This window comes from Nicotiana tomentosiformis, chromosome 11 (genome assembly GCF_000390325.3).
Source record: "Nicotiana tomentosiformis chromosome 11, ASM39032v3, whole genome shotgun sequence".
Taxonomy (NCBI): Eukaryota; Viridiplantae; Streptophyta; class Magnoliopsida; order Solanales; family Solanaceae; genus Nicotiana; species Nicotiana tomentosiformis.
This window is the reverse complement of record NC_090822.1, coordinates 46,637,008-46,709,096: the sequence shown is the minus strand read 5'-3', so window position 1 is coordinate 46,709,096 and position 72,089 is coordinate 46,637,008. Positions and strand designations below refer to the sequence as shown.

The following is a 72,089-nucleotide window of genomic DNA, read 5'->3' as shown; positions in this document are numbered from 1 at the left end:
TCTTTGTCTAACTGGACTGAGCTGAAATCTGACACATGAGACGGATCACCGTCATACTTCCGGAGCATAGAAACATGGAACACTGGGTGAACTCCCGATAGATTGGGAGGCAAGGAAAGCTCATAAGCAACCTCCCCAACTCGCCGCAACACCTCGAATGGGCCAATAAACCTTGGGCTCAGCTTGACCTTCTTCCCGAACTTCATAACACCATTCATGGGCAAAACCCAGAGCAAGACCCGCTCCCCAACCATGAATGCAACGTTGCAAACCTTCCGATCCGCATAACTTTTCTATATGGATTGGGCTGTACGAAGTTGATCCTGAATCAGTCTAACCTTTTCCAAAGCATCCTGAACCAAGTCCGTACCCAATAGCCTAGCCTTGCCCGACTAAAACCAACCCACTAGAGACCGACACTGTCTACCATACAAAGCCTCATATATGGCCATATGAATACTTGACTGGTAGTTGTTGTTGTAGGCAAACTCCTCAAGTGGCAAGAACTGATCATAAGAACCCCCAAACTCCATCACATATGCATGGAGCATATCCTCTAATATCTGAATAGTGCGCTCGGACTGTCCGTCCATCTAAGGGTGAAATGTTGTGCTCAACTCAACTAGAGTACCTAACCCTTGCTGTACGGCCAACCAGAATAGCAATGTAAATTGTGTACCTCAGTCAGAGATGATGGATACCGGAAAGCCATGAAGCCTGACAATCACGCGGATATAAACTTGAGCCAGCTGCTCAGAAGAATAAGTAGTCACCACTGGAATGAAATGAGATGACTTGGTCAACCTATCCACAATCACCCAAACTGCATCGAACTTCCTCTGAGTGGGAGACCCACGACAAAATCTATAGTAATCCGCTCCCATTTCCACTCCTAAATCTCTAGCTTCTAGAGAAATTCACCTGGCAGATAATACTCATACTTCACCTGTTGACAATTTAGGCAACGAGCTACATACTCCACTATGTACTTCTTCACTGCCTCAAGTCCTGATATATCTTCGCAGCACCTGGATGAATGGAGTACCGCGAACTGTGAGACTCCTAGAGAATCAACTCATGCAAACCATCTACATTAAGCACACATAGCCTGCCATGCATCCTCAATGCACCGTCATCCCCAATAGTGACCTCCTTGGCATCACCGTACTGAACCGTGTCCTTAAGGACAAGCAGGTGGGGGTCATCATACTGACGCTCTCTGATACGATCATAAAGAGAAAACTGAGAAACCACACAAGCCAAAACTCGACTCGGCTCAAAAATATCCAATCTAACAAACTGGTTGGAGAAAACCTGAACATCCAATGCTAATGGCCTCTCTGCTGTTGGTAGATATGCTAGACTGCCCAAACTCTACGGCCTACGACTCAAGGCATCGGCCACCACATTGGCCTTCTCGGGATGATATAGAATGGTGATATCATAGTCCTTAAGCCACTCTAACTACCTCCGCTGACGCAAGTTAAGATCCTTCTGTTTGAACAGATACTGCAAACTCTGGTGATCGGTGTAGATCTCATAAGGGACACTGTACAAATAGTGCCGCCAAATCTTCAAGGAATGAACAATAGCTGCTAACTCAAGGTCGTGGACAGGATAGTTCTTCTCGTGCACCTTTAGCTGTCTAGACGCGTAGGCAATTACCCTACCATCCTACATCAATACTGCGCCGAGACCAATGCACGATGCATCATAATACATAGTATAGGACCCCAAACCAGTAGGCAATAGAAACATTAGGGTTGTAGTCAAAGTAGTCTTGAGCTTTTAAAATCTCTCCTCACACTCCTCGGTCTACCTGAACGGAGCACCCTTCTGGGTCAATTTGGTCATAGGTGCTTCAATAGATGAGAGACCCTCTACAAATCGACGGTAATACCCTGCCAAACCAAGAAAACTCTGAATCTCCGTAGCTGAGGACGGTCTGGACCAACTCTACACTGCTTCAATCTTCTTCGGATCTACCTTGATCCCCTCACTTGATACTACGTGACCCAAAAATGCCACTGAATCTAGCCAGAATTCACACTGAATCTAACCATTGAATCAAGGTCTGAAGCACAGTCCTCAGGTGCTGCTCATGATCCTCCCCACTACGGGAGTACACCAGAATGTCGTCAATAAATACAATGATGAATGAGTCAAGATAGGGCCATAATACACTGTTCATCGAGTGCATGAATGTTGCAGGGGAATTGGTCAGCCCAAATGACATCGCAAGGAACTCGTAGTGACCATACCGAGTCCTGAAGGCAGTCTTCAGGATATCTTGCTCCCGAATCTTCAACTGATGATAGCCTGAAGGAAAGTCAATCTTGGAGAACACTCTGGCACCCTGTAACTGATCAAATAGGTCATCAATACGTGGCAATGGATACCTGTTCTTCACTGTAACATTGTTCAACTGGCGATAATCAATACACATACGCATAGAACCATCTTTCTTCTTCACAAACAAGACTGGAGCACCCCAAGGCGACACATTGGGCCGAATGAAGCCCTTATCTAGCAACTCCTGCAATTTCTCCTTTAACTCTTTCAACTCTGGTGGGGCCATACAATATGGAGGAATAGAGATGGGCTGAGTGCCCGGTAACAAATCAATACCAAAGTCGATATCCCTGTCAGGCGGCATGCCTAGAAGATCCGCCAGAAATACATTTGGATAATCCCTCACTACCGGAACTGACTCGACGGTAGGAGTATCAACACTAACATCTCTCACATATGCTAGATACGCATCACACCCCTTCTCAACAATCCATTGAGCCTTTATAAATGAAATAACTCTGCTAGGAGTATAATCTAAGGTACCTCTCCACTCTAACTGTGGTAATCCTAGCATAGCCAACGTCACGGTCTTGGCGTGAAAATCAAGAATAGCATGATAGGGCGACAACCAGTCCATGCCCAAAATAACATCAAAGTCTACCATACTGAGCAATAATAGATCAGCTCTGGTCTCAAAACCACTAAGAACAACCAAACACGACCGATACACACGGTTAACAACAATAGAATCTCCCACAGGTGTAGACACATAGACATGAGAACTGAAGGAATCACGGGATACACCCAAATACGGAGCAAAATAAGATGACACATATGAATAAGTGGAGCCTGGATCAAATAAGACTGATGCATCACTATAACAGATCGGAACAATACATATGGTGATAAAATCGGATGCAACTGCCACCGTCCGAGCAGGAAGAGCATAATATCTAGCCTGGCCTCCCCCTCTAGGGCGACCTCTACCTTCTCGACCTCCACCTCAAGCTGGTTGCGCATGTGGAGTGGTAGCTGGTGCTGTAACCATAGCGTGAGAGCCCAGTGGAGCACGCGGATCCTGAGTAGTCTGTAGAGGTGCACCCCTCCTGAGTCTGGGGCAATCCCTCACCATATGACGAGTGTCACCACACTCAAAACAAGCTCTCAGAGGATGTGGCTGCTGTGGCTGGCTCGGGCCTGATCGGCTGGACTGATCACTGAAAGCACCCCGTGCTGGAGGTGTACTAGATAATGGCGGTGCATAATAGGGAGCGTGAGGCCGAGGAGTGGCCGAAATACCGCTGAAAGCTAGAAGTGCTGAATGAACAGGGAAACGCACATAGCCCCTACCCTGACGAGCTGCAGTTGGGGCACGAGTACCACTATAAGTGCCGAACTCTCAAGACCTCTTGGCCTCTCTCTTCTCTCTCTCCTGATTCAGTATACCCTCCAATCTCCTAGCAATCCCCATTAACTGCTGGTAAGCGATGTCCATCTCCAACTCTCGGGCCATGCAAAATCTGATACTGGGTAGAGCCCCTCGATAAAATGGTGGACCCGCTCTCTAACAGTAGCAACCAAGGCTGGTGCATGCCTAGCTAAGTCACTGAACTAGACCGCATACTCCGACACGGTCATAGAACCCTAGTGCAAATGCTCAAAATCTGCGCGCCATGCATCTCTGAGACTCTGGGGAACATACTCCCTCAAGAACATATCTGAGAACTGAGTCTAAATGAGTGTAGTTGCCTTGGCCGGACTACCCAACTCATGTGCTCGCCACCACTGATAATTCGCTCCCCTAAGTTAGAATGTAATGAAAGCAACCCCACTAGACTCCGCAACACCCATAGTACAGAGGATACAGTGGTACTCCTCAAGAAAACTTTGGGCATCCTCTGACGCCAAGACACTGAAAGTAGAAGGGTGGTACTTCTTCTACCTCTCGAGCCTGAGCTGCTCCTCCTCAGACACTGTTGACCTAACCGCTAGTTGAACTGGAGCTACCGGCTGCACTAGTATGACCTCTGGGACCTGGTCAACCTGAACCCACTGCTCTAGGGTACGGGTGGCGGGTGTCTGTGCTCCTCCCCTGGCCTGAGACGTGGCAGGAGCAAGTGGTATCAACCCTGCCTGAGTGAAAGTACTGAACATGCTCAGAAACTGGGCGAGGGTCTCCTGAAGAGCTAGTGCAGTATCAGGTGTCTCAGGTGCTTGCGCTCCAACTGGAGCTACTGGTGGCTCCTATGTAGCAGCTCGTGCGGGTGCTATGGCTGTGCCATATGGACATCCTCAACCTCCACACCGGCCCCGGCCTCGGCCTTTCACGGCTCTAGTAAGGGGCGCGAGTGTTTTGTCATCTGATCCAGCTGTACGTGTCCTCACCATCTGTGAGAGAATAAAAAGATAGAAGTTTAGAATCTTGAAGTCAACAGTTTTTGCACGACAAGGAATCAAAGAAGTGAAACTTTTCCTAACAGTTCCATAGCCTCCCGAAGATAAGTACAGACGTCTCCATACCGATTCGCGAGACTCTACTAAAGCTACTTGTGACTCATAACACCTATGAACCTAGAGCTCTGATACCAACTTGTCAAGACCCAAATTTCCTCTGTAAGATGTTGTGACGACACCTAGTGTCTAAGACTAGGTAAGCCTAACAAATTTGCAGAATAACTAAAATAATAACTTAAATATAAAACATCAACAGCTATATAAATAAAACCTACCGCTCAACATGTACAAATCCCAAAACCTAGTGAAATACAAGTCACAAGCTCTAGATATAGTGTGGAACGCTCCTATAAATCATTGTCTAATAAGATATAAAGAAGTAAGAAAAAGAAAAGGAAAGAAGGGGACTCCGAGGCTTGTAGACACGGGCAGGTGTACCTTGAAGTCTCCAACCAGGAGCACAACACTCTAATATCGAGGCTGATAGGATGTACCTGGGTCTACACAAACACATGTGCAGAAGCGTAGTATGAGTACACCATAACGGTACCCAGTAAGTGCCAAGCCTAATCTCGGTAGAGTAGTGATGAGGTCAGGTCAGGGCCCTACTGGAATATAAGAAATAAGGCAGAAGATATAATGATATAATAAAATTGCAAGGAAATGAAACAATAAGAATGTACGGGAATTAACAGCACGGAAATCAAAGAAGACAAATACAACACGTAAGGAATCAAGAATCATACAAGTTAAGGCAAAACAACAACAACAACAAACAATACTGCAAATAGAGGAAATTAGCAGGGGAACTCCTGAGGTACCGACGTAGTCCCAAAAATAAATATCTCACAATCTTTCCTTATAATAACCACCGCACGGCAGAAACCTTGTGCCACGATAACAATCAGCACAGCTAAAACCTCATGCCACAATAACAATCCGCACGAGAGAAACCTCGTGGCACAATAACAATCTGCACGGTAGAAACCTCGTGACACAATAATAGTCCACACGACAGAAATCTCATGCCACAATAACAATCCGCACGGCAGAAACCTCGTGCCACAATAACAACCCGCACAGCAGAAACCTTGTGCCACAACCAAACAATCAACTCAACAATAACCACGAAAACCAAAACATGATAAATTAAACAATGATATTCAAGTAAGGAATCTCACAGTTAAATAATGAATATGGAATCAAGGAGCAGGTAATTTAACTAAGAATGTTGTACAAATTGCAAATAAGATGTAAGACACGTAGACATGTGAAATTAGGCTAAACATGATGACTACACATGCTAGAGTAACTCAATTAAGGAAACAAAAGGAAACTACTTAGAAAAAATTGGAGTTTCAATATTTAGCCCGAGTACGCACTCGTCACCTCGCGTACAAGGCCTTCATATATTGCAAATTACCATAACAGTACTAAATCCCAAGGGGAGTTTCCCCCACACAAGGTTAGACAAGTCACTTACCTCAAACCACACTCAATCAATCAATAAGAAGGTCTTTCCCATGATTTTCCGACTCTGAACGGCTCAAATCTAGCCAAAAGTAATTACATACTATAAATATAACTATAGGAAACTAATCTAAATAATAAAATTATGACTTTTACAAAGAATTGAAAAATCACTCCAAAGAGTCAACCCGGGCCCACGTCTTGGAACCAGACCAAAATTACAAAAACCGAACACCCATTCGATATCGAGTCCAACCATATAAGAATTATCCAAATCCGACCTCATTTGGCCTTTCGAAACCCAAAAATTCGGACGAAGAACTTTCACCATTTTCCCCCAAAATTTCTAACTCCAATCACTATTTAAATGACAACAATAACGATGGATTCATGTAATACAACTAAAACCGAGTTAGAATCACTTACCCCAATCAACTCCTTGAAAATCCCTTCAAGAATAGCCCAAAATCCGTGGTATCTAGCTCAAAATATGAAAAATGGGTTCAAACCCTCATTTTTTTAAAATCAATACTGTTGCCCAGACGTTATGTATCGCGATCGTGGGACCTACGTCGCGATCACGAAGAACAAATAATCACAACCTCCAAAAATGGTCTACGCAAACATGAAGCAACTAATGCAAACTCATTGCTTACCCGGCCTGATGCTTTGCGAACGCATGCACAACTACGCGATTGCGTAGGCTTAAGCCTGATGCCCCAACTGACCATTCCTCTACGCGAACGCGTGGACCCTGTCGTGTCCGCGTTGACCTGAGACCCACAAAATTTCACGAACGCGGGCCTAATATCGCGAACGCGAAGAACATTTCTCACCTGCCTTCCAGGTACCCCTTCGTGAACGCGAGACCTCACTCACGAACGCGATGAAGGAAACCAGACATCAACAAATTCAGTAGCCTCAACAATTCTTCAAAGTTTTGAAATGCGCCGAACATGGTCTGAATCACCCCCGAGGCTCCTGGGACCTCAACCAATAATACAAACAAGTCCTAAAACATCATACAAACTTAGTAGATCCTTCAAATCACATCAAACAATGCTAAAATCACGAATCGCACCTCAATTCAAGCTTAATGAACTTATAAACTTCTAACTTCCACATCCGATGCCGAAGCCTATGAAATCAAGTCCGATTGACCTCAAATTTTTCACACAAGTCACATTTGACATTACAGGCCTACTCCAACTTCCGGAATCGGAATCCAACCTCGATATCAAAAGTCCACTCCCGGTCAAACTTTTCAAAAATCTTCCAACTTTCCAACTTTCGCCAATTAACGCCGAAATGACCTACAGAGCTCTAAATCAACATCCGGACACGCTCCTAAGACAAAAATCACCATACGGAGCTATTGGAACCAACAAAACTCTATTCCGGAGTCATCTTCACACAAGTCAACCTAAGGTCAACTCTTACAACTTAAACTTCAAACTTAGGGACTATTTGTCCCGTTTCACTCTGAAACTCTCCCGAACCCGACACCAAGTACCCCGACAAGTCAAGTAACCACAAAATAAAACAGAAGGGCAATAAATAGGGTATCGGGGATAATATTCTCAAAATGACCAGCCGGGTCATTACAAAATTCGTAATAATATCACCTATGAGGGAATCATGAAAGCTTTTAAAAATCTATGCAGCTATATTTTAAGCTTTCATTTATCATATGTATGGGGTAAAATTGGTTAGCGACAGTTGGATGAATGACGAGATGACATGTGGAACTGAAGAAAATAAGATATGAATCAGCAAATAGCTGGCACCGGATACAAGTATGTGACTGGTGCTGAACAAAGGCATTGGAACAGAGAACGAAGATTTGAAAGGGTGATATCGGTTAGAAAAGGAAGCATTCAATGAGCAGCTGTTACAAAGAATCTCAGTGTTAACGTTCGACCATTATGCAGCCATCAATAGGGGTTTTATTCTCATTCAAGAAGAGCTTGATTTGGGGACCTTGTCTCCTTGAATAGAGCTATAAGTTGGAGAATTTATATCCATAGTTGGACACAAAAAATCATTTGTACTCAAAGGATAAAATTTGCTCTTACTTTATAAAATTATTCTCTTTCTTTTGCTCTTAACTCTGTTCTTATCACTGCTTCCGAAAAAGCTAGATCCACACCCAGGCTTGTATTTTTCTCAAGTTATTTTAATAATCTCATTTATGTTCTTATTATTTTCATATTCTTCGATCAAATTAATTCACGCGTCTATAAATTACGTTACAAATTCAACTATACCGTTTTATGTGTAAATACCTTATTCAAGGAAACAGATGGATATGTCAACTTTATGCATAAATTTTGGGGGAAAAAGGTATAGATGGTATTACCATTAGTAGTGACTAGTGAGAGTAACATAGAACAAGAACAAATAGAGAACCAATGTGTCATAGTCTACAAATCCCTATAAACGTGTAACTTTGAAATGCAATGTGAAACATACCAGATCATTTTTCTTCCAAGTCCAATGAATCAAAGCCACTTAGATGATTTACAAATTCCACAAAGATATGGCAATGACCTATAACTGATAAGGCCGGATTAGACAACCAGAAAAAGATACCAAGAGGATTAGACATTCTAAAGTTCCAAACTTTCGAAGTCAGACTGTGATATGCATCATTAATTCAAATATTCATGCGACATATCTTTGAAATTATTTGATCATAAGACCCCTCTGTTAAAGATGATGTTGTTCACGACCTCCATATAAGGGGACAAGGGTTCCCAAACTGACAAAGAGTCCAGCCCACCACTAATCTGCGCGACTTCTTTTCAAGACTATTCCAAAGGAACTTTCCATTATCCAATTCCAGAAGAACTTCCTTGCCGGACACCGAATATGCTATTGGCCTCAAATAACTGAAATGTTGATGGCCATCTAACTGCTCAACTGATAACAACTTAACCTAAGACTATTTCACTCCATAGTCCTTCATCATCCATATGTCAACATGATCTAAAACATGATTCTTTGTATTAGTACGAACAGTGACGTGACGTGGCATGGCCTGAAAGCAAACAAAGGCATTCTCCCAACATTGCCACATTCAATTGGAATGGCTTGCCCAAATTCTCAGGAAATGACACAAGCTCAAATACCTCACTTCCAAGATTAAGAGCCCGTTTGGATTTTAAGTGTTATAGCTGGATTTATAAATAAGCAGTTACATGTTTGAATAAAGGTAAACAAGTGCTGGTAAGTGTTTAGCCGTAAAATGGTATAGTTGAACTTATAAGTATTTTATATACAAATGAATTAATTTGATTCTAAAATAGTGGATGATTTAGGCAAAAATGTAAGACTTAGCCTTAAAATTGAAATGAAACAGTAGATATCTTGATCCCGAGCGTAGAGCTACCGAGGGTAGTAAGAACAGTATGAATAAATAAGAAAGTAAAATATTATTGAGCTTTAGATAGAATATAGTGTATGTTTGTCAGAAAATTTGTTCCCTTACAATGATGGTAGAGCTTACTATTTATAGATACACATAGGGAACAAGGTCCTAGGATCAAGCCCCTCTTAAATGACAATTATGAGGTCCATTGAAGAATGTGTAATGGTAGGCAGTGAATACCATATTCTATGTAACGGATAATGCACTTAATGCTGTAAAATATTTTCATTGGATGAAACCTGAGGGCAGGCATTTATTTGGCCTTTATGAATATCATTATTTTCGATGATAAGCGAGATCATTGCCTTTAGGTTCGAATATCTTTTGTCAACGACTCCACGTGTTGCTTTCTCATGCGATCATTAAATATGAACATATTTTATCCCATACAAATAGTCCCCCTCCTTTCTGGTAGCTTGTTTTACCGAGAAGTTGATAGAGATACCTTTTTTTCATGGGAAACTCCCTGACCCCCTCCGAAAAGGTTCTGACGGTTGATTAGACGCATGTCTCTTCGCATTTAATGTCCTGAACACGCGTCATCCCATGATTCAGCATCACTTTTGCCGGTTATCGAGGTAATTATGGCCACAATTTCAGCCGTCAATTCCTTTGCTTATACACATCAAACTTCTTCATATACACTTCTTAATTCATCATACTTTCTCAAACTCTTTCTACTCAACTTCATATTTTGTCTTCAAACTTTCTTTAACATTCTTCTTGAGAGAAAACTTTCCTCCCTTTCTGATAAAATATGGCTTCTTCTTCTAAAAACCTTAGTTCCTCAAAAAACAAAGGTAATGCTGATGAGGCCACTCCTCCTACAGTGAGCACCATCATCCCAAAAAGTCTTATCACAACCAAGGACTTCGAAGAGAAGTTCCCATCTTTAAATGCTCGCACTTGGGCTGTTTGCAGATACTTTTTTTCCATCCGACCTTCCAACATTCCTGTTGTGAAGGAAGATTGCCATTGCCAAGATTTAGATATTATCGCTCCTGATCTGGTAGAGCGGAATTTTACCCAAGAAGGGTTTTACGTATTTTTATACGTATTCCTTCACCTTGGGGCCGTTCTCTTTGAGTGGAGAGCTTGACTCCATTATCGTGGAATTCTTCATCGACTATCAGGTATGCCTGGCGCAAGTAAGTCCTTCTGTGTGGAAGATAGTCGCTTGTCTTCGGCGCCAGTGCCAGGAGATGAGAGAGGATTTGATCTTTTTTTATCGGGATTGGTTCCTTTAGCATTGCGTGATGTACTTGAGTTGTTTTTGGTTAGTTTCGAGCCGTTCGGAGGTCGGAACACGCGGGATCAGCTACAGACCTCAGATTCACACTCCGAATATGCTTCTAAGTCCAAAATTACCCAACGGAGTTAACGGAACTGACGGAATTCCATTCCGGAGTCATCTTCACACAATTCCAACTAATCCCACAATTTGTGGAGTCCGTTTATTTCTTAATCTACGCATAAAATTTAAAAACCTGCTATACTTGTAAAAAAAGGCTATTAATGGAATAAACAAAAAGTAATGTTATTAATAAAAATATTATTAAATACAGGAACTTGACCCCGTGATTTTGAAATTGTGCCATCGGTACTAGGTCTGTTTGGATTAGGTGGGCCCTTCGGTGTGGCGAACGGGGGCCTGTTTGCGGCGGTTGTGCCTGGATACAAAGGAGTCTCTTATCCTGGAACATATGATGAACCTCTACTCCCCCAAAATCTTTCCTGGAGGAGTCCATCGCTCTCTTCTTCAACATGAGCACAATAAGTTGGCTGCTTATGAATTCCTATTGGAATAGGATCGATGAAATTCTTGTCTGGATGTTGTAACATGGAAGATAGAGTGGCCAATGCATCTGTGAACTCATTTTGAACCCTCACTCTGTACACAATTCCAAATGACAAATGGTTTACTTTTCTGAAAAATAGACATCAATATCTACAAATTTTATTTTTGGATCATCCCCAGATTCGATATAGATTGTGAGATATAAGCTTCCAAAGTCAGCACAAACTCAGATGCCCAAGAACTAACCTTATGCGAACGCGACAATTTCTAAGTGAACGTGAAGCACTACCTCCTCAGATGTACACGATCGCAGACACAGCTACGCATTCACGAATAACACCCACGTAGAACCTAGTTGCCTCACCGTGGCACGACACAGGACATGTCAGGGTGTGGCCATGGCACGACATCGGACGTGGCAGGGCATGGCCATGGCACGACGCAGGACATGGCAGGGCGTGGCCATGGCCCGACGTCGAACGTGGCGGGACATGGCCATGGCATAACGCTCGTGGGGCCAACGTCTCGAAATCCGATGAAACTCCCAAAATCCAACAACCCATCCAATTACAAGTTCAACCATACTAATTTCACTCAATTCCGACTCTAAATCGAACTCTGTCAAAATTCTTGGAACTTAGAGAGAGAGTAAAATTTTGAATCCTTAAAAGTTGAGGAGTTAGGAAAGACATGGAGATTACACTTTTGGACACTAATTACACCCAAATTCAAGCCTAAATAACTTCTAAACTTTCAAATTCCACAAATGACGCCGAAACTTACCAAACCATTCCGAAGTCGTCTACACAAAAGTCAAACTCCGGTCAACTCTTACTACTTAAGCTTCTAAAATAAGAATCCTTCTTCCAAATTGATCCCGAATCATCCGAATACTGAACCCGGCCACACATGCAATTCATAATACATAATATGAAACCTGAAACTCGATTCTCCTACCTCAAACGTTATTAATGCTTCGACACCGTAGACCAACGAAAATGGGGTGGCCTCGGTACTAGACTTTGAGGTCGTACGGTATGATTCTCATCAATACGTGCCGAGATCCGCGCCGTGATACCCGATTAGTCACAGATATTATGGCCTTCCGTTAATCGTGTTCGATTGCCCAATAATGCTCTCCAAAGTCTTTTGGGATTTGGACCAATCCCGGGGTAGCACAAGTCCCCCGCGCGCACCGCGAATGGGGCGCGAGAGGCAGGCTTTCAATTTAGTATTCCTTGGCACTTTCTGCGCTGGGGTTCGTTAATCACCCGCCACGGGCCCAGGTGGAAAGCGTGGGCTATAACACTTGAAAATATGAGAATCGATCCGAGTTCTCGTTTTATGGCCCTAAAACGCTATAAAATGAGGAACGGTCATGGCGGGTCGGTGACCAATGTTTTTTAGGTTATTTTCTATTATTCAGATAAAGTTTAGACGGTCCGGGTCCGAAATTGAAGGAAAAGTTGTAAGATTTGCTTGATAAGGACTTCATTAGACCTAGTGTCTCGCCTTGGGGTGCACTTGTGTTATTTGTGAAGAAGAAAGATGGATCGATGAGATTAGTGTTTCAAGCCTATCAAAAAGTTTGTATAAGATATAGAAACTTGTTTGGATGATTTGACAGGGTCCCGAGAGGTACGTGTGAGTTTTGGGATAGTCTTAAGCATATTGCATCATGTTGCATGCCACCAGTGACATCATTCCGGCCACGGCTTTATCTTTTTCGAAATTATGGGACCGCAGTCGTAAGTTCCCCATGTGTCTTTTCTTCCATTAAAGATCGCCTCATATCATTATTGACCCTTCTTCTTTCGCTTATCTCAGTGACTCAGTGGGTACCACCTAGGGTTGAAGGCTTGGACCAGTGGGTCCAGAAAAATTTGGATTTTACCACGCCCGAAACCCGCACGTGGAAAGAACTAGCCCTCAAATATGGGTGGAAGGCCAAAAATCACGGTAGGTTAAACTCTCCTTTCTTTTTCCCTTTCGCATAAGGAATCTGATTACCCCTTTTTCCTTTGTTGAATTCATGTCTACCTCAGGGCTCAGTTGTCGTACCTGTAGAGGATGTTCTGGATAATCCTGTTGATGCAGCAAGGCTGCTGCAGGAGGCCTTTACACGAACATGTGTCTTCGAGCCTGCTTCTGGTGCAAGTGCTTCTTCTCGAAGTCCCCGACCGGAGAATAAGCAACAAGAAAGAAGACGCTCATCCACGGCAGGGAGAACAAATAAAAAGGCAAACAACATCATGCCTGAGACATCTTCGGATGTTATGGTGACGAGTGTCATGCCCGAGCCGGTCCCAGAAACTGTGAAGATCGACGATGATGGAGAAGCTAGTGATAAGGGAGCTTCTCTACATAGAAGCAAATGACCTTTATCATCTCAATAGAATGCCCAATTTATTGAGTTAGTTACACAACTGAGGACGATGCTTCGGCACTCTGGGGGGAGTATGATATGGTAGAAAATGCTAACTCCCGCTTCCGCATTCCAGTTGTCGTGCCCAGTACCGTGAGGCTGAGTATTGGGTCCCTGCCGTCTTCGGTTGATGAGAAACCAACAACCACCATTGCGCTTGCCGTAGCCACTTCCTATCCTTTAATGCCATCAGCTTCATCTCCTTCTTTGCCAACTCCATTTCTACCACTAGCAACTGCTACATTGTCTCCACCGGTCGCAGTTGCCCGAGAGAATGACATCCCTCTTCCAAGTCCCCCGTTCATAGGAACCTGGGGAAAAATTATGATGCCCATTCAGAAGATCCTCAAATGAGGAGGAGTGTTACACTCTCAGTTTCTACTGGTGCCACCTGCTGTTGAGCTGGTGGAACTTGCTAACTACCTGAAGCCTTTGGCTTCAGAAAAAGATAGGGAAAAACTACAAGCTCTCTCGGGAGAATGCTTGTTGAACAATACTATAATCTTTGTTTTTTCTGTTTGTTTCTCCCATTTATGTTATGGCAGGGTTTTAAATTTGCATTCTTGTTTCGCAGGCAAACTTCCTTGCTTCTGAGGGCCTCCAAAGGTTGATTCATGATAAGAAGCAACTTACCTCCGAGCGGGATCAACATTTGGCCGAGCAGGACCATATTGTTGTTTGCCTCTCAGAACTAGAAGTTCGAGCTGTTGAGGTCATTGAGTTGGAGGCTCGGTTGCAGAAAAGCGAGCAAGAAGTGGTAACCCTTATCCAAGAGTTCTCCTCGTTGAGGGCTCAATTTGAAGAAAGTAATGCCAAATAGGTTGAAGTCCATAATGTCGTTCTTGCTGCATCCAATCGTGAGGCTGCCTCCGCTGAAAGATTAAATAATTTAGAGGCAGCCTTAAACTCCAAAGCTAATGAGCTTGCTGCTCTCGGAGTGAAGTACGCCCAATTGAAGGAGAAGCACAAGAGGACCATTGAGCATAATAGAATTTTTAGCTCTATTGTCCATGAACTTGATGTCAGCCTCCGGTCTACCAGATCTGCGCCGGAAAACCTTTCTGCTGAGATCGACTATCTTAAAGAATAACTTTAGCGCCGAGCGGCTTACCTCTTTTTTGAAAAAACATATGCTATGTACATCATGAGGAGAAAAACCTTAGAAGAGGCCAAAACAGGTGTCATTGATCTTGATGCCGAAATCGCTAAGGGCCGTGAGCTGGAGTTAGCTGCAAAAAGGGGTCTTCCGGCTCGGCCTGATGCTACCGATTCTTCTGGTTCCGGTTCTATGTTCTTGGGAACTGAAGAAGAAGTGGAAGGTGATTTTTATTATTTGTTGTCGTATCCTCATATCATTCCCCATGGTGTTCGAATGCGAAGAATGCGAATTTGAACACTGGAAGTTTTACACCTTCGAGGATTCCACTAGCGAATTGCTAGATAATCTTCAGTTCGGCAACAAACTTCACTTCCTCTTAGGAATTTATGCTATCGAGCAAAAGATTATCTAACAATCCTCCAGTGGCTTGCACTTGTGAACGGTCGGGTAATCTCAGTTCGATAGCAAACTTAACTTCCCAGTAGGAACTTTGTTATCGAGTAAAAGACTAAGTAACTGCTCCGCAGTGGTTATTTTCTTATGTGCCTTGTCATTTAAAGGTCTTATTTGTTGTTGCTGAAGCTTTCTTCATAGTATGCTTTCTGTTGATGTCTCGTTAAAAACCTTTTCAGAAAAATCCAATTGGGACAAAATTTGGATGAAGGGAAAAGAGTGCAGCACATACTTTCAGTACAGGTGATGTTCATTAGCAATAGTATCTCTTGAGGTGTGCCACGTTCTAGTTGCTTGGAAACTTTTCTCCATCTTGACTCTCTAACTCATATGATCTTTTCCTGGTGACAGCTGAAACCCGGTAGGGGCCTTCCCATGTTGGACTTAGCTTCCCTGTATTGAGCTCCCGGGTGTTCTGAGTCACTTTCCTTAAAACCAAGTCTCCTAGTTTGAAGTAACGGAGGTTGGCTCTTCGATTGCGGTACGGACTTTTTGGGTTGAAGAATGCACTAGGAGTTGATGGAAAATTTTGGAAGAAGAAGGCAGTTCTGCGGTCAATTTCACATCCGCAGAATTATTTCGTGGTCCGCATAATCATCGCGGAGTTGAGCACAAAATTTGTTGAATTTTGAAGGTTGTTTCATGGTCCATTATGGGATCGCATATCCATTTTGCGGTCACTTCCATCGCAAAATTGGCATAAAGAATTTCGGAGGGTGAATTTGCGGTCTATTTTGAGGCCGCATAACTGGTCTACGGACCGCAGACCTGGCCGCAGACTGGTCCGGGCCATTCCAATTTTTGGTATCACTTTTGCGATCCATTTTGCGGGCCACATATCTATTCTACGGTCCATTCTGTGACCGCAGAGTTGAGTTCGGAGGGTCAAATTTCTATTTTTATAACCCGACACTGATTAAAAGCCTTTGGGGCTTATTTTAGAGCATATATCTCATGATTTTAGAGAGAAGTGTGAGTATTTTAGAGAGAGAGAGAGAAGACCTAGCCATTCTAATCAACTATTCTTGCCCCAATCTTCAAGAATCATGGAAGCCACTTACTAGACCATCATCTATCCGGGTAAGTCCTTCTCCTAAGCTTTCATGCAAGAGGTTATAGGTTTAAGTATGTTGTGGGGTTGGAGATAGTCCATGCATATGACATTAGGTGGTAGTATATGGGGTTGTGTAACTATTTTGGGTAGTTTCTTGTTGAAATTGGTTGAGGGAGGAAGGGATTACCATTGTAGAGCCTTGTAGTTGATTTTTGCATAATAGATGTTTGACAAAATTCCTAAGAGAGTTACACCATGAGAATCCTTCTAATTATTATCTGATTTTTACTATCTTCCTATAGATTGATATTGCTAGAGGTGTTGGGACATTGTAGTAACTTAAGGAAAGCTCAAGCAAGGTATGTTAGCTAAACTTCTCTCTTAGAATCGAATTCCATGATGTTCCCGTAAGTTTCAAGTATGGTTGGCCCAGGTTCCTAATTCCCATGTTCCGAGTTGTTCCTAATAAATTCAATTATCCCAAGTAAGTGTTGTGTTGAAATATGCATATACTCAAAACGGGTTCCAATTGTTCCTATCCTATTATGACCTCTTCGAGAATGTATTCAAGTATGGTTTATGTATTGAAATGTTATGACTTCAATTAGTGTTTCAAATGAAAGTCTATTATGCTTAACTTGGAAATAAAACCCAATGCATTTATTATGCTTAAGACTCATATAGCTCATATACCTATCAAACCCCTATTTCCAAATGCCTTTATTATTGATAAACTATGACAACGTTTGGAAGTGAAAGAAGTAAGAGTGAGATATAAAATGTGGCCATGGTTATTGTAACTAGATTGTATGCTTTGAATTTATGTTTCAATTGTAAATCACCATGATCTCCTTTTTAAGAGCTTCCAATGTGTCTTGAATTGTTATTTACCCATGAGTTGAAACTGTACATTACCTTTTTAGACAAGTATTTCAAAACGAAATGGTGTATTACTCATTTATCATTTGAAACATGTGTTGAGATTGCAAGTCATTTTCCTCCATTCTTTGGAAAGAAAACTATTGTGTTTAAAGCCTTCATTACTAATGAACTTAAGGTTATGATTTACGGAATATTCTATGTGTTGATGTTTATGATGATGATCCTTGAATGTAGAGAAATGAAAAGGTGGAATATGAGATACGACCATCGTGCCATGAAAGTAGAATCTTATGAATGGCTAAGAGAGCCAATGAGATAATAATGTTCTGAGGGGTTGAAAGTACTAGTGAAGCCTTATATAGTGTGAAAGGTTATGAGGTGAATGTATTACATTTCTATTTCCTTTGTGTGCAAAACAAAAATGTTTTTGGGAGTATCATTACCGAACCAAGGAAGGGTGGGTTGTAGCGGCCCATACCCAAAACTACACGTGCCGGTGTAGGAGTGGATTATGATTATTCCCCTTATTTGGGATGAGATTGATGTTTTGAGAATATTTCCCTTGATTGGGATGAGATTGTTGATAGCCCTGGATTTGATGTCGACTCACATGGCATATGTGGGAAGATGACCCAGTCGGTCGGATGGTGATCAGACGCCATGTAGCGCACATGGTGGTTCCTACTCTTGGTAATACCTTTCTGTCGCATCACGTATCAATCCACATTGTTCATGGAGAGATGGCCTAGCCGATCGGGCATGAACGTACTATGTGCTAAAAACACGGTGGTATATCGGTGCTAATGATCTCCCAACCAAAACAATAATATTATTTTCGTATTTTGAAAATTGTTATGTTTTAACTTGGTATTTGGATATTGTTGATTGTTACTTGCTGCTTCCATGGTTTTCCCCTTCTTATACTAGCATTCTATTTCAAAAGAGGACATTTAACTTTATATACGAGTACTATTCCATATGTACTAACGTCTCTTTTGCCGGGGGCGCTGCATCTTCAATGGATGCAGGTGGTTCGCCAGCAGGTAGCTTTGGTCCTCGTTAGCAGTTACTCTCTATTCAGCAGGTTTTGGTAAGCCCTACTCTGTTCTGGGCCTAATTTCACTTGAAGTTGTACTTTATGTTTTGAGGTATAGCCGAGGCCTTGTCGTCGGTACTTCCATATTACTCTTTTGTTGTACTTAGAGGCTCCGTAGACATGTTATGGGTGGAGTTTGATGTTGGGTAATGAATTAGAAGTGTTGGTATTTGTCAAACATGTTTTTCCCTCGTAATTATGAACTTGTAATATTTTGAAATTTGTAAAATGAATAACCTTTGAGTAATGGAACAGAATGTGGAGCACTTGACTCTTCTCATGTATATTTCTTGTGACTAATTCTTAAATTGTTCACGGTCAAGGCTGGGTAGAAGGCATCAAGTAGGCTTGCTTGATCGGGGTATATCGGTTGAGCATCGGTCACGCTCCCCAAATTTACAAACATTACTTCATTGTTTGTTTCTTCATCCCCCCAGAAATATCTCAAGGTAGGCTCCTCTACTTCTACCGGGATCAGGGCTTCTGCCTCGTATACGAGGGAGAAAGGAATCTCTCCCGTGCTTGATTTGGTCGTTGTTCGGTATGCCCATAATACACCTGGCAATTCTTTAGGACATTTACCTTTAGCTGCTTCCAATCTCTTTTTGAGATATGTATAATCACTTTGTTCGTTGATTCCGCTTGACCGTTTGCGCTCAGACGATAGGGTGAAGATGTGATCCTTTTGATTTTTAAGCCTTCAAGGAATCTTGTGACCTTTGCGCCTGTAAATTGTGGCCCATTGTCGTAGGCTATCTCTTTTGGTATCCCAAATCTGAAATTATGTTCTCCCACAAGAAATCTACCACTTCACGTTCACCGATCTTCTTATAAGGACCTGTTTTAACCCACTTAGAAAAGTAGTGAGTTAAAATCAAAAGACATCTTACCTTACCGGGGGACAGTGGTAGTGGTATGACGATATCCATTCCCCACTTCATGAACGTCCATGGTGACAAAATTGAGTGCAACGACTCTGTCGGTTTATGTACCAACGGTGCATAGCGTTAACACTTATCACATTTTCGAACATAAGCTTTGGCGTCTTATTCCATTCGGGGCCAATAGTATCCTACCCTAATTAATTTAAACACTAAGGAATCTGTGCCTGAATGATTTCTGCAGATACCTTCATGGACTTCTCGCATAACATAATTAGCTTCGGAGGCTCCCAAACATCAGGTCAGCGGGGCTTGGAAAGATTTTCTGTACAATTGACCTCTTTTGAAACTATATCGCGCTGCCTTAGTACATAGCGCCCGGGATGCCTTGGGATCTTCAGGCAACTTTTCGTTCTCGAGATAATTAATGATCTCATTCCTCTAGTCCCAGACCAAATTGGTCGTGTTTACCTTGTAGTAACTATATGCACCTAACATCGAATTCATAGCTGTACGATCGTCCCAGAGTCCAACCCTTTAATTTTTGAAGACGAGCCAAGGTTAGCTAGTGCGTCCGCTTCTTCATTCTCTTCCCTTGAGATGTGCATAATTAACCATTCTTAGAACCGGGCAAGCAGAGCCTGAACCTTCACTATGTATTGTTACATGCATTCCTCTTTGGCTTCGAAGATCCTGTAGACCTGATTTACCACCAATTAGGAGTCACATTTGATTTCTATGACCTCGGAGTCCAGTCCCCGGGCCAATTTGAGCCATGCAATTAAAGCTTCATACTCCGCCTCATTGTTACTCAAGGGAACAGTTCTTGTGGCTTGCCTTAGGGTTTCTCTCGAAGGCGTGGTTAATATTATGTCGAGCATGGACCCATTCACGTTGGAAGCTTCGTCCGTGAACAAGGTCCAAACTCTTGATGTCGATTCTGACACTATTACTGCCTCTTTCGTAGCCAGAGGTAAATATCCCGAACTAAAGTCGGTCAAAACATATGACTTAATTGAAGTCTTGGGTTTATATTCTATGTCAAATTTGCTCATTTTGATGGCCCACTTGGCCAGCCTACCTGAGAGTTCATGCTTATGAATAATATTCCACAGGGGAAAAGTGGTCACCACAACTATGGGGTGACATTGGAAATAAGGCCTTAGCTTTCGAGCGGCGACTACGAGGGCTAAGGCCAATTTTTCCAGATGTGGGTAGCGAGTTTCTGCTCCCGTTAAAATTTTACTTACGTAATAAATAGGAGATTGCATACCTTTATCCTCACGGACTAACACGGCACATACCGCTACCTCCGAGACCGCTAAGTAGATCAACAATTGTTCACCTTCCTCCGGTTTTTATAGCAACAGAGTACTTGACAAATACTTTTTCAATTCCCTCAAAGCCTGCTGACATTTCGGGGTCCTGATCACGCCCAACTATGCCTTATAAAAAGTGCTAAGCGGTCTCTGCAAAAATAATCTGGTTCAAGAGTCTGGAGTCAAATCCCACAGGGAACTAACCTATTTGCTATAACTTTTTAGTATCAATAATGATAAGCTTAGACAACTTTGAAAGTTCAAGATTTGATTTTTGAATTAACAAAAATTACTTAACTAAGAAAAAAGGACAATAAAAACTATCAACTAGCAAGAATGAGGTTGAATCAAGGATAAAAAGTTCTAGGGTTTATGATTTTCTCAATTGCTGGATTAATTCCTATCACGTTAGCTATAATCTCTTTGCACCACTCTCTAAAGATGATGAGTTCTTGTTTATCGCAAATATCTCTCGATTAATTACGATAATTTACTAGAAGTATTCTCTCGCAATTATTTGTTATTTCTAATCCCGCTTTTAAATCCAAGCAATTAATATCTTAACTTACTCAAAAGTGGCGTTGTTCAACCACAATCTAATCAAGTGTTCTCTCTCAAGCAAAACAAGAAGTCTAGACACGATGAATCAAGGGCCCTTCAATTAACCACAAAAAGCACATAGTTGAAGAATTAGAGAGTAAAAACGGCTCAATTATATCAATACGCAATCAAGAATTCATCTAGCAATTGGTTCCATCAATCCTAGATGACGGGTTTAGCTACTCATAATACTATTTAAGATTGATTTTGGGATTGATGTGATGCCAGGAACTCAACCTATATCTATTCCATCCTACAGAATGGCACCGGCAGAATTGAAGGAACTAAAGGAACAATTGAAGGATTTGTTAGAGAAAAGTTTTATCCGGCCAAGTGTGTCACCTTAGAGCGTGTCGGTTCCCTTTGTAAGGAAGAAAGATGGGTCACTAAGAATGTGTATTGACTATCGGCACCTCAACAAGGTCACAATCAAGAATAAGTACCCATTTCCTAGGATAGATGACTTGTTTGACCAATTGCGGGGTGCTAAGTACTTCTCTAAAATTGATTTAAGATCTGGGTATCACCAATTGAAGATCAGGGAGCAGAATGTTCTGAAAATAGCTTTCAAGACCTGGTATGGGCACTTTGAATTTCTGGTGATATCTGTTGGGCTAACAAATGCCTCGGCAGCTTTCATGGATCTTATGAGTCGAGTCTTCAAGTCTTTTCTTGACTCCTTTGTGATAGTGTAGATTGACGACGTTCTTGTATATTCACGAAGTCGGGAGGACCATGCCGACCATCTCAGGGCAGTTCTGTAGACCCTCTATCAGCACAAATTGTATGCGAAGTTTTCGAAATGCAAATTTTGGCTTGAAGCTGCCACATTCTTGGGTCATGTCATCTCTAGTGATGGAATTAAGGTTGATCCTCAAAAGATCACAGCTATAAAGTATTGGCCTAGACCCACAACTCCAATAGAGATTCGTAGTTTCTTGGGCTTAGCTGGGTATTACAGAAAATTTGTGGAGGGGTTCTCTACTCTTGCCTCTCCATTGACTAAATTGACACAGAAGGCAGTTAAGTTCCACTAGTCGGATGCTTGTGAAAAGAGCTTCCAAGAATTGAAGACAAGATTGACTACGACACCTGTGTTGCCCTTACCATAGGGTACAAATGGGTTTGTGGTGTATTGTGAGGCTTCAAGGATCGGACTTGGGTGTGTATTGATGCAACATGGCAAGGTGATCGCTTATGCTTCTAGGCAAATCAAGAATCATGAGAAGAACTATCCAACACATGACTTAGAGCTCGCGGCGGTGGTATTTGCATTGAAGATTTGGTGTCATTATTTGTATGGGGTCCATGTGGATATGTTCACGGACCATAAGAGCCTTCAATATATTTTTAAACAGAAGGAATTGAATCTGAGGCAGAGAAGATAACTTGAGTTACTCAAGGACTACAACATCGTTATTCTATATAAACCAGGGAAGGCTAATGTTGTGGAAGATGCTCTTAGCCAGAAATCCATGGGTAGTTTGGATCGCTTGGAGGCCTATCAAAGGCCATTCGGCAAGGAAGTTCATCGGTTAGCTAGTTTGGGAGTTCATCTTGCTGACTCTAATGAAAGAGGGGTGATTGTGCAAAATAGGGTTGAATCATCGCTTGTTGTGGAAGTCAATGAGAAGCAGTACGGCGATCTGTTGTTGGTACGGTTGAAGGAGGGAATTCATAAATATAAGACCATGCCTTTTTCTCTTGGCACGGATGATGGTGCACTGAGGTACAAAGGGCTATTATGTGTTCCAAATGTAGATGGTCTCCGACAAAGAATCATGACCGAGGCTCACACTTCTAGGTATTCCATCCACCCAGGCTCTACAAAGATGTACCATGATCTTAAGGAAGTCTACTAGTGGAATGATATGAAGAGGAATATAGCAGACTTTGTGGCAAGATGTCCAAATTGTCAACAAGTGAAGACCGAACACCAAAGGCCCGGTGGGTTGGAACAAAACATAGAGATTCCAATGTGGAAGTGGGAGATGATCAATATGGACTTTGTGGTAGGACTACCTCGCACTCCTCATAAGTTCGACTCGATTTGGGTGATTGTGGATCGACTCACGAAATCAACACACTTCTTATCCTGTTAAGGCTACCGACACTGCAGAACAGTATGCTCAGTTGTATATCAAGAAAATAGTCAGGTTGCATGGCACTTCAGTTTCTATCATTTTGTGATCGGGGGCATAATTCACGGCTAATTGTTGGAAGAAATTTCAGCAAGGTTTGGGTACTATGGTGAATCTTAGTACAACCTTCCATCCACAGAGGATTGGGGATATGTTGTGCTCTTGTGTTCTTGACTTCAAGGGTAGCTGGGATAATCATTTGCTGCTCATAGAATTCGTCTACAACAACAGTTACCATGCTAGCATTCAGATGGCATAGTTCGAGGCTTTATATGGTAGGAGATCATCTCCCATTGGATGGTTCGAGGTTGGGGAAGCAGAGTTGATAGGGCCAGACCTCGTGCATCAGGCTATGGATAAGGTTAAGATCATTAAGGAACGGTTGAAAACTGCCCAGAGTCATCAGAAGTCCTATTCGGATATACGTCATAGGGATTTGGAGTTCAAAGAGGATGATTGGGTATTCTTGAAGGTTTTCTCCATGAAAGGTATAATGCGGTTTGGTAAGAAAGGGAAATTGAGTCCGAAGTATGTTGGACAGTACAAAATCATTCCGAGGATTGGTCAGGTGGCTTACGGGCTTGAGCTACCACCAGAGATGTCATTGGTGCACCCAGTGTTTAATGTATCTATGTTGAAGAAGGTAGTTGGAGACCCGACACTCATTGTTCCGGTTGAGACTATCGAGGTTAGTGAAGAATTGACTTATGAAGAAATTCCAGTTACCATTCTTGCTAGGCAAGTCTAAAAGCTGAGAAATAAAGAGATTGCCTCCGTAAAAGTGCTATGGCAAAACCAATAGGTTGAAGAGGCCACCTGGGAGGCCGAGGAAGATATTAAGAAGAAGTACCCTCATTTGTTTGAATAACTATGTATTTATGAAGTTGTGTTCTATGAAAATGTTAAGAGTTTACCTTCTATGAATTATGTTTCGCTTGTACAGTTTATGTTAAGGATGTTCTATTTGGTAACATAAGGTCTATTCTGTCATGGTCGATGATGTTTTCATGTTGTGGTACATCGTTGTGTTGTGGTTATGCTGTTAGGACTGGTTTCTGGGATTCTCTGACAGGTGAATAGGACCAGTTATAGAGGAAACTTTGCCGAAATTTCTAAAAATTTGGGAAGTTAGTCAAATTTGGAACTGCTAGTATGTGAATTAAGAGCTAAGTTTCTTTGGATGCCGATGGTGAATTTTGACCCTCAATTGAGGATGAATGATCCTAAGCGGGGAGTATGTAAGGCCCCGTAAAAATTCACCTAGAACCCGGGTTTTCGTGGTGCCGAGGTAGGCGAATGTGTTTGAGGTTTGACGAAATTCTAAGATTGCCGCGGTACGGACTTTTTGGGTTGTACAGTGCGTTGGGGAGTTGGAAGAAAAATTTTGCAGAACAGGGCATTTCTGCGGTCCACTATGCGACCACAGAATCACTTTTCAGACCGCAGATCTGCCACAGAATGCAACAGGGCCCAAGCCAAATTTTGAAGAGAATTTTTGCGGTCGATTATGCGGCCGCATAACCATTTCGCGGGCCGCACATCCATCGTAGAGCCAGCGTGAGAAAACTTCGAAGAAAGATTCTGCAGTGTATTATGCGACCGCATAACTGATCTACAGACCGCAGATCTATCGTAGACTGGACCAAGATAGCCCAGTTTTAGAGGACCATATTGCGGTCCATTGTGCGAACCACATGCCCGTTCTACGGTCCACTCTGCGGCCGCATAACTGAGTTCGGAGGGTCCATTTTCTGATTTTATAACCCGACCCTATTTCCTTTTAAAAACGATCATGGGGTTATTTTGGCTAGTTTAATCTGATATTTTTAGAGAGATGGGAGGAACTAGAGAGAGAGGGAGCAACTCCAACACCTACCACTTCAATCCCTTTCCCAAGCCATAGAGAATTCACAAGGGAAGCTCACAAGGTCTTCATCTAAGAGGTAAGGTTCCATACCCCAGTCTCCAATTTTGAGTTTGGGCAAAACTTGGGTAATGGAGAGTATGATTCTTGGGTATGGGATTTGTTATTTATGCATGCATGTACCAATAAGGATGATGGGGAACTCATTGAGCTAATAAGGGTGAACCCTTGGTGTTGAATTGGTTGTGGGGTGAAGAAAATCTTGTAGAAGAACCTTGTAGTTAAGTTGCACACATAGTGTTTGATGAAATGCTTAAATGAGCTGAACCCATGAACCTCTTCCTAATTGCGGTTCAATTTTGTCATTTCTCTAATAGATTGTAGTTTCTAGGATTTCCGGAACATTGTAGTAATTTAAGAGAAGCTCAAGCGAGGTATGTCGACTAAACTACTCTCTTAGAATTGAATCTCACGATGTTCTCGTAAGCCTAAAGTTTGAAGGGCCAAGTTCTTATTTTTCATGTTCCAAGTTATTCCTTATAAATTGGACTATTCCGAATAAGCTTTGTATCAAAAGATATATGTTCAATATGTGTTCCAAATTCTCCTATCACATTATGTTATACTTCGAGAATGTGTTTCGGGCGTTAAAATTCCCTACTCCAGGAGGAATTAAGACGGTATACGGAGAATAGCCGGCTGCAAAGGAGATGTTCGTAATCAATGAAGTACTCCCGGTGCCCGCCGTCCTGATATTAAGGAACAAAGAGCCGACCAAAAAGGCCGAAGTCAAATGGCAACCACCGATGTCAGTCCCGGTCAGACCGGAGGATCGAGGAGCTAGCGAGGAAGATGACTACGGAATTCCAAGATCCTTCATAGCTCCTGATGAAACCATCGCCGCCAACTCAACGATTGAAGATCTGGAGCAAGTCATATTAACCGAACACTTACCGGATCAAAAGGTATACCTGGGCATGGGGTTAACCCCCGAGCTCAGGAAAGAACTCATTAATTTTCTTAAAGCTAACATATCTTGTTTTACCTAATCCCATCTTGATATGACAGGGATCCCGTCAGAGATAACCACTCATAAGTTGAGTTTGGATCCAGATTTCCATCCAGTGAAGTAGAAGAGGAGACCTCAGTCCGAGGTTGAGCATGCATTCATCAAGGACGAGGTATCTAAACACCTTAAGATAGGGTCCATCCAGGAAGTTAAATACCCGGATTGGCTAGCTAACGTAGTGCTAGTACCTAAAAAAGGAAATAAGCTAAGAATGTGTGTAGATTACAAAGACTTGAACAAGGCATGCCCTAAGGATTCTCTTTCTTTGCCTAACATCGATCAGATGATCGACGCGATGGCCGGGCATGAGATACTCAGCTTTCTCGATGCCTATTCCGGGTATAACCAAATTTGGATGGACCCGGGCGACCAAGAAAAGACTTCCTTTATCACTAAATTCGGCATCTATTGTTATAATGTAATGTCATTCGGATTAAAGAACGCCGGTGCCACCTATCAATGCCTAGTAAACCAGATGTTCGAAGAACAGATAGGAAAATAAATGGAAGTTTATATTGATGACATGTTAGTTAAGTCCCTGTGAGCAGAGGACCATTTAATACATTTGCAGAAAACCTTCGACATATTGAAAAAATACAATATGAAGCTGAACCCGGAGAAGTGCGCATTCGCGGTCGGATTGGGAAGGTTCCTCGAATTCATGGTATCCAATCAGGGGATCGAGATTAATCCTGAAAAGATCAAGTCCATAGAAGGCATCACCATGGTAGACATTGTCAAGGATGCTCAGAGGCTGACCGGGTGTATAGCCACCCTGGGGTAGTTCATATCGAGGTCCTCGGACAAACGCCATCGGTTCTTCTCACTGCTATAAAAGAAGAATAACTTTTCCTGGACCCTGCAATTCTAACAAGCTTTGGAAGAACTCAAACGATACCTTTTTGAGTCCGCCCCTGCTCCACACTCCGAAGGCGGATGACCAAATATACCTTTACTTGGCAGTGTCCGAGGAGACGGTAAGTGGAGTTTTAGTCAAGGAAGGGGAAGGTACGCAATTTCCTATTTACTATGTCAGTAGAACTCTAGGCAAGGCAGAAACAAGGTATCTCCACCCGAAAAAATTGGCGCTCGCTTTGCTAAGCGCCTCCAGGAAGCTAAAATCGTACTTTCAATGTCACCCCATATGTGTCGTAACCTCTTACCCACTGAGGAACATCATGCACAACCCTGAGCTCTCTGGCCGATTGGCTAAATAGGCCGTCGAAATCAGCGGGGACGATATAGAGTATCGACCCCAAACTGCCATAAAATCTCAAATTTTGGCCGACTTCGTGGCCAACTTTACGCCGTCCTTAGTCCCCGAAGTCGAAAGAGAATTATTGTTAGCCTCGAGGACTACCTCAGGAATTTGGACCCTTTTCACAGACGACGCCTCGAACACAAAAAGGTCTGGGCTCGGCATCATGCTGAAGCCTCCTACGGGGAATGTAATTAGGCAGTCTATTAGAACTGTGAAATTGACTAACAATGAGGCCGAGTATGAGGCCATGATTGCAGGTCTTGAGTTGGCTAAAAGCCTTGGGGCCGAGGTGGTCGAAGCTAAGTGTGATTCCCTCCTTGTGGTAAATCAAGTCAATGGGACGTTTGAAGTAAAAGAGGAACGAATGCTAAGGTATTTAAAAAGAGTTACAGGTAACGCTGCATCAATTCAAGGAGTGGACCCTACAGCACATGCTCCGAGATCAAAATAGAGAGGCTGATGCTCTGGCTAACTTAGGGTCATTAGTTGATGCCAATGAATTCAGTTCGGGAACAGTCGTATAGCTCATGAAGTTGGTGGTAGAAGGCCATGCCGAAGTAAACTCAACAAGTTTAACCTGGATTGGAGGAACAAGTACATAGACTACTTAAAAACTGGGAAATTGCACTCGAACCCCAAAGAATCGAGAGCCCTGCATACCAAGGCTGCCAGATTTAGCTTGGTCGAAGGGGCATTGTTCAGAAGGACGTTCAACGGTCCATTAGCCAGATGCTTAGGTCCGGGAGATACCGAGTACGCCTTGCGAGATGTTCACGAGGGCACTTGCGGAAACCATATGGGGGCAGAGTCTTTGGTTCAAATATTAATCAGGGCCGGCTATTATTGGACCGAAATGGAGAAGGATGCGAAAGACTTTGCACGAAAATGCGACGGCTGCCAGAGACACGCACCGATGATCCATCAATCGGGGGAGCTACTACACTCGATCCTATCCCCATGGCCGTTTATGAAATGGGGGATGGACATCGTCGGTCCCTTTCCATGGGCAACAAGTAAAGCTTAATTCATACTATTCATGGCTGACTATTTTTCCAAATGGGTCGAGGCCCAAGCATTCGGAAAGGTCTGGGAGAAAGAAGTCATTCACTTCATCTGGGACCACATAATATGTCGATTTGGGATACCGGCCGAAGTCGTGTGTGATAATTGGAAGCAATTCATCAGCAACAAGGTAAAAAAATTCCTCGGAGATCATAATATTAAACAGATATAATCAACACCCTATCACCCTAATGGGAACAGATAGGCGGAATCAACGAACAAGACCATACTTCAAAACCTGAAAAAGAGGTTGACCTATGCCAAAGGAAAATGGAAAGATATCTTGCCCGAAGTCCTATGGGCGTATCATACAACCTCGAAGTCTAGTACCGGGGCCACCCCATTTTAATTGGTCTACGGTGCCGAAGCCTTAATACCAGTCGGAGTGGGAGAACCGAACCTCAGGTTCCAATATGCGACCCAAGAGTCGAATGGCAAGGCCATGATCACAAATATGGAACTACTGGATGAAAGGCGTGAGGCTGCCCTAGTCCGGTTGGCCGCCCAGAAGCAGCAGATAGAAAGATACTACAATTGAAGAACCAACCTCCGACACTTCAAGATCGGAGACTTGGTGTGAGAAAAGTAACATTACACACCTGGAACCCAAACGAGGAAAAGCTTGGACCGAATTGGGAAGTACCATATCGGGTCGTCGTAATTACCGGCAAAGGCTCATATAAACTCGAAGTAGGAAACGATGTGCAACTACCGAACAACTGGAATGTGACACACTTAAAGCGGTACTACTACTAAGGTACGATCTCAATTACTCTTTAATAATATTATGAATCAGACTAACACTTACAGGAAACGGCCAAGGGTGAATGTGAACATTAGGTCTGAATGCACGCATTGCACTCTTTTTCCCTTAGACCGGTTTTGTACCAAAATGGGTTTTTCGATAAGTTTTTTAACAAGGCAACAGTAAAACGTGCTAACTTAGATTCGAAGGCCGATCTCAAACCAAAATCAATGGGCATTTATTTCGCATCAACAGTATCCGAGCCCTCTCAAGCTCGACCTCGAATACCGGGCCATCACCCTCGGGTTAAGGTTTTTTAGCAAGGAAACAAAAGGAAAATCTTCTATTAAGCTAAGGCTCGGTGGTTAGGATTTATTGTAAGGGCCAAACGATCGAGTGAACCGTACCCTCATAGTCTACTTTAGCCATGATACAAGCTTTTACACTCCTTCGATCATGTACTTTACACACTGAAATGAAAGAAAGTTCTGCCTTGCTATTACATATTTTTGCCTCTTAAATTCCGGATCCTAAGATCCCAAGGGCTACCCTATTCGGGGACTATTGAGCCCAAGGGCTACCCCTATTTCGGGACTATCGGGCCCAGGGGCTAGTCCTACTCGAGGACTGTAAGTTTGGGCAACTCGGGCTAGCAAATCCCAGAGGTACCAAACCTATTAGGAGGTGCCTAAATACATAAGGCTACGGCCACTCTAAAAAAAATTGCTCGGAGACATCCGAAGTTAGTAATTAGAAAATAAGGCCTTTATAAAAATTCAAAACCTACTAAAAGGTTACCCTCGGTAAAAGCATCGTTTAAAATCACTTAGGCATCTTGAAAAAATTTCTGGTCACACCGAGTTTTCAAAGCCTCGAGCAAACAAAGTTGTATCGAAGTGAGGCTCTGTTCGAACTTCTGAAAAATCGGACGCCATATGACTACAGTCGATTCTATAAGGCATTGGAAACATTGCAGGAATAAAATTACGAAGAGATGCTGAAAAAGTAAAGACTTGAAATTGCCAGAAAGGGAAACTTTTATTTATATTTCGGAATATACTTATAAAGGCCCAATACAAACGGCCTCAAAATAAACAAAAAATGTACATAAGACAAAAAACAAAAAGTACTAAGGCATCTACGCTTAATCTTCACCAGGGCCCGACTCTTCTCCAGAACCGTCGGAACCATCGGATCCCTCGGAACCCTCGGAACCTTCGGAACCCTCAGAACCTTCGGCACCTTCGAGCTCGTAAAGCTTCTTTGCCTCGGCCTCGGATTTTTTAGCTTCTTCGATCTCAACCGATAGGTCAAAACCTCGGGCGTGAATCCCTTCGAGGGTCTCTCTTCGAGATAGCCGCTTTATATATTCGGCCTTTGCCTTCAGGCGGACTTCGGCTGCCTCCACATCGTGCTTGTATTGGGCCACCATTTCATCAGCGTCGGTGGAGCTTGTATCCAAATTAGACTTCACTGCCGCGTATTCTCTTTACCGAGGGCGTCCCACTCCATGACAGCCGAGCTCTGTTATGCTCGGAGGTTGTCATTCAGTTAAGACCACTTGTCATCTTTCTCCTTTGCCACCCAGAGTTGGACCTCTACCGATGCCAGCTTCGCCTTGGAAGTTTCCTTTTCCAAAACCAACATGTCTATTTTACTCTTCCACCCATTGGTCATGGCCTGGACCTCGTTCATCTTGATTCAGAGTTGGTCGATCTGGTCGATCTTCTGTTGGATATGCAAGGTTTTTTCATTAGTCACCACGACTAGCTCCTCGTTTTTAACTTCAAAGACCTTTACCTTTTCGACCAGATCATCATGTTCCCGCCTCAGGTTCGAAGCTTCCTTCTGAGCCCTGCCCAGCTCAGCTTGAAGGTCCTTGATGACCCCATCTTGTTTCTTATTGAGGAGCTTGTATGTATCCTTCTTTCGAGACTGCTCCTTGAACTCAAACTCGAGCTAGTTGATCTCGGAGCGAAACCTGAGGGAGCTATCATGGTGAAACACTAAGCCCTACGAAACAACAAAAATAGCAGGAGATATTGAAACCTAAGTGGAATCCACAAATGAGTATTGATGCCTTACCCGGTTCAACGCCTGCTGAGCCTCATTGCAGAGACTCGACGCGCCCACCTTATTCATCTTTGCCTGGTCCTCTTCGGTCACCTAACATCGGAGGTAACTGGCTATGCCCACCGAAGCAGATAAAACCCAAGCATCCTCTGGGACTGTGAGAACGGCTATTCTCTTGCGGTCAGGGCCCACACTCAGAGTAGGAAACTACTTTACCAGTTTTGGGCTCGAGTTCGGTCTGCCAGTTTCAGAAGGCACGTCCTTCTTCGGGATCTCCAGGTCACCCAGTCTGGTAAAGTCGTCCAAAGTGGACATGTCCACGCCATCGAAGAAGGAACGGAGAGGGTCGTCCGCACCATGAACTCCTTCACTTGACTTCTCCTTCCCTACTTGGGCCTCTTCAAGCATAGACTCAGTATAGGAGGGCGTCTCCATGATATCTATCACACTAGATGCTTCCTTCGGAGCAGAGGAAGCTTCTCGGGAGGTCTCAGCCCCGGTCTCCATTTTAGCCTCTCGAGTCAGAGGGAGATCGACCTCATGACTCTCTTCCTCGGCTGCTGCCTGCTCCCCGGCAAGGGACGATCCGTGAGCGACAAAGATATCATCTTCTTCAGGCTCATCCCTGAGCTAGTAAAGCAAATCATAGTCCGATACCCGGGACCCGGTATTCTTCTTGGACTTGCAGGACCGAGTGGCCGACCTCTTTTTTATCTTCACCTCGGGCCCCTCTGATCCCGAGGATTTCCTTTTCCTCTTCTTCTCCTCCGCAGCAACTCGAGGCTGCCCCGTGATGGAGGGATCAACGAACGAGGGCACATCCTTGTCCCCTTCTAGTGGCCTAAGTTCAGTGATCTTAGGCAAACCTGCGAAGGAAAAAAGAAAAATCAGTGTTATGCGAGTTTGGGGCATAGTAATAACTATTCAATGGAGAACCATACCGTAAGAACGGGCCTCTCAACGGCCCTTTGAAAGTTGCGCCATGAGCGCTTGAAATACGACATTTGCTGGCAGGTGCCTTCGATCCATTCCTTGAGTCAGGAGACCGCATTGGGAACCCGGGCAATGGCTGCACAACCATGAATACTGATGGTAAGAAAGGAAACAAAGGGAAATTGACACCTAATAGAAGGCTAGACTTACGAGATGCATTCCACTTATCGGGAAATGGAAGGAATTCGGGAGGGATCAAATCTTCGATTTTCACTCGAACAAAGCGCCACTGCCAGCCTCGGTCTCGATCCTCGTCGATGCTTGAAAAGGGGCCTTGCTGGCCTGGTGAGTAAGCTTGATTAGTCCCACTCAAAACATTCACGGACTGTACAGACGGAGTAGATGGTCAAGGGTAAACCGAGAAGAATCGGTGTTGTTTACGAAGTAACGTAGAAGGATCATGATCCTCCAAAGAGATGAGTGGATTTGCCCAAGGCACACATCGTATCTCTTGCAGAAGGCCTCGGGTCTACTGGGCCCAGCGTAAAGGGTTAAGTGTAAACACTCGAATTCACAGTCCTCTCGGACTGTGGGAAGGACATCTTCAGTAATGGAGCATATGTATCTCCACGCTCCTTCACCCCGGTCCTGTTTGGATGAGGCCTTCTCGACTTTAAAGTCGTCTGCGATTGAACAACCCCCGGGTACAAAGCTTTTCATGGGGGGGCTCGAGGGCGGCCTCGGGGGCAGCCACCTTGGGAGAAACCACCTCGGAAGCAACCACCTCTGCATCTGTGGCCGGGTAGGAAGATAAAGAGGCGGCCTACTGAGGAACTGATTTGGAAGTTTTAGCCATTACTATCCGAGAAAATTTGAAAAATTAATGAAAAAGTATGAAGGTTTGAAAGAACAAGTTTGGAGGCTGAAGAAAAGAGTATGAAGATTTGAAGGTAGGATGAAGATATGGGTAAGAACCTAAGAATAATAATGAAGATTTGAAGATCAAATATGAAGATATGAATGTTGAAAAGAGTTGATAACCGCTAGAAAATTCGAAGGTGGGAAGCTTGGATCGGAAAGTAGGAAAAATACAAAAGGTAGATGCTTTTTATCGGGGAAGTATGCGACGTTTCACATTTGAAGGCAACCAGCCGATGAGTGACACGTGTCCGAAGTCAGAACGACATGACTGATGGGATGTTTCGGCCTATCCACCATCTCGGTTGTAACGCACGAAGAAAGGAATCGGGGTTCATCTATCGTCTCCCATCATTTCGGCAAACCTACTCTTTGGAAAACGAGGGGACTATATGTATACGGGTGAAACCGGGGGTAGCATATACCCCGATTTTCCGGTGGGTCAAACAAAACCAAGACGTGACCGCATGGGATTGGATTCAGAGCTGGAGACCTCTCGTACTGGGGCCCAAACGGAGTGCCCGAGAAGACAAAAGTTCCTCGAACCCGAAATGAGCTCCGAAACTCCGAAAAATATGACAACGGTTGCACACGACTAACAAGGGGCCGTGATATCCTCAACCCACCGGATATCACGGCGCAGATCCATCGGCAACAGATTAGTGATTAACGAAAAAGAAGATTTTTACCTTTTTTAGAATTGTACTAGAGGTGAAACTCTCATACTATATAAAGGGGTAGGTTTTATTCAATCGACACATTGTAACACGCATATCAAGGCAATACAAACTTGTTTCTTTGTTTTTTAGTTATTGAAAGATTCTTATTTTAATCATAGCTCTCCATACACATTTGGCTCCGAATCGAGGGCAGAATATTTTTTAGGCTGAGATCCGAGCCTGGGCTCAACATCACAACTGATTTGGTTGTATGTTTTATCTTTAATTCGCTTATCTTACATCCTTAATTATGTACTTGTATTGAATCAATCCACATATCCTTAAAATCGCGTATAAATTTAATTGTTATCCATTTCAAGGATAAACACTACCAAAATTGATGGATTTCGAGCAACTGGAAAAGATATGAAGAATCTGATGGAAAGAAATCTATTGAAGGGGATAACTGCTGCCCATATAAGAAAATACTACGAAAAATGACGTGGTCTTTTGTCACAATTGTGCATTGTTCTTCTTATGTGATGTGTTATGCGGACTTATGCTCGTTAACCTATTGCAAAAAGCTTAAATCTTCAAAACTTCCTTGGAAGCTCTGAAATTGAAGAAGAAGATTTTTGAACAAAATGAAGTGGAATGGAGAAGTTCAGTTTCTGATTTATTTGCTGAATTTAAGTTTGCCCCAGAAATTTTTAAAATTTCAAAAGAAACCCCGACCAAAATGATTTTTAATCTTAATAAAAACAAATGTTCTTCGGCCAAAAATAAATAAAAAATAAAAAGGGTCTAAACTTTTAAATAAAGAGAAATTTTCATAAAGCACTATATTTAGAGCTTAGTAACTATAGTTTGTCTATTTATCATTCGCACAACGAATACAATTGTATTCGTTCGAGCAATGAATACAACATGTATCAATTGTAACCAACATGAAATACAAGGGCGTAAACAAAGGATACAACATGTATCGACTGTATACAAGGATGTATACAAAGAAAACAACTTGTATTGACTGTATTCGTTCGCGCAGCGAATATAACTAAGGCGAAATACATAAATACGATAAAATAAAATGCTCTTGTTGAGAGTCGTCGAACTCAAAACCACCGCTAACTAAGCGAGCGCTCTAACCAATTGAGCTACGAGAGCTTGTTGCTCTCTTATTTCAGTTCAAAGCAATTAATCTCTTGTTTCATAAATTTACTATAAAATTCTAATATAACTACAAATGGTAAATTTGCTGAAAGTATACTTATGACTTATGAGGGGGCTTTATATCTCTCGTCACACTCATCTTGATTCTATCCTATAGGTCGCGTTGCTATTATCAACTGCTACATAAATCAACTCTATCATTTAAATTTGGCCAAATACATAGACAACCACCTAAACTTGGCATCAATTTCCACTTAAACATCTCAACGGAGACTTGTTCCTATTAGACACTTTAACTTAAGTCAATCTATACCTATTAAACACTTTGTGACTAACCCGTACACAGAATACATTGCGTGAAATTCACACGCTCTTACATAATAGAATAAGGAATAAAAAATGCCAAGTGTCTTTTCAGTTAAAAAAAGATTTTGAGCAAATGAAACAAATAAAACAGCCCCCCTTATTTCTGGCAAATTTCAGAGTTATCTTGCTCTGAAACAAAACAAGTGCTGAAAATTTCAGGGCTACGGCGAATGCCTTTACGGTCGGTGTTTGATGGCGGAGAGTTGAAGAAGGTGGTGTTGGTGAGGCAACGATGGAACTGAAACAAAGGATGTCACAGAGGAGTTTAACGGTGTTGGAGAAATAACGGCGATAACAATTAGAAATATATGTGAGGTGTCCAATTTCCCTAGCCGCCTGAATTTTCAAAGTGAGTCATTGAATTTAATGAGAAGAAGGGTTTGATAAACACTGGAAGACGACAACGTTTGAGGAATATCATAATCGGAATTGTCGTCGGCAGTTGCAGTGGTGGCGGTGGGGTTGTTGTAGCTCTCTATTCCAAAGTCCATCATATTGCACAAAGAGTAAATTATTGGGAAATAGGCGCCTATAAGTTTTTCTTTTTTGTAATTATATGAGGTCCTCAAAGATCTGTAGAGAGAGTTAAACAGAAAGAGAGAAATTTGTATTTTGTAGTGAAAAATTTAGGGAGACAGAGACATAAGATTAAGAACAAAGGGACCATGGCTCCTATGCGTTGGAGTAAGATTGAAGGGGACAAAAAAGGTTCATGGTTGTTTATCGAGAAATTGGGGAAGGTTGAGAGATCGGTGGAGAAGAGAGAAGAAAAAGAGAGGAAAAAACACTAAAAGCAAAAATTCTGGTTGTTCACGCTCGAATATGAAGTGTGGTACACGCATTGTGCCACGTAAGCTGAATGTGTCTAGTAGGTTAGTTTGAAGATAGATTAAGTGCCTAATAGGAACAAGTCTCAGTTTAAGTGTTTAAGTAAAAATTGGTGCCAGTTTAGGTGGTTGTCTATGTATTTGGCCTTTAAATTTTAAATACTTGAAGAATTTTAAAGCTAAGCTTTGCCATAATCCCATGCACAATGTTTAGTAACAGAACAAAGTAAACGAAGAGATGAAAGCATAGTTTACATGAACTGAATATAGATTACACAAAGGATTATCTCATATACATTTGATTTCCACCATCCATCTTTGTCACTTGATAAGGTCTCAACCACCTCCAAATTTGATGCTTGAATAGCAATTTCTCTAAATTTTGAGAAACCATCTAATGCCTTTTTTTTTTTTCCTTTCTGTTTAACCAAAACATATATGGAGAGGAAACTAGATGATATCGGCTGTATACTTAAGAATTGCGTTGTAACTCCATGAAAAATAATAATACTCCCTCCGTTTCAATTTAGATGAGATAGTTTGACTCAGCACGGAGTTTAAGAAAATAAAGACTTTAAACTAGCTTAAGGGGTAAAAGTTTTGTGGGGCCATGACATTTGTGTGGTTATAAAAACTTCTTATTAAGGATAAAATGGGTAAAATAAAAAGTTTAAAGTTGAATTATTTTCAAATTTAGAAATGTGTCATTTATTTTGGACCAGATTAAAAAGAAAAGTAGATCATCTAATTTGAAATAGAAAGAGTAATGTCTTTCAAGGGGTAAGACCATTGTCTACAATTTCAGTGTCCTGACAATAATTAAACCCAGCAAAAGAATAGAACCAACAACTGAAGTGGACCATTCACTAAATCCATTACAATTCCAAATGCATATATGTAAATTTCATACAGTTCATCAGCTTTATCGACTGGAAACTGATATATCAAAACATAAGTATCTACTATTTACATTAAAGGATAGTAAGGATATTGGACGTTAAAGTCAATGTGGTCTTCTTCGTTGACCAGCTTCAGTGTTCAACCATCAAAAAACGCAACCTGCCAAAAAAAGAAACTAATTCAGGTACTCTTGAATGTGTCTGCAATTATACAGTTTCTGTTTTTCTTTGGAGCACATGTCACATATTATATAATCATATAGCATTGCCACCAACTTCCCAATCCCATTAGTTCAACTGTGCACATTTAATTTAAAATGCCCTAATACCCCTCAAATAAGTCAACCTTACAACTCGCAGAGAAGTCAACCATCTTGGCTTGGATAGCATAGTCAACCTTACAACTCGCAGAGAGAAGTCAAATTTAATATGCTCCAATGGAAAAACATAATTCTCTTTGAATTAAAATAAGAAAACTACAAAGGTATATCCATATCCAACCCAAAAGGTTTAGAAATCTAAGTTGCATACTGATAACTCAAAAGAAGACAGCCCGATGATGAGGTCATTGATGGAGAAGAAACATAACAGGAAGCTGGATGAGCAAAATTAGAAACTCTAATTGAGGAAAGACCTACTTTTATACGGTCAAAACCGAGTTGGACCTTCGTTTGATTAATCAAGATTGGAGCATGATGGACCGAGATTCGTCATTATAATATCGAGTTGTGATGTGAAGTTGGGTTGTCAAGTGAGTCAAGATCGAGATTGACCTAGAGACCGATCAATATCGAGCTCGAGTCAATATCGAGCTCGAGACCCATAAACCGATCAATATCGAGCTCGAGACCCAGAGACCGACCTATACCGAGACCGGCCGAGGCCGAGACCGAGATCGAGCCAAGGGACAAAAGAGCCATTATAGCCGCATTTGGGGAGAGAATCGGAAATCAAGAAAAAGTTAATTAATTAGTCCATCATTGGATCTCCACTATGTATTTTTAATTATACTCAAAATGGAATTCTCCCACTATATTAAGAGTGGTTATCATTTGTAAGAGGACATTGATTGATACACACATTCATTCTAATAGACACAGAAAACAGAGCTAATACTATTTTTTGATGGCTTTTGGTATTTTAGTCAAATTGTTTCTTCTATCAATCGCTCTTCACCCGATTTGGAGGTGATTAAACTTGAAGTGTTAAGCTAATTAGTTCATCTGGTTTGTATTCATTTCTTTTATACCTAATTTCAACACACATTTATTTATCTTTCCCGATTTGTACCAATTCATACCACATATCCTTAGAACTACGTATAAATTTAACTCTATCTGTTTTTCGGGTAAACACTACAATCTTGTAGTTGATTTCAGATAAAAAGTTCACCAATCAAGATCTGGTTCCTCCAAATGGAATTTATATCATTCACAGAAATGCTTGTCACTTTTACCCCAAAATAAATGTCGAATACATGTGCTAGGAGCAGCAAACTCTATGACTTGAGCAATTAACTATAGAACATCAAAATGATGAAAATGGGCAACCTTAAACATTACAAATTTGCAAGTGCTAGAATCAGCTGAAATCATGATCTAATGTGAAAGGGTTTCAATATACCATTCTTGATTCACCATTCATCCATCTGAAGACTATTTAATCATTGGAGCTAATGAAAAAAAGGCCATTCTTTTTTATAATAAGTGAAAAAGCTCAATTTTGTTATGCGACTATTTGATGGTTTCTCATCAATATTTCTTTTTTATCTTCTGTACATCACAAGCAGAGTGATTTTAAGAGAAAACTCATGAGAGAGAGAGAGAGAGAGCAAACAGCCAACAGCCAACTTAAAATGCAACAAAATTCTTATTATGACAAGGAGCGAAGTACAAGTTCTAGAAATTCCACTTTACTTAAGCATGCAACCGATTTTATTGATGTGATCAAGCATTGAAAACTTAGAAAGGACTAGCATATCACTACTCTTAATATTGAAGAGAACAAACAAAGATAAAGAAAGTAACAAAATTGAGGCAATTTAATTAGTACAGTTCAGTGTGGAAAGCTACTTTCAGTTCTTCAGGTTAAGCAAAGAAAATTATATGGTCAGACTCTTCAGTTGCACTTGGACTACTAAAGTTTAAGTAACTTCAATTCATTACATAACCTGTGTGATTATTTTTTCAACCCATCCTTGCCAAAATAAGTTTCTTATATACTTAAGTTCCTTGTCAATCACAATTTCTAAGACTAAGTTGCACACTTGCAAGTTGCACACTTACAGAACCAGGGAGTAAATAGTAACTTACACCATCATCACAACCATCAAAAAGTAACATGGAAATGCACCAAAACAATTTCATAAGAGAAATGAAGAGGTAATACCAGGAATCAAATGCTGCTTTGTTTAAGTTTCGAGAAAATCAATGCCAAACCATTAAACTCAAAAATCATATTCAGGAACATCCTGCTTATTTTTTTTTTATAGAGGGTAAAGAAGGTACCTTGACCATCTGAATCTTCACTTCATTCATTGCTCAAAGCTTCAACTTGAACCCCCTTGAAAGGAAATCATCTCCCCTATCAAGTCAAGGATAAAATAGAAAATTTAGCAAAGAAAGGAAGCAGATACAAAGCATAACTTGTATAAGCAATCTCCCTGTTGCATAGAAAATAATATAGACCCTCCACTTCACCTAAATGTTGACAATAGTGCCCTGTTGTTGAAACGAGTGATCTTAAAAGCTCTACGTAAAAGAAAGAAGGCTACAACATAACCACAAATTAACGGAATGACCAACCGGGCTTTCTTGTTTCCTCCTTTTTCTTGATTTAACTGTTTCTTCAGATCACTATTGGAAGTAAGCTTAACGAGGCTTCCCAAATAAATATAACTATTGAAATGTAGAAAGCCACGTAACTTCCCAATTTCAGTATCAACAATCTTTATGGAATCCCCCTCAATACTAGTCCATAGGAATCGCCTATTATCTTGTTCAACAAGAACTTCCTCTCCACTCTTAGAATTTGCAAGTGGGACCACAGTATGACCAATATACTTATCTGGCTGTTCAAGAGATATAACCATAGCCCACGAATCCCTAATTCCATATTCCTTCATTACCCATATGTCCACATGGTCCAAAACAAGATCCGCATTTCCCCAATGATCTATAAAGTAGGTTTTATGTGTTATTACCCTCAAAATCGGATTGTTATAAGGACATGTGAATTAACTTGATACAAAGCGATAAAATAAACTGCAAACCACAGGAATTGGATGATTTCAATTTAAGAATGTCAGACACCCTTCGGTTGAATATACTTTTATTGACAAAAGAATATCAAAAGAGTAGGAGCTTGGAAAATATATTGCTTATGAGCGTATGTTATAATGTGCTTCATGCATTGTAAAGTCTCCTTTATATATGGAGGGAGATCTACTCCTTAGGATATTATTTAATTGCACTATAAATACATAAGTCCTTGATTTTGAAGACCATTGGTTCCCTTTTTAACCAATTCCATGATTTCCGCCATAATGATCGGTTAATGGAAAGAATCACGGACCCTTGTCGGACGAGCTGGCAAAGCTTTCTTCGAGATCGTTAGAAACGAGACCGGTCACGCCTTCGGCAAACTCGAGGGCAAATCTGATGGTTTCGATGGCTAATTTTGATAGTGCTTTGGGTTCGATCATAATCATCCTGTGCCGATCTCGGTTAGTGGTGTCAGTCGTTAGATCGATCTTTGAGCTCGACGTCACCTGATTACAGATATTTCGACCCTGGCCTAACCAAGGAGTGCGGAAGTCCGATCGAATATCGAGCTCAGTTTTATCCGTATACAGATAATCCCCTCGTTTTTCGGAGAGTAGATGACGAGAAACGATATGAGCCTCAGATTCTCACTTCTATATATCATGACGCAAGTGACAAAAATATGACGTCAAAATCCCCTTATTTTTCGGAGAGCAAATGATGGGAAACGATTCGAGCTTTCACTTCTTAAAAACGTGACGACGAATTCATGACGTTAGTGATAAGATCAGTGAAAACATCCCGCCGATCCAGTCTTCGAGGCAATAAATGTGTGTCAGTCAATAGTCAGCCATCTTGGAATACGAACCATCGTGATGTGAACCGCCGTTTGGGAACACTATAAATACCCTCCAACCCATTCATTAGAACCTTTTCCATTTCAACTCTTGCTCTTGCGTTTTAAGAGAATTTCATCATCCTCACCTTCTGGTTTTCTGGTTTTAAGCTTAACAACTTCCTTCCTTGTGAGTTCATTGAAATTTCTTCATAAGTTACCTGCTAATTATAACTCCTCTTTTACCAACATCTTCTTCTTTCTTCTATTTAGAAATTGTCCCTTCGGGGTGCCCAGCCGAGGCCGATTTTAAGATCGAGAACACCACCTTGGTACCGGGTCGGTGCGAGCCGGTCTGGAGGTATATATGCACCATTACTGCTAGCATCCTCGATAAGGTCAAAGAGGACTGCCACTGGGAAGATAAACTTATTGTGATCCCTACCCCTGAGGAATCGATCACGACCTACGTGAAGGGTTTTCTAAGTGTTTACACTTATCCTTTCACGCTCGACCCTTAGACCCAGTCATCATAGCCTTTTGCAAAAGGTACGAGGTAACTCTCGGGAAGATTCACCCCTCGTTTTGGAGGATTGTAATTTTTCTACGTTTCTTTATGAGCAAAATCGAGGGGTGTCTATTTACTATCGACCATTTAATGCGCCTGTACAACCCTAGACTTTACCAAGGGGGATTAATCAAGCTCGCACGCCGAGCCACTAAGGCCATATTCTCAAGCATCGACGAGGATCGGGACCGGAGCTGGTTAGGCCGATTCGTTCGAGTGAAGACCTCGAACTTGATCCCGGCTGCGAATATGCCATTTGCTGAGAAATGGAATATGAAACATAAGTATAACTTTGCCTTCAAGATTTCTTTTATTGCTTTTCTTCTTCATCCCTTCTCATCGATGATATGTGATGATGCAGCTGCTGCCCAGATGTCGGATGTCGTTCCTCGACTCAAGGAGTGGGTCGAGGACATTGTGACACAGAGACCTTATGGCGTGAGTTCTCGAAGGGCCGATGGGAGGCCCGTAATCATGGTGAGAATTTCTTCTCTAAGTTGTATTTGATCTTACTTTCACATCATCGATCTCTGAATAGTTTTATTTTCTCTTTGTAGGTCTACCAAAAGATATTGAAATGAGGCCTCCATCAGTCGATTACGACATATACGCTGATCCCCCTACTCCAAAGTAGGATAAAGAAAAAAAGAAAAGAAAAAAGGCTCTGAGTTCCCCGGGCCCTGAGAAGAAAAGACCGAGGAAGCGGCTAGCGCACAAACCTAAGAATGCCAGCACCCGAGAACTCTCATCGGACTCACTCCAACATTTGAGGGATGAGTCAGAAGAAGAAGAAGACGATTCTGAGTTGGTGGCCCGCGTGAGAAGCGGTTCTGAAATGCCTCAAGCAATGGAGGCCGTAGAAGAAGCAGTGGCTGAAGTTTCTGAGCCAGGTAGGATTCAGACCGATTTGCCCCGAGCCAGCTAGGTCAAAAAAAGAAACTGTGATCGGTACATCCCGATCAGAAGATAATGTGCCTAAGGAGGCGCTTGAGGAGATTGATCTCTCTGGGTCGCCTTCGTTTACCAATTCTATGATAAACGAGGCTCAGGCGTTGAAAGGTAACCTTGGCGAAGGGGCACAAGGAGCAGCCGTGTAATGACCTGGCCGGTCGTTTTGACTATTGCAATCTCGTTCCCCCATTTACTACTCAAATTGTGAATTATAGTTGTTATTTAACTTGCCGGGGTAATTGGTTTGGGTTCGGTGAGGTTTTGAAATGATTTGGAGCGCTTAGTTCCAAAGTTTAGAATTTAAGTTGAAAAGGTTGACCGGATGTTGACTTATGTGTAATGACCCCGTAGAAATTTTGCTAAGGAAATTAAGGTTTGGTGGTGCTCGGACTTTTTGGGTTGAACAATGCACCGATGTATAAAGAAAAATTTTGTCGGAAAAAGGTCATTTCTACGACCACTATGCGGTCACAGAATCACTCTGCGGACCGCATAATGGTCGCAAAGTGGATCAGGAGAGGGGAAAGATTTGAGGAAAATCTGCGGTGCACTATGCGACCGTAGACTTGTTTTGCGGTGCATTATGCGACCGCAGAACAAGTATGCGGGCCGCATAATGACCGCAGACCGGGTCAGTAACACCCAGCTTTGGAGGCCAAATTATGCGGCGGATATACGGACCGCATACCTGTTATGCGATCGCATAACTGCGTCGGAGCTTCCATTCTTTCTAATTTTTGACCCGACCAAACTTCGATTTATAGCCCTTGAAGCTTATTTTTGAGCCAAAATCTGATATTTTAGAGAGAGGTGAGAGCATTTAGAGAGAGAAAGTGAAGACTTAGTCATTTATCCATCAATTCTTGTTCAAGGTTTGAAGATTTCACAAGGATCTTGCTAGGGCTTCAAAGAGGTAAGAATTTCTTTCCTCAATCCTTCAATTTCGGGTTTGGTGTAAAAATGGGTGATTAATAGTATGATTCTTGAGTGTAAGAGTATTATGTATACATACCAATAAGGTTATGGAAAGATTGTTAAGTTCAAATGGATAAGGATTGGGTTGAAAATGGTAGAAATCTTCATAGACTATAATTGAAGATTTGAGGGTCGAGTTGGTGTCGAATTTTGGTGAAATTTGTATGGTTGGACTCGTGGTTGGATGTGCGTTCATATTCTATAACTTTTGTCGGGGTTTCGATACGTGGGCCCCACGGGCGATATTTGAGTTAATTTTAGATTTTATTAGAAAATTAGTATCTCCTTATGGAATTAATTACAATAATTGGTATTGACTGAATCGAATTAATTATGGCTAGATACGAGGCTTTCGAAGACCAATTCTCGTGGCAAGGGCATAGAAGAATAAAGAATTACACGGGTTTAGGTAAGTAACAGTAATAAATCTGGTTCTGAGGGTATGAAACCCTGGATTTTGTTATCATGTGATTATTTTGGAGGTGACGCACATGCTAAGTGACGGGCGTGTGGGCATGCATCGAGGGGATTGTGACTTGGTCCGTCCCGGGAAAATGTAAAGTTGAATAATTTGTTGTTAGCTATATGCTCTCTATGTGTTGATAAAATTTAACTGTAAATCATGTTAGAAATCATGCTTAGGCTACGTGATAGTATAGTTGGGACCCACATAGGTCGCGTACTTGTTGAATTGCCTGCTAAATGCTATATGTACTCAGTCTCAGTTTTTACTTGCACATTTTATCTCAGTCTATGTTATTATTATTGATACATCATATCATTGTTGTTTGGGCTGATTTCATGATTATTGAGAGCCCGAGAGACTGGAGAGATTTATGACTGAGTGAGGCCGAGGGCCTGATTGTGAGATATTGATACTATAGCACGTGAGTTGGCCGTGCAGATCCTTATATTATACTATAGCACGTGAGTTGGCCGTGCAGATCCTTATATTATACTATAGCACGTGAGTTGGCCGTACAGATCCTTATATTTTAGTATAGCACGTGAGTTGGCCGTGCGGATCCTTATATTATACTATAGCACGTGAGTTGGCCATGCGGATCCAGATATTTATATTATGGCACGTGAGTTATCCGTGCAGCACGTGAGTTATCTGTACAGATTATAGCGCTTGGGCTGTAGAATACCCTCCGGAGTCTGTACACCCCCAGTGAGCGCGGGTACCCATTGAGTGTGAGTGATGAGGGCTGGGAGCCCAGTGAGTGATTGTTGTCCTGAGAGGTTGTACTTGATTTCCATTTATTGTTGCACCTAGTTGCTATCTGTCATTGTTGTGAAATCTCTGAAAGATTTTATATACGGATTACATGAACATGAACTGTATAAAAATTGATTTGACATTAAACTACCAGATTTGAAAGCATATCTATTCTTTGCTGGAACTACTGAATATGAACTGTAGTTGTGTGGCTCGTCACTATCTTCAGTTTTTTATTTATTATTATTACTTACTGAGTTGGTTGTACTCATACTACACCCTGTACTTCATGTGCAGATCCAGGTGTTCCCGATTATAGCGGGTGTTGATTCTCTCGCACAGTTGACTTTTTTTGGAGATTCAGAGGTAGCTGCCGTATTTCGCAGACCTTGTCTCTTCTTCCCTATCTCCTTGTTTATTGTATTTGGTCTCAGACTATTATAGACCGTATTTTCCAGACTTGTATTCAGATTAAATGCTCATGTACTCAGTGACACCAGGTTTTAGGAGTGGTTGTATCAGTAATTGTAAGATTTGTGGATTTTATTGAAATATTATATTTTCAAACTTAAGAGAAATTATGGTTTATTGAAATTTTCGGCTTGCCTAGTATTGAGATAGGCGCCATCATGACAGGTGAGATTTTGGATCGTGACAAGCCGATTCTTTCCACAATTTCTTCGACAACCTGGATTCTACTACTTTGAAGGACGTCACCGGTTTGGGCGACTTACCGGTACCAAGGAAGATACCGTTCCTGGGAGCTGGCGGGTCTTCTTCAAGCCCAAAATTAGTGAACCAGTTCCTCGCTCCGAGTGTTGATCCTACTCGAAGACGTGCAATTTTTATGTCCATTTCGGAGGACGCCCGGGTTCTCTCTGCCCCAGTGGGGATTGCTAGTTACCTTCGGTGCTTGGTGACCGAAGAGGATCAAGCTAGAATGAACAAGGTAGAAGCGCCCTGCCTGTTCAACGAAGCTCAACATGCGCTAAATCGGGTAATTTCGAATGTCCTTTCATTATGTACTTAGATTCAATAATGAATAATCCTAAAATTTTCTTTGTGCTTGCAGGCCTAGGTGCTTCATCACGAGGCTTTTCTCCGATATTGGGAGGAGTTCAAGCGTCACGAGGTCGAGACTCGGGAGCTTGCCGAGAAGAAAGATGATTACAAGCTTCTTAGTGAGAAGCTCCAGGCCGAGTTAGAAGCGGTTCGGAAGGAACATGCCGGTTTGTCGAGCAGGTAATATGAATATTCGAACTTAGTGACGATGATTCAGACACATTGGCTAATGACTTGAACCCACAGGTTCAAAAGAGACTTGACGAGATCGGACAGCTCCAGGTGGAGGTGGACATGGTGAAGTCTGAGGCCGATGAATGGAAGAAAAATATTGACCGCCTGGCCTTGGAAAAAGAGACTGCCCGGGAGCAGTTGGCTTCGGCTGAGGTTCAGCTTCAGCCTATAAAGGAAAAATATTTGGTGCAGGCCAACACGATCGAGGGAATCCATTCTCAGTTAGCTTCGGTTGTTTCTGGTCAAGAGGTCCTGGCCAAGGAGCTTGAGGCGACCAAGTTAGAGGTCGTTGTGACCAAGACCGAGGCCGATGATAAAGTGGCTCAGTTCAAGGCTGATGCCGAGGCCATTCAGGAACAAGAGAGAAACATGGTGAAGCATGCGAGGTGGCAATCCCGAAGGGAGACCCTCGAGGGAGTCCATGCTCAGAGTTTCGACATATTGGCTGAAATCGAGAATGCCAAGATATGCGAAGCCAAGGCCCGGAAGTTAGCTTATCCCGAGGAGGATTCCGAGGGGTCTGAAGAGTCGGGTGGGTCCGATGGTGGCGAAGACCCTGTAGGCAATGATGTAGCCCCTGATGAAGATTAGGCAATTTAGGTTTTTTTTTACCTTTAGTACTATCTTTTGTTGAGGCCGTTCAGCCTTTTGTAAAAATTATTCATTGGGGCTATTCATCCCTTGTAAATTTTTTTTGTTATATATATAAGGCTTTTCCTTTACATAGTTTTTGAATCTTTCCTTAGCTTTATTTGTATTCGCAAAGGTCGAAATGCCTTAGAATGAAATGATTAGGTTATGTTCGAATGTTCGAAGGCATTGTAGGGATTCGGTGTTACCAAAAACTTTTCCCCAATAATAGTTTAGGTTTATAGCTTGTCAAAGATAGCTTTTAAAACCGGTTATGAGAGATTTTCAAAGGCCTTGTTTTCGTTACGAGTCTCTGACATTTCAGAGCCATATTAGTATGAACGCAGCCTTTTTAGTTCAGGCGCTGCCAAATAAACTTTTATGCCCTCGAGTGTTTTTAACTCAGAACGATCTTAGCCTTTAGATTCGGGCAATTCTAAATAAGCTTTGTGCCCTTGGGTTTCGTTAACTCGGAACGGCCTTAGCCTTTAAGTTTGGGCAATGCCAAATAAGCTTTGTGCCCTCGGGTTTCGTTAACCCGGAACGGCCTTAGTCTTTAAGTTCGGGCAATGCCAAATAAGCTTTGTGCCCTCGGGTTCATTAACCCGGAATGGCCTTAGCCTTTAAGTTCGGGCAATGCGAAATAAGCTTTGTGCCCACGGGTTTTGTTAATCCGAAATGGCCTTAACCTTTAGATTCGGGTGTGCCAAATAAGCTTCATGCTCTCGAGTGTTTTTAACTCGGAATGACCTTAGACTTTTAATTCGGGCAATACCAAATAAGCTTTGTGCCCTCAGGTTTCGTTATCCCGGAACGGCCTTAGCCTTTAAGTTCGGGCAATGCCAAATAAGCTTCATGCCCTCGAGTGTTTTCAACTCGAAATGGCCTTAGACTTTTAATTCGGGCAATGCCAAATAAGCTTTATGCCCTCGAGTTTCGTTAACCCGGAACGGCCTTAGCCTTTAAGTTCGGGCAATGCCAAATAAGCTTTGTGCCCTCGAGTTTTGTTAACTCGGAACGGCCTTAGCCTTTAGATTCAGGCATGCCAAATAAGCTTTGTTCCCTCGAGTATTTTTAACTCGTAATGGCCTTAGCTTTTTAATTCGGGCAATGCCAAGGTGGCAGTCCCCGAGCGAGAGTGAATGTTCAAACTTGGATTAAGGTGGCCCTTGGGCTCGATAGCCTTTAGCTTTAGGAATTTCCTTGAAAGATGTAAGATGTACTTTAAAGGACACGATGTTTATGTGCAAGGAAGAATCTTCTTTTATATTCTTGTACATAATAGTTGTACATGTATACATGTTTTGTGTCAGGGCTCGAGCGGTCTGTGTGGGCACGGTTCATTTGACCGTTTGGCCCTTACAATAAATCCTTTCCTTGTTAAAGTTGATATCTCCGAGGGTATTGCCCCCAGTGTTCGAGGTTGACCGAAGAGAGGCTTCGAATGCTGTTGTGATCATTGACATGGGTTCGTATCCGGCCTTCGATTATAAGTTAGCACGATTTACTTGCTGTTACGTTAAAAACCTTGCCGGAAAACTCATTTGGGACAAAACTGATTCAAGGAAAAAAAGTGCAACACGTGCTTTCAGACCTAGGATCTCGTATCATCCTTTGCAAGTTGCCTGTAAGTGTCAGTTTGAAATGTAAAAAGAAAAATAAAAGAAAGAATTGTGGTCATACCTTAGCAATAATATAGTTTTAAATGAGATATATTCCAATTGTTTGGTAATTGCTCGTCGTTCATTGTTCCGAGCTTGTAGGATCTTTTCGGGTGATCTCGATAATTTGGTACCGTCCTTCCCAGTTTGGCTTCAATTTCCCTTCGTTCGAGTTTCGGGTGTTCAGTGTAACTTTTCTTAATACTAAGTCCCAGTATTGAAATATTGAAAGTTGGCCCTTCGATTATAATATCTCTCGATCCGCTGTTTTTGGGCGGCAAACCGGACAAGGGCGGCTTCGCGCCTTTCATCTAATTGTTCTAGGCTCGTACTCATAGCCTCGTCATTCGATTCCTTTGTTGCATGTCGGAATCTGATGCTTGGTTCTCCGACCTCGACCGATATTAAGGCTTCGGTGCCATAAACCAAAGAAAACGGTGTGGATCCGGTACTGGACTTCGAGGTTGTACGGTACGCCCATAAGACCTCAGGTAGCATTTCTTTCAATTTTCCTTTGGCGTCGATCAACCTCTTTCTGAGGTTTTGGATTATGGTTTTGTTGGTGGATTCTGCTTGTCCGTTCCCACTGGAGTGGTAAGGAGTGGATAAGATCCTTTTGATCTTATGGTCTTTAAGAAACTTGCTTACTTTGCTGCGAATAATCTGTTTTCCATTGTCGCATACAATCTTGGCCGGTATTCCAAATCGACATATAATGTGATCCCAGATAAAATCGATGACTTCTTTTTCTCTGACCTTTTCATATGCCTGAGCTTCCACCCATTTAGAAAAATATTTAGTCATAAATAAAATAAATTGGGCCTTACCGGGCGCCCGTGGAAGGGGACGATGTCGATCCCCCATTTCATGAACGGTCATGGTGACAAGACCGAATGTAGCGGCTCTCCTGCTCGATGAATCATCGGAGCATGCCTTTGGAATCCATCGCATTTTTGAACGAACTCATTTGCATCCTTTTCCATGTCGATCCAGTAGTAACCGGCTCTGATTATTTTTCAAACCAATGATTCGGTGCCCGAGTGATTTCCATAGGTACCTTTGTGGATTTCCCTCAAAACATATCCGGTATCCCCCGATCCCTCGGTCCCAAACATATCATCATCGGGCCATCGAACGTTTTTCTGACTAAGGTTCCATCCTTGGGATAAACTAAATCGGGCTGCCTTTGACATAGGGTCCTCTATTCTTTTGGGTCCGAGGGCAGTTTTCCGGTCCTGAGATATTCCACATACTTATTCCTCTAGTCCCAAGTTAGGCTCATTGAATTGATCTCGGTGTAGCCTTGTTCCACCATTGATCTCATAAGCTGCACAATTTCTCCCGAGTTGATCTCATTGTCTTCGACCGACGATCCCAAGTTAGCGAGGGCATCAGCTTCGCTGTTTTGATCCCGAGGTACATGTTGCAAAGTCCATTTTTTGAATCGATGTAATGTCACATGTAACTTGTCCAAGTATCTCTGCATTCGTTCTTCTCTGACATCGAATATCCCATTAACCTGGTTTACCACAAGGAGTGAGTCGCACTTGGTTTCGATCACCCCTGCCCCCAAGATTTTGGCTAATTCAAGGCCTGCAATCATGGCCTCATATTTGGCCTCGTTGTTAGTCAATTTCACAGTCCTAATAGATTGCCTAATTATATTACATATCGGTGGCTTTAGTACGATGCCAAGTTCGTACCCTTTTGCGTTTGAGGCACCATCTGTGAAGAGGGTCCAAATTCCCGAAGAAGTCCCCGAGTTAATCAATAACTCTTTTTCGACCTCGGGTATTAAGGTCGGCGTAAAGTTGGCCACGAAATCTGCCAAAATTTGGGACTTAATGGCGGTCCGGGGCCGGTACTCAATATCGTAACCACTTAATTCCATGACCCATTTGGCCAATCGACCTGAGAGTTCGGGCTTATGCATAATGTTCCTTAATGGGTAAGTTGTTACGACACATATGAGGTGACATTGGAAGTATGGTTTTAGTTTCTTGGAGGCGCTTAGCAAGGCGAGCACCAGTTTTTCTAGGTGAGGGTACCTAGTTTCTGCCTCGCCTATGGTCCTACTAACATAATAGATCGAAAATTATGTACCTTGTTCTTCCCGAACTAGGACTCCACTTACCGCTATCTCCGAGACCGCCAAGTACAAGTATAGTTGTCCATCTGTCTTTGCTGTGTGAAGTAGCGGTGGGCTCGATAAGTATCTTTTGAGCTCCTCCAGAGCTCGTTGACATTCAGGAGTCCATGAGAAGTTATTCTTCTTTTTCAATAGTGCAAATAATCTGTGGCTCTTGTCGGACGACATCGAGATAGATCGCCCCAGAGCGACTATGGGCCCGGTTAGCCTTTGCACAGACTTTACGTTGTCAACGACCGTGATATTTTCTATGGCTTTGATATTGTCGGGGTTGATCTCGATTCCTCGGTTGGATACCATGAACCCGAGGAATTTACCCGATCCAACTCCGAACGCATATTTTTCCGGGTTCAGCTTCATATTGTATTTTGTCAATATGCTGAAGGTTTTCTGCAAATGTTTTAAATGGTCCTCTGCTCGCATGGACTTAACCAATATATCGTCAATGTAAACTTCCATCAATTTTCCTATTTGTTCTTCGAACATCCGATTTACTAAGCGTTGGTATGTGGCACCAGCATTTTTTAATCCAAATGGCACTACATTATAACAGTATGTGCCATATTTAGTGATGAAGGAGGTTTTTTCCTGATCACTTGGGTCCATCCATATTTGTTTGTACCCGGAATAGGCATCGAGAAAACTGAGGATCACGTGGCTGGCCGTGGTATCGATCATACGGTCGATGTTGGGCAAAGGAAAAGAGTCTTTGGGGCATGCTTTATTCAAATCTTTGTAATCTACACACATTCTTACTTTATTACCTTTTTTAAGGACTACCACTACGTTTGCTAACCAATCCGGGTACTTAACCTCCCGAATGGACCCTATTTTAAGGAGTTTAGATACCTCGTCCTTGATGATAGCATGTTTGACCTCGGACTAAGGCCTCATTTTTTGCTTGACCAGATTGATTTTTGGGTCCAGGCTTACTTTGTGAGTGGCTATCTCCGGTGGGATCCTTGTCATATCAAGATGGGACCAAGCGAAATAATTTATATTAGTTACAAGGAATTGAAGAAGTTTTTTCCTGAGCTCGAGAGTTAACCCCGTGCCTAGGTATACCTTTTGAACGGGTAGATGCTTGACCAATATAACCTGTGCCAGCTCTTCGATCATTGATTTGGTTGTGTCGGAGTCATCGGGGATTATAAAATATCGGGGGACCCCATAATCATCGTCTTCATAAGTCCCCTGCTTATCCGAATGTGTCGTGGCCGGTGTCGGTGACTGCTGTTTGGCCTCTTGGTTTGTGCCCAGATTTGGTTCCTTCGATGTTGTGAGTACTGATATTGGAATCACTTCTTTGGCTGCAAACATCTCTTTTGCGGTTGATTGTTCCCCGTAGACTGTCTTAATACCTTCCGGAGTTGTGAATTTTAACACTTGGTGAAGAGTTGAGGGTATTGCCCTCATGTTGTGGATCCACGGCCTTTCGAAAAGGGCATTGCACCTCATGTCTCCTTCGATCACATAAAACTTGGCCTCTTGTATGGTTCTGGTGATATTGACCGGTAACGCTATCTCCCCCTTAATGGCTTCACATGCCATGTTGAACCAGTTTAGAATTCGGACTGCCGGCACGACTTTGTCTCGTGGAACGAGTTGTTCCATAACCCTCGACCGAATGATGTTGGCCGATCTACCTGGATCAATCAACACATGTTTAATTCACATTTTATTTACGAGTACAGATATTACTAGTGCATCATTGTGAGGTTGTTCGATCCCTTCCGCATCCTCATCACTGAAAGATAAAATTCCTTTCGGTATGTAGTCTCGAGTTCGTTTCTCCCTAGTGATGGATACTTTGGTACGTTTCAACATCGGCTCCACCGATGATCATATTTATGATGTGTTGAGGTTCTGTATCTTCTTGTCCTGTCTATTTGTTAGAATCCCTGTTTGTAAAGTGGTTCTTGGCTCGGTCGCTCTAGAATTCTCGAAGGTGCCCATTATTGAACAAACGGTCCACCTCTTCTCTCAGCTGTCGACAATCTTCCGTTCTATGACCGTGAGTGCCATGATATTTGCACATTTAGTTAGGGTCCCTTTGAGCCGGATCGGATTGCAGAGGTCGAGGCCATTTGGTATCACTGATGCACCCGATAGCAGGAACGATCGCGGCAGCATCGACATTAAAGTTGTATTCTGATAACCTCGGCGCTTCTTTAGGACCGATGGACCTGTCGAAGCTATTTTTGGTCATGTGCACCCGGTTGCTTCAACCTTGATCATTTCTCCTGTCGTTTCTTATGGGGTTCTGCCTGACCCACTGCTCCTTCGATCTCCATTATATGGTAGATATCGATCCATGTTTGATCTTGGCTCACGATTGATATCTCTCTTAACTCTGTCAAGGGTTCTGACGGGATAAACAGATTCCGAGGGGCCCCCGAGTTGGTCATCTTTGACTCTGATTTTTTATTGATACCGGTTATGTACATTTGTCCAGGTAACTGCAGGGTATTCTATCAGATTCTGCTTTCGTTGGTGTAAAGCGACCGAGCTCCGAATATTGAGTCCCTGAGTGAAAGCTTGAACAACCCAATCATCAGCGACTGGTGGCAGGTCCATTCGTTCCATTTGGAAACGGGACACGAATTCTCTGAGCATCTCGTTATCCTTCTGTCTAATAATGAAAAGGTCTGATTTCCTGGTCTCGACCTTGATAGCACCAGCATGTGCTTTCATGAAGGGGTCTGCAAGCATAGCAAATGAATCAATAGAATTAGGAGGTAAAGTGTGATACCATGTCGGAGCTCCTTTTGACAGGGTCTCCCCGAATGTTTTTAGCAGAACAGACTCGATCTCGTCGTCTTCCAAGTCGTTCCCTTTGATAGAGCACGTATAAGAAGTTACATGCTCGCTTGGATCGGTCGTTCCGTTATACTTAGGTATATCGGGCATACGAAATTCTTTGGTGATTGGCTTTGGAGCCGCGCTCGGAGGAAAAGGTTTTTGCACGAACTTCCTGGAATCCAGTCCATTCAATACAGGAGGTGCTCCTGGGATTTGATCCACCCGAGAATTGTAAGTTTCCACCTTTTTGTTGTTCACCTCGATTTTCTTTTCCCCTGATTCTACCCGTTTTGTCAGCTCCTCAGGCATCTTTATAATCTTGGGATTAGTACCCGATTCATGTTCATTGGACCTTACTATGACCGATTCATTTCTGCGGGTGACTTCATGGGGCGGATCGAATTCAACCCTGCTCGGTGTCCGGCTTTGGCTTTGCAACTGAACTATTGCCACCTGTTGAGCTTGCATCATCTCGAAGATCATCTATAGGTTGATCCCGTCTTCTTCATTGTTTTATGTGTTTCGAATCGCCGATCGGACCCCACCACGGATGCTATTTTCGGGGTCGGTAGGCAAGTTGGCGTCGATCGCCAAATGTGAATTAACATCAATCGGATCTGTGATCGAAATTCCAACGGGACCAGCGGGTGGCCCCACGTTACCGGGCACTATGTTGTTATTTTCACCCTGGTGACCGGACTCGTTGTCGATATGTAGGGGTACTAATTGAGATTTTGACATTTTTTGCCTGAAATCAAAGATACTTCAAAGAGCAAGTGTAAAGTAGTGTGTGTTATGAAGATTTGTATCAAATAACCACTATTATTCTTAGCCACACGGTGGGCATCAAACTATTTACCCTCAAAATTGGATAACAATTGAATTTGTTAGTGGTTATAAGGACATGTGAATTAACTTGATACAAAGCGATAAAATAAACTGCAAACCACAGGAATTGGATGATTTCAATTTAAGAATGCCATCCACCCTTTAGTTGAATATACTTTTATTAACAGAAAGAATATCAAAAGAGTAGGAGCTTGGAAAATATATTGCTTATGAGCGTATGTTACAATGTGCTTCATGGATTGTAAAGTCCCCTTTATATATGGAGGGAGACCTACCCCTTAGGGTATTATTTAATTGCACTATAAAAACATAAGTCATTGATTTTGAAGACCATTGGTTTCCTTTTTGACCAATTCCGTGATTTTTGCCATAATGATCGGTTAATGGCAAGAATCACGGACCCTTGTCGGACGAGTTGGCAAATCTTTCTTCGAGACCGTTAGAAACAGGACCAGTCACGCCTTCGGCAAACTCGAGGGCAAATCTGATGGTTTTGATGGCTAATTTTGATAGTTCTTTGGGTTCGATCATAATCATCCTGTGCCGATCTCGGTTAGTGGTGTCAGTCGTTAGATCGATCTTTGAGCTCGACTTTACCTGATTATAGATATTTGGACCCTTGCCTAACCAAGGAGTTCGGAAGCCCGATCGAATATCGAGCTCGGTTTTACCCGTATACAATGTGCAAAGAGAGCCTCGCAATATGACCAACCTCACAATGAAACCCGTATCAGTATAAGGGGACGCGGGAAAAGTCCCCACTTTTCAGTTCCAAGGTCAAAAGCAACAATCAGTGGTTCTAATTTATTGCCAGGTCTCTCCATCTTAGCACTAGCAATCCAATGCAATGAACCATTAAGATATGTACCTGGTTGATCTTCATATCGGAGGTAATAAGAAACTTCTTCTTCAACCTGTCTCCAACAACTTGATCTCAAACTGAAAACCTTAACATCAGAGTGAAAAGAATCTTTTTCAGTTCCGGGAAACTGCACAATTCTAACAACCTTATAGTCATCATTAGTAACATCATACCCAAAACCAAAATTAACATGCACATGGACATGGTTTTCAGTAATCCCCACAACTGGTATCTTCTTGTATTTTCTCGTTGAAGGGTTCCATAAGGCAATTTCATCCACAGTATTTGATATCAACAATAATCCATTACAAGAACCAAGTATCTTGGTGTTAATTTCACAAGACATCAAAGGGTTGGTCAATTCTTTGGGAGTAACAACTCGGGAGTTGAGAGAATCAAAGTCTAGAGAGTAAAAGCAACGCTTTCCATATTCAAAATAGTCGACCTTTCTCAACATCACCCCAAGGTTAGAATTGGTTTTCACTGAATACTTGACATGCAATTTTGCAAACTCTTCACTATCAATGAGAGCCCACCAAGTTCTTGATATGCACCTACAACGTAACACACAATCAACGGGTAGTCGACAAAGGATTTCGGTCAGAACATCCAATGGAAAGGTTGACATTGTTTTGGACAGAGTAGTCAATTTTGGACTGACGATTGGGATATAGGAGGAGAGCATTAAGAATGAGGCGGTGTCTTCTAGATGAGCCTATTATATATATATATATATATATATATATATATATATATATATATATATATATATATATATTCATCAAATTCACACTAACAAAAATTGTATTTAGAAAATAAGATATAAGACCCAAAGCCCGGGACTTTTTGTAACACAAATTTTTATATTTTATTGTTTAAAATATAACATTACTTTTGAAATTCTAATTTAAAATTTATAATAAATCATTTTTTTTTAGAAAAACAATAAGTAGACTTATTGGTAGCACAAAAATGTGTAGGCAACATATTTTGGTAATTCTTAGCGCATTAAATTTAAGAAAAAAATCCCTATTTTATTTAAACCTCGTCGATGTAATGACCCGGCCGGTCGTTTTGAGTGTTGTAACCCTGTTTTCCCCCATTTTGCTGCTTATTCTATGCTCAATTGTTGTTATGTGACTTGCCGGGGTAGTTGGTTTGGATTCGGGGATGTTTCGGAATGAGTTGAGACACTTAGTCTCAAGGTTGGAAGCTTAAGTTGAAAAGGTTGAGCGGATATTGACTTATGAGTAAACGACTTCGAAATGGAGTTTTGATAGTTCTGATAGCTCCGTTGTGTGATTTTGGACTTAAGAGTGTGTCCGGATAGTGATTTGGAGGTCCGTATTTGATTTTGTCTTGAAATGACGAAAGTTGAAAAATTAAAAGTTTTGAAAATTGAGAAGTTTGATCGAGAGTTGACTTTGTGATTACCGAGCTCGAATTTTGGTTTCGAAAGTTGACATAGGTCTCCTATATCATTTATGACTTGTGTGCAAAATTTGAGGTCAATCGGAGTTAGTTTGATAGGTTTCGGCATCGAATGTAGAAGTTAGAAATGCATAAGTTCATTAGGCTTGAATCGATGCACGATTCTTGATTTTAGCGTTGTTTGATGGGATTTGACGCTTCGAGCGGGTTCGTATAATATTTTAGGACTTATTGGTATGTTTGGTTGAGGTCCCTCGGGTGGATTTCGGATGCTTATCGAAGTATAATTTGACTTGGAGAAATGGCTGAAGTCTGTTGTAGTTTTCTGGTGTTCAGGTCATGTTTTCTTAGACGCGATCGCATGGAAAGGTCCGTGATTGCGTAGGCTTATTTGGGAAGCTGAGATTTTTGTTCTACATGTTCGCGAGTTAAGGTCTGCAATCACGTAGGTTAGTGAGGTTGTGAATCGCGAACGCGTAGCTGAGGTCGCGTTCGCGTAGAGGAAAGGCAAGGTTGGGGTTCACGCGCATTGTTCATCGCGAACGCGTGAGGTAGTTCGCGATCGCGTAGGTCTAAGGAAGCAGTGTATCGCGTTCGCGTGGCTATTTATGCATTCACATAGAGTAAAGTTTTGGGCAGTTTAACTTGTGCTTCGTGATCGCGAAGGATCGCGAAGAAGGGACTTCTTGGCAGAATCTAAAGTCTCAAAAACGAGGGTTTGAGTTTATTTCACAATTTGATTTTGGGAGCTCGGATTGAGGCGATTCTTGGAGAGTTTTTCAAGGGAGTGATTGGGGTAAGTGATTCTAACTTGGTTTTGGTTTAATTACATGAATATATCATTGATTTCATCATTTAATTAGTGATTTGGGTTGAAAAATTTGGGAAAAATGGAGAAAACTTCTTAGGCCAAATTTTGGGGATTTGAGCGGGATTTTGGTGTCGGATTTGAGTAATTTTACTATGGTTGGACTCGTGGGTGAATGTGTATTTGGATTTTGTAACTTTTATCATATTTCGAGACGTGGGCCCAGGGGTTGACTTTTGAGTTGACTTTTACTTTTGATTTAGAACTTGGCATTTTCATATGGAATTGTTTCCCATAGCTTACGTTGTTTGTACCAAACTGTTTGTGGCTAGAGTCAAGGCATTCGGAGGCCGATTCACGAGGCAAGGGCTTGTCGGAGTAGAGATTTGTACGATTTGAGGTAAGTAACACTTCTAAACTTGGTTCTGAGAATATGAATCCCTAAAATTACGTGTTATGTGATTAGTGTTGAGGTGACGTGCATGCTAGGTGACGGGTGTGTGGTCGTGCACCATAGTAATTATAATTCAGTCAATTCCGTGGAACTGTGTAGCTATCTTATCTAAATACTATTACTGTACCTTATGTGTTAGAGTACTTGAGATGTGAATTATGTTAGAAATCATATTTAGGCTATGTGTTGGTGCTATTGGGACCCACAGTGGTCGTTCTTGTTGTTGATTTATTTGCTTAATTGCAGTTATGTATGTCGCGCCATGTTTTCTCGCAAAAGCGGGTTTCGACGTGTGACAACTCTTTTAAATAGGTATTAAAAGATAAGAGTCACCACCTAATAATATTTAAGGTGCGTTAGGGAACCTATTTGCAAATAACTTCGTTTGACTAATCAACGCCACCAAAGAACGGGTAAGAGCTCAAATTACCTCAAAGAGAAGGTGTTAGGCACTCTTCGAGGTCCACAGCTGTGGTTCCCGGCTGAAGTTAAAACTATGTGGATTAGATAATTAAACTAGGGGGTCAAATAAGCAAATAAATATGTAGAAGTTGAAAGCTCTATTATAACATAAGAATGAATTATATGACTAATTGATACAAGTCTTTAAAAAATCACAAGGAGTACAATTGCGTTGATCTATGACTGATGACTAAATGCGAACAACAAGCCTATACAGAAAGGGGGTCCTAAGTTTTTTAGCCTAAAGAATCACCCCGTGCAACATAAATAATACTTCGCAACTCTCTGGAGGTAGGGGTTGCTCATATTATTCAGCGTGCACAGACTATCATCTCCTGCTACCCAATTACTATGTCGAAGTTGTTACTTAAAGGCGTTCTAATTCAATTCTAAACCGTATCCTATGCGTGCACTACCTGTCCCATGCATGTGGTCCAGAAGGCTTTGGACCTACAATTAAGTGGTTCTAGACTTTACTTAGGTTGCTAAAAATGGTAAAACTAATCGCACATTCAAAACAAATAGGACTGCACATAATAGCAATGAGTGGCTCATGTTAGCCTCTACACATAACAACAAAGGCACGCAAACAGATTTCAGGTTATGCAGTGGACAATTTTTAGACGCATTAGAATCATTAGGTCCTATTAGCATGATTTCTATATGATTCCGATTTCCAATATTATACATAAAACAGGCAGTACTGCAGCTTCTGGACTAACGTCTAGGCAGATTAAAGCGTTGCAAAACCTATAGGCATGATTTCTAATTATTTTTGTAATAAGGTAGTGAAACGATCCCAGAACTCCCAATTACCAGTGCTGATTTAATGGACATGCTTCTTAGGCATATGACAGTGTCCTATAGGCAGGATTTCTAATAGTTGCATAATAAGGCAGTGAAGTCGCTTGAAAACACAAGATTAACAGCGTTGAGGAACAGTTTCTTATGCAAATGATAACATCCTATAGGCAGGATGACAATTAGACTTGGTTTTATAACACTTTATCCCTATATGCATGTCATCTAAGTGAGGCAGTATAAAAGTAACAGAAAGTAGCTGATCAATTATTAAAACCTTATAGTCATGATATCTAAATTAGTGAAGGCATGTATTATCGTATCCTATAGGCATGCTATCTAAAGTTGTTACGACCCAAAATCTCACCTGTCGTGATGGCGCCTATCTCAATATTAGGCAAGCCGAAAATCTCAATAAACCACCATTTCTTTTAAATTTGAAAATAAAATAATTAAATTCAGCGGAAGAAATCTCACAATTTCAAATATAACACTCCTAAAACCGGGTGTCACTGAGTACATGAGCATCTAAATGAATACAAAATATGACTGATAAAAATCACTGTCTGAAATATAGAACAGTACAATAACTAAACAGGAAGGGAATCAAGTCTGCGGTCGTCAAGCAGCTACCTTGATAGTCTCCATTAGAAATAAATCTGAATTCTAGCAGTCGTCGTATCCCGGAGCACCTGGATCTGCACACGAGGTGCAGAGTGTAGTATGAGTACAACTAACTCAATAAGTAACAAGACTAACCTTTCGGCTGAAAGCAATGACGAGCTCCGCAGGTACAATCCAGTATAAATAATGGTACAAGATGTAGGCATACTTTCAAATTTAACAATTAAACTCAGTACAAGTGAAATAGATCAATACTGCATGATATGAGGAATATGACATCTCAGTAGAAAGATCTCATGTAAATACTGGTCACAAATTATCCGGTCACTCGGTACTGTTTATGGCCAATCCAGCCCAGGGTGTTCCAACCCGTATATAAGTACACATCGACTAACAGTCAGTCACCCAGTACCGTATAAGGCCAATCCAGCCCTAGAATAATTTATCCCTAAATATAAATGATACGGACAAGATCCATGTCTTGATAAACTCGTTACAATACAAATAAGTAAGGCAAGTCCATGCCCTGAGAAAATCCATCCCATATATATATATATATATATATAAAAGCAGTAAGTAAGGCAAGTCCATGCCCTGAGAAGTCCATCCCGAATATATATGATTATCTACCCTAACTGGGGGTATGTACAGACTCCGGAGGGGATCCTTCAGCCCAAACATAATACAAAGCCAATATGGCCTACTGCAGGCGGGCAGTCCCGATCCGTATAATAACAAAGCCTATAAGGCCTGCTACAAGTGAGCAACCCCGATCCATGAAATAGTGAAGCCTATAAGGCCTGCTACAGGCGGGCAGCCCCGATCCATATAATAATAACGTATAAAGCCATTATGGCCTGCTGCGTCGCACAACTCAATCCCATAAATATCCTCACAATGGAGAATTATTACTGAGTGTGAAATATATATATTTTTGAACAATTAATTCAACAACAACACAACCCCATGGGTCTAAAAATATTGGCACGTAGCCTAAATATGATCTTTAATAGAAGCCTCAGCTCAATTTCTCTAACACGTGGAGAATGTTCAGATAATAACATGATTCATTAATCTTACAATTGCACAGGATTTATTCAAGACACAATTTATACGGTGCACGTCCACATGCTCAGCACCTATAATGTGTGTCACCTCCAAACAATTTATATCATACCAAATTCGGGGATTCATACCCTCAGAGCCAAGTTTAGACGTGTTACTTACCTCAAACCGTGTAATTCTTTACTCAAGTATGCTTTTGCCTCGTGAATTGGTCTCCAAACGCCTCGAATCTAGCCACAAATAATCCGATACAGTCAATGAAATTTATTGGAACTAATTCCATAAAAAATGCTATTTTCCCATAAAAATCCAAAATTTAGCTTAAAATTTGCCCGTGGGGCCCACGTCTCGGAATCCGATAAAACTCACAAAATCTGAACCTCCATTTAACCACGAGTCCAACCATATCAAAATTACTCAAATTCGACCACAACTCGGCCTTCAAATCCTCAATTAAAGTCTATGAATTTTTCTACTATTTTCAACCCAAAATACTAATTAGATGATAATTTCAAAGATATAATCATGGGATTTAATGAAAACCAAGTAAGAAACACTTACCCCAATCAACTCTGCGAAAATCCTTTCACGAATCGCCCAAATCCGTGATCTCTAGCTCAAAATATGAAAAATGGGCTCAAACCCTCGATTTTGGATTAACACTGTCTGCCCAGATTTTCTTAATCGCGATCACGGAAATGGCCTTGCGATCGCGAAGCACAAGCAGACTGCCCACACATTTTACCCTACGCAAACACGGAATCACTCACGCGATCACGGAACACTGCCTCTCAAACTTACGCGAACGCGTTCAGCCCCACGCGATCGCGTAGAGCAATTGCCTCCTCTCATCTACTGCTCAAATCCTTCTACGCGAACGCGACCTCATCCACACGTTCGAGAAGCACATCTTAATACACTTACGCAATCGCGTTCCTTTCTCTGTGACCACATAGAACAAAAATCACCCCTGCATCAAATAGCTTACGCGATCGCATATAAGGAAACCAGAAGAAAAATACCAGCAGTGGTTTTAAGTCCGAATTTGGTCTGTTAACCATCCGAAACTCACCCGAGGCCCCCGGGACCTCAATCAAATATACCAACAACTCCTAAAACATCATACAAACTTAGTCGAGTCTTTAAATCACATCCAACAACACTAAAAACACGAATCACACATTGATTCAAACCTAATGAACTTTGAAACATCCAATTTCTACAAACGACGCCGGAACCTATCAAATCACGTCTGATTGACCTCAAATTTTGCACACAAGTCATAAATGACATATGATACCTATTAAAGTTTTTAGAATCGGATTTCGACCCCGATATCAAAAAGTCAACCCCCGGTCAAACTTTCCAAAAATTTAACTTTCGGCATTTCAAGCCTAATTCCACTACAGACCTCCCATTAATTTTTTGAACACGCTCCTAAGTCCAAAATCACCATATAGAGCTATTGGAATCATCAAAATTCAATTCTGAGGTGGTTTACCCATAATTCAATATCCAGTCAACTTTTTCAACTTAAGTTTTCAATTATGAGACTAAGTGTCTCATTTCACTCCAAAATCTTTCCGAACCCGAACCAATTAACCCGATAAGTCATAAATCAATTGTAAGGCATAAATTGAGCAGTAAATGGGAGAACGGGGCCGTAATACTCAAAACGACCGACCGGGTCGTTACATTCTCCCCCACTTAAACATACGTTCGTCCTCGAACGTGCCAAGAGTTGTTTCCAAGCCACCAAATCACTATTCCGTCTTATCACGCACGTACCCGAGGGTGATCCCACATCATCCTATTCTGTGTAAATTGTATAGGCCTGACAACACAACACAATTGAAAATTATTACTTCAATCTTAGCCCATAACCCTTGGAATTCAATTTCCAACATTCAGAAGACCTGAATCTCACATCTACAAGCTGTATGAGTTTGAACAAGCTATATCAATCCATCACCATAACCCCATATATAATCACTTAACATACTACACAACTCGCAACCTTGTACCCAAAAATGGAAAATGTCTCAAAGTAGAGAACCGTATTGTAAGTTCAACAAGCACCACCACAACTGTAATGCTATAAGTTCATTATATATAGTAGAACCAATACACACATGTTTAATAATAGTAACCAGCTCTTCTAGAGCTCACATTAACATCACTCGCACGGACAACTCACGTGCTATAGTATCAATATCAGAACCTGCACGGACAACTCACGTGCCAATAATATCAATAATTTGAATATCAACAGTCTATCAACCAGGGGAGTACTGTAATACCAATGAACATCTGTAAATCAAAATAAAATGCCCCTTTAAACCGCACACCCTTCTCAGGGATTACCGAGCAACTATAACATTCATCTAAATATATAACACTGACCATTCTGTTCAAAATTTGTGATTTTCCTTTCAAGAATGAACTGCCACCTCATACATATAAATCTAAATCCCTCACAACACACCACATCTATCACGTGAAAAGTACGAGAATCTCATTATAAACTCTGAGTCACTAGCAAATTACATACCCTTTTAGTTGGAAACTTTTTTCTTGCTTCTTTCCAGGAGGAAATCACAATGCACAACACGTTCCCCACACCGATAGAAAATATTCGGTTCAAACTATGGTAGAAACCATTAAGAACACTTTGAAATCCATTTTCACCTAATCAAGCTATCAGAACTAATTTTCTTTATTTCGTCCAAGCCACACTAGTCACCAAAACCCAAAATTATTGCCACCAAAATATCTGTAAAGCTTCCACATCATTATTACCCAAAAGAACTGAGCATGCCATTACCATACTGGTCTAGCCTACTATCTAGTGGTCCTATTTTTCTCTGAGGCTCTCCTGAATTACCCTCAAGTTAATGTTTCTCCTTATCATAACACTACTACCCTTACCCAAAGCTCACTATAAGACATCCCAACATAAAACCACACCGTCCTAAGGTCCATAAGCCATTGTATTCTTCTTAAGCACCAAAAAAGTACCACAACCGTAATACTCACTCTGAAATACCTTATGTGAAATTAAAAATTAATTCTCTTTCCTTTCTTATCTTAAAATGTAGAATCCATAGTCATACATAATTACCGCAAATTCCGACACTATCCAATGTAAATAACCGATTATAGCGATATACGAATCCAAAAAAAAAAATTCAATTGCCACATATATATTTTGAATCCATTATAACCCTTTCGAAAGTCACCCACTATGATCAAATCTAAATTGCACCACCCGAACGGGCCAAAAGACACAAGCCCCCAAAAAAGTAACTCTGCCTTAACACCACCAATCAAATTCATACTCCGTGCGCTCTACATCCTTCAAAATAACAATTTAATCGTCTCATGATTTTACATAAAGTGCAATATAACCCGTATTCCAGAGAGTTGCAAAGTAAATCATGATCTAGATTTAGTCTAAAAGACTTTAGATATAAGAGTTTTGACATGAAGGTCTAGCAGAATCAAAGACAGGAACAAGTAAAATAGCAGCCTTCACATAGAAGTCCTAACATGGGATCCTAGTGATGGTACGAGCATAACAAATAGTCTAGTGGGCATAGTCTACAATGGTTAACAAGAAATCACCTAGTTGAGCATGGGAAAACCTAACATGCTGAGCAACACTCATAATACCAAAGTTCAGAAATATTACCAAGATTAACTAGATAAGTAGACATCAGGACTTATACCAGTTAAGCATATATAGAAGAAAAGGCTATGTAAAGAAGTCTTAGGCAATATTTGAGGAACACAGACTTGAACAAGTCAAGAGCATACATTATACTTTACAAATAGCAAGAAAACATGTCATGCTGATCAGAAGTTCAGGCAATACTGGCATTTAGAATTTACATGAGCATAGATCAACCATAAAGAATTTAACATGTTGTATAAGAATGACTCAATAGGAAATAATACATTAGAATAAATTTTGGGCGTGAAGTAATCTATCACAAGAATCTGAAACAAGCAGGGAGATGAACTCCTGACAAGTAGTAGAATAGCATTCAGCTATACACAAACACACTAGGCTAAGACAGCTTAAAATAGTCAGAGGTCACAGGCATACATCAAAATTTAGAGCTTTAGGCAAGTTCTGATGCTAAGAAACACAAGGCTACAAGATAACTTCAAAGCAAAGAGGACTACAATCAGAGACAATATAGTAGCATATTGGTTCTTCGAAGCTTAAGCGACATAGATATACAGAGCATGAACACAAGCACACGAAAATGAAATTGCGAGAGTAAAAGGTACTTACAGATACAAACTAATCAACAAGCAAATGAGAAGAGCAATTTCCAGCAGTAATTCAATTAACAGTAGCAAAGAGCAGCAGAATCCGCAAAATCCCAGCGCTTTAGAGTTCCCAAGGGTTTCGAGTTAACCCCGGGCAGTGCTCCCACTAAGAAGAGAACACAGTCGAATTCTAATTTCCTTGGCTTTCAGCCGGCCAAGGTCTCAAGTTTCAGAATATAATGAGTGAGGGTAAGAGAATAATAGTGATTGTTAAGGTCTATTTAAACGGAATTAGAGGAGGGGTTTATATAGTATTCGATTAAGCAGACAAACAAGGGAAGAAAATCAATCAGGTTCAAGCAGGGAAAAGGAAAATCACATGCATAGCCTATTTCGAATCAGATTAGATAAAAATCGGACAAACCCTAGTTTGACAAGTAGTCAAAAATTAGCCAAAAATCTCGGTGAATTGGACCCATACGACCTTGTTGAGAGTGTATACATACGGATTTTCGTCCGAATCTTGTAGGTTGAGGACGATTGCACTCAATTCGGAGAGGTAATACTTTCCAAAATCAGGCAAGTACTAAGTAATACCACGGGTGTATGAATGATAACGGGATAATGCAAATAATGTAAGCAGATCGTGAAAGAATTGTATGATTTAGCCGGGTTTTGAGGGGATTTGGGAGGAGGCGGCTAGAGTTTAGTGTGGGAGTGGAGATATGCGAGAATGCAAAGTCGGTCGATTTGGGAGAATGGTCTCTAGGGTTTGGCTATGGGGATATAAGGAAAAGGGTTGGTTTATTTTGGGTTGTTGATCTTAATAGATCAACGACCAAGATTAAAAGAAGTTGGGGCGGGTCAAAGAGATGGGTTCCGATCGGGTTAAGTCAAATGGATTGTTGAAGAGTGAAAATGAAATGGGCTAAGTGTTTGGGCCTCGTCTGTTCTGAAAATTATCCCTATATTGGGCTATAGAATTAGATACACGAAAATTATTTAAAATAATTTATAAAAAGTAATTTATAAATAATAAAATATTACTTATGTAGTAAAATGATTTAAAATAATAGATTAATTTTATAAAAATATAAAAATCTATTTTTGTATAAATAATGTAATAAATGTAATTATGTATAGAATATATGCTATTATTGCAAAATTATGTAAATAGCTCAAAAATGAAAAGATAGTTATATGAAATGAAGTAAAATATTATAAAACATATATGTATATGTAAATAATGAATTTTAATGATTAGGGCATAAAAAAGTAATTTAATAGGGTAATTAATAAATATTTGAAATTTTTAAATGCAAAAACATCAATTTTAAAGCTTTAAAAATTATGAAAAATTATAGAAAATATTTATATGACCCTTGTAAATTAGGTAATAATATATAGGATATTTATAAGAAAAGTGAGGGCAAAATTAGGTATTAATAGATGCCCCTCTTTACCCAAGAATGATGAAAGAGTTGTTGGGTAAAGAAAATGTGACTAATTTTGTCTGAAATGAGCGGAGGATGATGCGTTTTTGAAAAATAGGGTTCGAACCCTAGTTCTTGAGTTGCCTACATATCCCTGGTGTTACGAGAATCAGGCCGTATGTAGTTCTGGATCCAACGACGAACGAAATCGATGGAGTTGTTATAAGAGTGGCCGTGTGTTTCAAAATGGATCTTTTGGATGTGATAGGGTCGTGGATAACAGATAATTTCAGGTAGAGCTATGAATGCGAATTTGAACGATACGGATGATAAGGCAAATATCGAGTGGTTATGGGATAAAGGGTAATCAATTGCTGATTGTCGGTTGCTTTTGGGATAGTCAGAGGATGTGAACATTGTGAACGGAAACCGGAGCGAGAATTGCACCTGTTTGTAGAACGGTTACCTCCCGAGTTACCTATAACACTTAAAACATGATGCACGTGAATATATATAGTTATTGCGAAAATTTCAACAAGATGCAAATTCCCTTCGGACCATGAGAGATGTCTTTCAGACGATGAGGATGATGTCCTTAGACCATGACATCCTGGGCCATGAATCATATGATAAGGTATTCGCAGGCCATGGGATGGTGTCCTCGGGCTATGAGGATGGTGCCTCTGGACTATGACGCCTTTGAATAATGATATGCAATTTCGAGAGATCCTCCGGCCATGTCATGATGTCTTCGGGCTATGAGGATGATGCCCTCAGACTATGATTCCTTCGGACAATGTGGCGATGTTCAGCCTATGAAATGCAAAGATGTGGTGATATCGATCGTTTGATAGAGGAAACAGGTAATGCTTAGTCATATACGAGAACGCGATAAGACAAGGCTTAGTCTTGTATGAGATGAGGGAAGTGCTTATCCCGATGCAAGGAGTGGAGACAATGCTTAGTCTCATGCAAGGAAAGGCAGTGCTTAGCCTTATGCAATATGGAGGCAGTGCTTAGCCTCATGCAAGGAATGGAGACAGTGTTTAGTATCATGTAAGGAAAGGCAGTGCTTTGCCTTATGCAGTATGTAGAGGGAAATGTTTATCCCTATGCAAGGAGTAGAGACAATGCTTAGTCTCACGCAAGGAAAGGCAGTTCTTTGCCTTATGCAGTATGTAGAGGGCAGTGTTTAGTATCATGCAAGGAAAGGCAGTGCTTTGCCTTATGTAATATGTAGAGGGCTGTGTTTAGCCCTATGCTAGAAGTGGAGACAATGCTTAGTCTCATACAAGGAAGGGCAGTGCTTTGCCTTATGCAGTATGCAGAGGGCAGTGTTTAACCCTATGCAAGGAGTGGAGACAATGATTAGTCTCATGCAAGTAAAGGCAATGCTTAGCCTTATGCAATGGTGAGGGCAATGTTTAGCCCTATGCAAGGAGTGGAGACAATGCTTAGTCTCATGCAAGGAAAGACAATGCTTAGCCTTATGCAATGGTGAGCGCTAGCATGTTTTCCTCTCGGCGCACATTAAGCGAGTCCTACTAATGTGCACGAGTAATGTGAAAACGCCGGCCACCAGTACCTTACCATCACCGGTGACTTTGGCTATAGAAACACCGGCGAATGCAATACAATTACAAGTAAGACCACTTACTTTTGGTAGCTTCCTACTGTCACACCTCCTTTTACCCGGGGGAATGGAATCAAAGGAGTTTTTCCAATTTATGTGACATTAATCGAAATGGGATATTTTATTAGATTCAGAGTCGCCACTTGGGATAATTTCTGGTGTCCCAAGTCACCGATTTATTTTAAATCCCAAATCGAGGAAATTTGACTCTGTTTTACGGTCCGCGAACACAGAAGACCGGGTAAGGAATTCTGTTAACCCGAGAGAAGGTGTGAGGTACTCTCGAATTCCGTAGTTTTAGCACGGTCGCTTTAATCATACCTGGCTTAATTAAATAGTTTAATTACTCATTTTAGAACCTATGTACATTTACCTTTTTACCGCTTTTAATTGCTTTATTATTTGTAATTATGGAATTATTTTGAATCGAATCACGCGTACGTGTATTCGTTTTGTTTGGTGTGCCATGAATCATGTCACGCGTACGTGTACACAATCAATAACACTTTATTATTTTTAAGGATTATTTTGTCAAAGTCGCGCGAACGCATCCTTTGCCTTTAATTTGGAAAATCATAATTATGTCACGCGAACGTATACATAATTACAATAATTGATTGGTTAACACGCACCTAAAGCATACTAAAGTATTCAAAGTATTCTGTTTATTTGCATATTTTATTATTATTACTTTATTACTTATTGAAACGAGTCTTGAATTAGTTCATGGCTATTTGTTTTTTGTTTTTTTTTAAGATCCAAAACATTTATTTATACTTATATTTTATATTTACCATGAGTCTTGAATTAGTTCCTAACTCATCTCGCTCCCTCACAATTAATTTTTATATATATACAATCCTTGAAATGGCTCAATGAGCTGTACTCTCCCATAAACCCATTTGTTTCGGTACATCATTACACAAAAATAAAAGAATAAATGTCCCACAATTTCAAACCAGAATCCAAGCATGATAAAATAAAAGAATATTAAAAAGAAAAGAAAATCACATTACAAATTGAACCAAATAAGATATTCACTATTAGTCACATTGGAAGAGAGATCAACGTAAAACTAAGAAAACTAATCAATAGAAATATCACAACCTTCCATTGAAACTTGTAACGTGAGTCTTTTGCAAAATTTTTAGAAAAAAAAAAAAAGAAAAATAACACATAAAAGGAAAAATTCAAATAAACTCCAAACCCAAAACAAACTATATGGAGTTTACATGAACTCTTGAAGGGAAGTAAAACTATTTTTTTTTTTTTAGAAGTGGTATTACCGCAAATTAATAGACTTAACATAAAAACTCATGATGGACTTGATTTTTAGCTTCAGTACTTCTTATTAATAAATTTTATGGCATCAGATATAACTTTATTGATTGAACTATTCTTACCCATTTACCAATGATATTATTTTAACACAAAAAATTTAAGAAAATATTTTAGCCAGAATAGTAAATAGAAAATACTTACACACTCAATATTCAAGAAATAATATTTTAAATACACAACAGGGATTAAGAGAAAACTAAAAACTCAAATACTACTCAGATAATAAATGATATATAAACTATAGCAACACAATAACTTTATAATAGAGCTTAATTCTTATAAAATAGCTATTTACAGTTTATCTTCCAACAAACACATTAAAATAGATTAAACAAAAGATTAGAAGAAAACCTGTAATGTGAAGCTTCTTTACCAATAACAGTAAAAACTGGTACGTACAAACTTCAGTTTCAAAATTTCCAAATGAGAAAGACAGCAGCCAAAGGAGACAAAAACTCGGAATCGGAACCAAAACAGTAACCAAACGTCCACTCGAATCTTTGCTTCTATTCAAACTCCATTTTTCTTTCTAAAGTTTCTTTAAAGAAATAAAGAAGCCAAATGTTTTTCAAACTCTCCACTCAATGAAATCTTTTCCTCCTGTCCCTCTCTCTCTCGTTCTTTTTTTTTCTTTTAGATCCCAGTCAAGTTTTTCCCTCCTCCTCTTTTTTTACTGTGAGAAAAATGATCTTTTATAACAAAGTTGGTTGGATCGTTGGCTTGATTATGTACGTGAGAATAGGATATGAAGGTTAGAGTTAGTGGTTTTAGGGATAAGGAGTAGTGGAGGGGATCATGGGGTAATAGAGGGAAGAGGACGTGAGGAGTGCTGAGGAAAAGTGGGAGTTTTGCAAAATTGGGGTAGTTGGCTAAATTAAAAATCTGATTTTTTGTCTCTTTTGGCGTTAACTTCACTTTATTTTTTTTTAATTATTATTATTATTATTATTATTATTTTAGAAAATAAATTAAATATATAGATAAGAAGATTAACCAACATTTCTTATAATATAGGAAAACTAAATATTTATATGTTCTTTAAATGATACTAAGAAAAATATCATAACTTATTAAAATTTTAATTAAAAGAAACCATATATATATATATATATATATATATATATATATATATATATATATATATATATATATATATATATATTATTTTTATTTTTTTAATTAATTTTTTTTTAAGCAATAAAATTTATACTCTAAGAATGTGACTATTTTTGTAGTTTTTTTTTTTTTATTTAAATAAAGCCTATTAAGAGTAAGACAAAAGTTTAAAATATTAAGTTTAGACCTAAAAGAGATATTTACAATAAAATAGTATAGAATTTAGGTGTGGTCAAAAATTAGTTGTTCACAGCATGCACCTCTTTGCTTGGAAATATGAAAAATTTTCAGGCAAAGAAAATGAACAAGGTGACTGATTTTTGACTTCACTATTATTTAAAAATCAAAAGAAGATAAAAGAAAGAGATGTGACCGAGCCTTGGTTTTAGGCAGCCTACATATCTCGGGTTATAAGGGAATCATGTCATGTGTAGTTCAAGTGAAAGAAGAGTGATGGAGTATGCTTAGAGGGAGAGTCGAGTGAAGTTCCGTCGAGGTTCCGATCCGCGGTTCCTACTATTACATCAAAATGAAAAGAAAATTATATACTCTTGAAATCTAAGAGTTACAAAATTTCTATCTAAATGCCATCTGGAGTCTTGTCTTGATTCTTGACTTGCTTCCCCCATTGACTTTAGACTGAAACTTGATGCTCTTGATGTAACAAACTATGAAATATTCTCCCACGCTTGATTCTTGATCAGACGATGAGAAGATGGATCTTGAGACCCTATGTCTCTGCATGCATTACGTCAAAGCTGGTTTGGCTGGTATTGAGATCAAACATTCCATTTTCTCTGGCGAGAGCTAGAGTCTTATTTTTGCTCATCCAATCCGTACTTTGCAGAAAAACCTGCAAGCCATCAGAAACAAACAAAATGAACAAAAATTTTCTGCCCCAGTTTGCACTAGAAAATTTTTGTGAGTTATTGAAAATACAATAAACTATCTTTTTATTGCAAAATAAAGAATTGAAAAAGACATGAGATTTTTTTATAATATTTTATAATAGGGATTGTCGTACCCTATGTTAACAAGAAATGCAACCATGGGATGTAGTACCCTGTATTGGCAATAAGGTGAGGCTCTTGGCACTCTAGGATGCTACTAGGGAATGTCGTACCCTATGTTGAAAAAACAAAAAAAGTAATGCAGCCAGGGGATGTAGTACCTTGTGTTAGCAATAAGATGAGGCTCGTGGCACTATGGGATTCTACTAGGGAATGTCGTACCCTACGTTGGTAAAAACTAATGCAGCTAGGGGATGTAGTACCCTGTGTTAGCAATAAGATGAGGCTCGTGGCACTCTGAGATGCTACTAGGGAATGTCGTACCCT

At 41.0% G+C, this 72,089-nt stretch overlaps 1 protein-coding gene across 1 annotated transcript; it reads right to left on the bottom strand.

The window, feature by feature from the left end:
• Positions 1-37,194: 37,194 nt before the first annotated feature.
• LOC104105172 (F-box protein CPR1-like) lies at positions 37,195-55,968 on the bottom strand. Its single transcript, XM_009613428.4, has 3 exons — positions 55,313-55,968; positions 39,751-39,826; positions 37,195-37,403 (listed from the first exon to the last, which is right to left on the bottom strand). The coding sequence occupies exons 1-2, from the start codon at positions 55,932-55,934 to the stop codon at positions 39,792-39,794; spliced, it is 657 nt and encodes a 218-aa protein (XP_009611723.1). The 5' UTR covers positions 55,935-55,968; the 3' UTR covers positions 37,195-37,403; positions 39,751-39,791.
• Between the last annotated feature and the right edge of the window lie 16,121 nt (positions 55,969-72,089).

Excerpts from the sequence above, each read along its gene's own strand:
- LOC104105172 (XM_009613428.4), bottom strand. The coding sequence starts at position 55,934 with ATGTCAACCTTTCCATTGGATGTTCTGACCGAAATCCTTTGTCGACTA. Across the intron at positions 39,827-55,312 it reads CCGATATGAAGATCAACCAG|GGGAGATGATTTCCTTTCAA; the intron begins GTACATATCTTA and ends TTGACTTGATAG.